Source organism: Triturus cristatus, chromosome 5_2 (assembly GCF_964204655.1).
Source record: "Triturus cristatus chromosome 5_2, aTriCri1.1, whole genome shotgun sequence".
Classification (NCBI taxonomy): domain Eukaryota; kingdom Metazoa; phylum Chordata; class Amphibia; order Caudata; family Salamandridae; genus Triturus; species Triturus cristatus.
Window position 1 is genome coordinate 175,551,752 of NC_140588.1, and position 72,089 is coordinate 175,623,840.

A 72,089-nucleotide genomic window follows, 5' to 3' on the forward strand; every position below is an offset into this window, starting at 1 on the left:
TAATGGCACAAATCATCAAATTGCTTAGGCTGTGGTCCAATGCTTCCAGTAGTGACTCAGTGGGGGTCTCTGGGTCCCAATAATGACTCAGTGGGTACCCCCCCACCTCCCGAATTACAAAAACGGCTCAGTGTGTATCCACGGATTCCAATAATGACTCAGTCGGGGTCCCCGGATTTCAGTTATGATTAAGTGGTAATCCACAGAAGTCAAAAGGTTAAAAACCACTGACAGAAAACATCAAATATGGAAGCCAAGGGTGCACACTGAGGGGAAAGGACAACTCCCTCTAATATTAAAATCTATAGGACTACAATTCAGGAGAGCAGAGTATGACTTCTAGGATCAGGAAGGTTTTAGAAGAAACAGTTTCTGAAAGTTCAGTTTGAGCAAATACGTGTGTTTTGAGTAATGTTTTGCCAAGCAATGTCGGTTGAATACATTCAACATAGTGAGCTTCAAGATACTGCATTTACCAGAATGCCAGGGGCGAACCTTGCCTGAGAGGTGAAGCGGTGTGCTCCCACCCCTGTTGTCTATTTAAAAGTACTCCCGTGAGTCATGGAGCTGACGAGCTCGTGGATGAAGCACCTGCGCGCCAGTGAGAGGTACTTGACCTGATATGATGTTTGGCAGCCTACTCAGCAAACCCCAAATTGTAAGACTGTAATCTCTACTGATGACGCTTAATAAACCAGAAACACGTGTCTAGAGATCAGCACCATCTGCGCCAACTTTGGCGAAACACTCGAAAATATTTCAACATAGAGAGCTACGAGAGACTGCATTTACCAGAATGCCAGGGGCGAACCTTGCCTGAGAGGTGAAGCGGTGTGCAGAAAAGGTATAAAATATTATACACAAAAAGGTGCAAACTTGTGGAAGGCAGGACACTGCTACCGGGTCAGTCCGCGTAATCAATTAATGGAAATGAATAGAAACAGACAGGCCTCTGAACTAGTCACACTGTTTGCACTAAAGAGCTTCCTCAATTTGCATCAATCAGACATGTGTCTTTCATTTCCTGATCAACTTAAAAAAAAAAAACAGTTCCTTTTGCCAGACATGGATCTTTGTTTTCCCATACGCAATGAATTTGAACATTTAAATCATACCTTTTACTACAAGAGAGAGAAAAGTGGAACTATGTAAAAACAGTATAAAATCATCTCAGTGGTGACTGCAAGTTTCCAAATGCAGTATTTCCTGTTCCCTCCACATGGAAGCAGTGGAAAGAGATGAGCATGGTATGAGAGCATCCGGGTCCTTCGGCTTCTGGTCTGTGCTTGCTGTGTAATGATAACTGCAAAGCAAATTGGCATGGCTAAGGAGAACACAATAAACGGTGGTGAGGGCTGAGCTTACTATATATAAATGCCTAAATTAGCAAGAGACGCATTTTAAAGCTATGCCTCATTTTATATCCGTCCAAACTATCATGTAAAGGAAGTATGAGATTTCATTGAAAACATTGGTGAAACAAATGACTGACAAGAGGGGAATATGGCAGGGTGGGTGTGGCCTACTGAGGAGTAGATTTCACGTGCTGGGTATGCAATGTTTAGTTTTGCAGTCATGCAGAGAGCTCAAAGGCAACCGAGGTGCCAAGGAGTCACTGTAAGGAATTCCACCTCCTGCCAAGCCAAACAAAGCTTTGTGGCATGAATGAGAGGAAAATTAAGTGTCAGCATCTGCATCCATGGGTGTTTTATTAAGTGCAATAATTCAAATATAGTTTTATTTATTACATGTATTATAGCACCTGGTGGCCATCAGTGCCAGTGTCAACCCGTGGGTGTGGGGTCCTGTTGTTTCCCGCTAGAAACACCCACGCGTGGTGCGTTCTAGTTCTGTGAACAGGAGCGGCTCTTCAATCAGTACCCAAGATCTGAAATAGTATGGGCCTCATTTATGACGCCCTACCGGTACTTTTGCGCCCCCGGAACGACACTTTTTTAATGTTCCGGTAGCGCAATGTGCCACTGCAGATTTAGAAGGCCACGTAAAGCCACTTTGCGTGGCTTTTCATGCCCTTATAAATATGTGCTCCTTTCATGCAGAAAACTGTGTGAAAGGGGCATTCCATGCTTGTTGCTGTGGGTGTTTCCACACAACACCCATGGAACCTGACACATTTCCAGATTTACGAGTAAACCTGGGACTACGTCAGAACCTAACGCCACCCCAGGACCCAGGGGTGACTTCAGGGAGGCGCAACAAAGAGAAATGGAAACATTTTTCCTCGTGCTTTGCTTTCTCTATTGATTGATTTTGTGCAGGAAGGTGTCCCATCCTACACAAAATCAATCAGCCCCGCAACGCAGGCCCCCTTGCACCATGGTGCAAAGGTGCCTGTGTTGGCGCACTGCAGCCCATTGTGGGCCGGCATTGGGCAAAAGGGCAGGAATGCGCCATATCACATAGATACATCGCATTCCTGCCCTTTTCTTTTGCCATAGGGCAGCGCTGTAGGGAGACCTGCGGCGCTGCCCTATGACAAAAGCCCATGAAAGGGGCTCTTAATATGTAGATTGTGCAGTATATGTTGCTCCACGTATCTCTTCTTGAGGGAGAAATAGGCATCAATATATAAAGAATAAAGAGTGTTTCCTTTCTGTTTGAAGGAAACACATCCTATGAACCCACTCAAAAAGCACAGAGTCCACTGCCTGTGCATTGCAGTTGTTTATTTAAGGGCACATATTACATGGTGGACGTGATCAGGATCCATTGGGCGAAAATTACAGAATCTCTTCTGATAGGTGAATCCCAAGAGGGCTCTCCATACATCCCGAAATAAAATCACATGAATGCGCCTATGGACTCCCATGGAGCCTGTTGCAGGCCTGTGGGGACTCCTCCCTGGTTCAGTCCAACGGTTGAAGGTCCCTTGGAAGGGCTGCAGCAGCCATCCTAAGCACCTCTACTCTGCAGGCTCAGAGACCATGAATCACAACTCAGTTCATCTTTCTGAACCACTGTTTACCAAAGCAGAACTCTGCTATTTCCCATCAGTGACTAGCCGATCACATTCACGTATCATACATGCTGACATTCACAAGACGGTCTGTCCTCTACCCCCTTGTTGCTAAGGGAAAGTTCTGTTAGGACATGTCACCACAATAGCAACTGTGGAGTCAACAGAAGTCCAAAATACAGAGGGCCCTCACCCTTTTGATTTGGTCACGCAGCTGTTTCTGCGTTTTCTTTTGGGTGCATCCAATTGCTCACCCTGTCAGGTGGACACTTACACAGCAGAGGTTTCTGCCTACTGCCAGCCGTTCATGAAAAATAAAATGACTATGAAAAGATTTCATTGCCATTTTATTTTTCCGATCTGCTCACTGTAGCAGACAGCTGACCCGAGCACAGAGCATATGGGCAGGGGCTGCTCCTCCGCTAAGGTGGAAGAGCGTGGCCCCACTGCTGTGCAGCACCGAAATAAAGGAAAAATAAAATGATAACAACTCGAGGTTATTATCATTTTATTTTGTCCTGCTGCGGCAGCTCTGCAGGACCGGGCTGCTCTGACACAGGAGCAGGGGGAGTGGCGAGCACACTTTGCAAGTATGCATGAATGTTTGGCCGGCCAAACATTCATGCGCACTTACAATGTTCCTCACCCAGGCTGCATTAAAGCCTGGGTGAAGAACATGCCCAGGCTCCCAGTCCCTGGCTGAGCACCGAATCGCAGCACCCAGATCAATCACAACTCTGCTTTGCAGCATTGTGATTGGTTTAGGGGAGTCTGGGTTCTTACCAAACACAATGCTGCATTGGTTAACAGCATGACAGCAGCATCTGGATTGGTAAGGGGAACTCAATTGTGGATTCTGAAGTGGACCACTCAGGAGGACATGCCACTGTGGGTAAATACGATTTATTTTATTAATTTAAAATGTTATTCTAGTGTTTTTTTTTACTTTTGGAGGGAAGGGTGTTTTATTTTGGGCCTTTGGAGGGAGGGGCATTTTATTTTGAGCTTTTCGAGGAAGGGGTGGTTTACTTTGGGGTTTTTGGGAGGAGGGGATATATTAATTCATTCTTTCGTGAAGTGGTGGGGCACTTCACTCACCCCACTACTTTCATAGCGTACCAGCCGCCCCTGCACTTACATCCTCTCCACTTATAACTGGTCCAGTCTGCTGGACCACAGGAGTATTAAAAACAACACTTCGCAACATTGGAGCATGTAGCCGCACTCATGGTCGGACCGGGGTAGAAAATAGGCACCAAAATAAAAGTGGCTCAATTAGCAAATCAGCTAGCTGAAAAAAGTGCCGACATCTCCAAATAGGGTAGTGTTGGACTTGCAAAGACACGTTATTTAGGAGTTTTGCAAGGTATGGGAGATTGCATGCATATGTGTCACGGCTGCCGTTATCACTGATCAAAGATGGCGGCGCCTTATCACGCATGCGCGAGGAAGTCAGGCAGGCATAAAAGCCTGACTTCCACCGGACACCGCGCTTTGCGTACAAGCGTTCCTGAACTTTAGTTTCCTGTCGTGAATCCTGTGTCCTGTGTTTATTCTCGTACCTTGCACCCCGAGTAACCCGGATTCCCTTTGGACTGCCTCTCGATTAGGTGTGGAAGAGTATCGATCGAGACATCTGAGGACTTCGTTACTACCTTCTGCCCCTCGTCTTGGCTCATATACACGGTGCCCGTATATTTTCCTAAAGCCGGATCTCAGACAGGGTGGGTTCCGTGGGCGGGGGTAGCGAGGATTGCGGGTCCCGCCCGTCGACCGGACTTTGTTGTTCCGTCGGCCGGCCGGGCTACGTGGTGTCGCTCTCCCGGTTCGCCGGACTGCTCCTGTTCTGTAATTCCGCTTAGTTATCATTCCCGCTTCCTCTGAAACCAACAGATCTCGGAGGTGGTGGAATAAAAACGCTAATTTCCTACCTCTTTACCATGTTTGGAGGACATTTCCCTCAACTTCCTGAACGCTCTCATCCCTTCAGCGTGTCAGCATCGAAAGAAGGTGCAAAGAAGCCTTGGACCTTCCCAATACAAAAGGGGATACGGTAACAGCGTTTAATCGCTGCCTCATTTCATTATTATTTACTCACGTTTTCCTTTGTGCTATTTGGCTTCTTCCATGACAATAGGATTTCTTTCTCAATGTGAAGAATAGCCAATATCCAGCTATTATTTATCTACGAATGTAAAGAGGTGTCAGTTTATGGGCAAGCAGTACCTGACCAGCCTGGTGAGCAGGAATAACTGCAGGAAACTTTACTAGTACCTAAAGAAGTTAGTGTATGATTTTTCTTAAATTCTCATTTCTTTATATTTTAGCCCAGTGTTCTGGATTGGCTTATTGATTCCTGCCATAGTTGGGATAAGGGAAGATTAAGGTACTACTAGAGAGATATAAGGATTTATTAGTCAGTTACTAAACACTGTAGACATATGTACTTATTGTCTCTTTAATCCATTCCTTCCCTTTTAGTTGTACTTATACGAAGGACTCCTGGTTGGTGCCGTAAGCTGAGAGATTCTTCCCCTTTACTTTCCTTGTTTTGTTTCCCTTCTTCCCCATATTACCGTTGTGGCTTAGAGTCTGATAAGCGCAATAGGTGGTTGGGGAAGTAGCGGACCTTGTCGTCAGTTCCAGGGCGCTTCTGCAGAAACACAGGTGAGAACCTGACCCAACCTTGACAATATGTTCCTGCTAAAGGCAATTCTTTTAAAACAAATATTTATTGCTGCACAGGTGCGTGTAACATGAGCAGAACAAAGCATTAAGTACATCGTCACAGATCAAAAGTCAATGCAGATAACCAATCAGCTGTTGACCAGAGTGGGTAACGAGGAAGCACTCATACATTTTAGGTATAAAAGACCAGTTTAAAAAAACAAAAAAAAACCTCCCTACCCAACTAACCTTAACTCTTCCACCTACCCAGTGCCATCACATCTCACATCAATGAATCTGCCCTACAGAGAAAAACAGAAAAAGGAAACACCTTTCAGAACCCTCGCAACAGAGACCAGGGAAAGTCATGCAATAGTTTTGTTGATGCCGATCCTAGGGGACACTAAAGTAACTAAACCCTCAAAAGTCCAGTGAGCAGGCTGCAAGTGAAAGAGACTATGGAGAGCCCTCATGGTGGGCAGGTGTCGTCCTTAATAATAGTCTTAAATTGTTCAAATAGAATGTCCCAGGCCTGTGATATGAAATACTTCCGGAGACCCACCCGCTCCTCCCTATCCAACAACATACTCTCTATTCCGGCCCATAAAATTAACGCCTGGGACCAAGCAGCAATAGTCGGGACGTGGCTTGTTTTCACCTCAAAGTGACCACCTGCTTAGCTAAGATAAAACCCCTCCTCAGCCAGGCTAGCTTGAATCCAGTGGCAAAGTGAGTAAGAGACCCACGTATGGCATACCCTGCCAACTTAGGGCGAACGAAACAAACACAAGGAGATGATGGACGGAGTGCTGAAACTTTTCAGACACTCACCCCCAGTCACAGATCTGGGTTGAATCCATCATCGTTCTTTAGCTCACTTTGCCAACCCAGTTCAGACCCAGCTATATGCAAATCAGTCTTGATGAACAAAGCAAACACAAGGAGATGATGGACGGAAAGCTGAAACTTTTCAGACACTCACCCCCAGTCATAGATCTGGCTCGAGACACAGGGTCAAGACTGATTTGCATATAGCCTGAACTGAGGTGGCAAAGTGAGCTAAAGAACGATGATGGATTCAACCCAGATCTGTGACTGGAGTGAGTGTCTGATAAGTTTCAGCGCTCCGTCCATCATCTCCTTCTGTTTGTTTTGTTCGCCCTAAGTTAGCAGGGTATACCCAGAAGTGAGTCCCTTGCTCAGTTTGCTACTGGATTCTACCTAGCCTGGCTGATGAGGGGTTTTCACTCGGACTGGGCCGAGTTTGGGAAAATTCTATCATGCCTTCCAGGCTTGAGATTGTCCTGTTAAGGACATTACACTGTATATATTGAAACCAGGCTTCGTCGAACACTCTGTGGGGGTAGGCAAGTATCTGACTCTAATCAAAGTCAAGGAAAACAAAGGTGAGGTCTGCCTCCCAGACCGCTCGGAACCCCGCACGAGTCTGGTCCCCCTGCTGCAGGAATGCTCTGTAGAGCCATCTGATGAGGTTACCTCATGTTCCCGCTCAGTAGAGAGTTTGGAAATCTTCATGTGTGGGAGGCGCCACATCCCAGATGTAAAACAACTGATGTAAAGATCGTTTAATACACTCATATGCCAGGAATTGCCCAGGGGGAGGCCATACTCAGACCCTAAGGTAGGGAAGGCCATCAGCTCCCCATTCTGGAAGAGATCACCCACTGTGGAAATGCCTGCCACATGCAAGACTGCAGTTGACCTAGTCTTAACAGACCCGCAGTGGTTGGGAGGCCCATCAAAGGAATAGCCAGAGCAAAAGGGGTGTATCGATCTGTCATCTTACCCACCCTAGACAGGCACACTGTGGTCATCTGGAACAAAACAATAGACAGAACTGTACCATCCATGGAAGATAGAGAGCTCAATGCAACAGGCCATTTCTGAAGTCATTCCACTTCTCATGAAGAGAGCTGCCCGCCAGCTACATGGCCACTCACTGAAACTGAGCTGTCAAATATTCAGTGGCGGCTGGCATCTACTAAGGGTTCGGGGGCAGGCAAACAAAAGAAAAAAAAATGAAAAACACTTACTGGATGCTGACAACGATGTCCTTCTCACCCCAACCTCCTCTTTTCGGACTGCAGCGCAGGCCCCAGTAAGAATCCTCAACCAATCGTGGCCTGCTCGCGTGCTGTGAACCAGCATGCGAACAGTGCCCTTATTGATTGGAGTGGCCTCTCTTGGTGCACCTGAGGGTACTGGGTGCCTGCTCTTGCTCTCAACCTAGCTTCCTTAAGACAGCTGGGTTGAGAGGTTTAAAGTGCTCATGTGTTGCTGGCCGTCTCAAGACAGCTCACCAAAGACACATGTGGACTTTAAACAAGTGCAAAGACTTTCTACCCACCACTTCTCCCTGCTCACTCAGCAGGTCCTGCTCCATCCTGACACTCGGTTCAGGATGGGACGATAAAAAATAAAGTGGTAATCAATTAGAGTTTTATTTTTTATCTCTGGGGCTTTGGGGGCGATGCTTCTCCGCTCCATTGGAGGAGCCGCCCCTGCAAATATTAGCATTCGAAATCCAGGAGAGCAAGCCCCCCTGCCTCCACCTGCAGCTGCAATGTAGCAAGCGCAACACAACAGCATCCAGTACTCCAAAGCAGAGACGCCAGATAAGAATCCAGTTGGCAGAAAAATGAGCAGGGAATAAAAATAGGAAGGTTAACAAAATAATAAAGGAGGTGAGGGAACACCATGTTCTCCAAGGCCACCCTCCCAATCATCGACAGAGGCAGAAACGCCAAAAAAGCTCTCTTGCTACAGTCAACGCTTATGGTAATATTGGGTAAATCAATAGTAGAAACCCTGCTCACCAGATAAAAACACAGACACACCAACCTCGAAAACAACAGGCACACACTGATCTATTAGATCAGCCCCTCGGGCACTGCCTATAGTTCAGTCCAACCCTGACTGCACTCCTTCTATGTACTGAAGTCTCCATAGCCTGCATAGATTTGCTTACTTGCTGATCCAGCACCAACCATCTTAGCTACTGATTTATGATCAGGAATAAATTAGTGATTAGTGGCTGGTGCGTACATTGCACAGTAGCTGAATAGCTTGCTGTTTAAAGTACAACCTATTGAACAGTGAGAGGAGAATGGATACGATTTTTGGGGTAAACAAAGAGAAATACCATGTGTTGGGTATCTAAATTTTGTGAAGACATAGGGGCATATTTACAAGCCTCTATCACCACCACAACGTAACTTTTAAAGTTTTTTTGGTGGCGATACAGGATTCGCCTTATTTACAAGGCAGTTTTAAGCCACTTAACGTGGCTTAACACTGCCTTGTGAATAAGGCAACCTTTCACACTATACTTAGCATGAAAGGGGAGGGCAATGGGTGCTGCTGTGGGCATTCCACCACAACACCCATTGATTTGAACACTTCCCCATATTTACAAGGGTGGCGTAAATATGGGGCAGCGCCAAAATTAAGACTAGGGAAAACCTGGTCTTACCCTGGTGAAACGAGGAAAAACTTGTTTTATTTCTCCTCCTTTTTGCTGTTTCCATATGTGCTGTGCAGCACACACTGAAACAGCAAAAACGCCTATGATTGTTTATATGCAGGAAGGTGTCCCTTACTGCACATAAACAATCATTAAAAAAATACGTTTTGCAACTTCTATGTGTGCTGCACAAAGCAGCACACATTCAAGTTTCAAATCGCCATTTCAGATTGTTCAAGTGCAGGAAGGGACACCTTCCTGCACATCAACAATCCCTCCCCTCAACGAAGACACCCTTTCACTATGGTGCAAGGGTGCCTGCATTGCCACTAGGCAGGTAAATGTAGTGCCAGCGCAGGGGGAAACGCAGGGCTGCACCATATTGTTGTAAATATGGTGCAGCCCTGCGTTTCTGAAGTGATGGAGCATGTCATTAGCCTTTTCCTACCTTAATGACACACTTCTCCACTTTCCTTGTGAGTATGCCCCAAAGTCCTTTGAAATTTAGCAAAGAAACTGCTGAGGTACGACCACCAAGAGCAAGAAGAGTCACTCCATGTTAACTGCAAGGTGGGCCATGTCCCAGTCTCTAAATTGGCAGGTTACATTCCATCATGCATTGCACAACACGAGTTGTCAGAAAAAGAAACCAATGTTCTGTGAAAAAGAGCTTGAGGTTTTTATAGAGGAAGCAGTTGTTAGACAGTCACAGCTATTCGGTGCAACAGCACATAGAACACCGTTGTCCATTAACAACACCGCTTAGAGCCTCAAAAAGCGAATCATGTTACCCTTGTGCTGCTTGGCTGCAAAGAACTAAGGGGGATATTATCAAGACAGGTGATAAAATTATCGCTGCTTTAGCGGCAGAAAACTGCCGCTAAAACGGCGATAATGGGCTTGATAATATGCTCTATGGAATTCCAATTGAAGCCCATGTTAGACGTCCTTCACATCTAACATGGGCTTCAATTGGAATTCAACTGAGCATATTATCAAGCCCATTATCGCCGTTTTAGCAGCAGTTTTCTACCGCTAAAGCGGCGATAATTTTAGCGCCAGTTTTGATAATATGCCCCTAAAGCAATACTGGCATTATCTCAGACGAGTTAAGATCCTCAGACTTTTAAACATGATCAAACCTTTTATTCTTGAGTTGTATTTCTAAAATGTCGCACAAGCTCTAGTCATAGCCAGACTTGTCAATGGCATTACGCTTCTAACCAGAATCCCAAAAAAGCACCTAGCCTCAATGTAGTCTACCTCACTGAGGAAGCAAGACTGGTATCAGGAGTGAGACACCTCTATCACATTACTCTGGTACTCTTGTTCTTCTAGAAATTCATATGTTGAAGAATCGAAAAAGCAACTACTGTTCCTTCGCTGGAGTGCACCCACAAAATGGAACTCGATTACTCCACAGGTTCACGCCAACCCCTTGTTTTGTACCTTCAAAAAGAACTTACAATTCCTACTGATGGATACAGACTTGCTTACTTAATCTCTCTATATTATGTAGCTTTATTACATAGAATCTTGTGTGTTCCCATTATTTGTCCTTAGAGCAATGATGTCTCCTTAACATCCAGCAAACGTCTATGAGTCATTATGTTTTGTAACTTTCCTATGGATATTTTGCAACACTCTGACACCCCTGGGTCTTGTACGTTCTATATAATAACAATGCTAACATATACATACATGTCCTTGGGTGATGCATTAACCTTGCTGCAGTGATTGACATGCCTTTCTGCAGAGTAAATTGCAAGTGTACCATCCTCTAATGGAGACCCTCGAAGTCTGAATGAGAAGATGCTCCATTTCAGCACCATTGCTAAGGTACGCTTTCACCTCTGCAAAGAGAAATATTTCAAATCTCATATCCATGGGACTCAGAGGGACACACTATTAAAGCTGCTCCATTTAGAAGCTAAAAGTCAGTTGGGTCCTGGCAAGCATTTCGACATTGTTTTATGGTAGGTGAAGCAAAGATGATTTTCTTAATCTACACGGTTGGACTTGGGTAGTTTTCCTTCCACCTTCCACAAAGAATTTGGATTGTCAATATTGACAGATCTTAGTCAACAAAGGGGGATATTCTAAAGAACGTGCGATAACCATCGCCAAAATAGGTTAACGCAATGTTTTAAGTAGTCGTCTATCACGGGAAAATAACGTGTTAACATCCTATTCACAACACGGCGGTAACATGAGATAGTTTCCCGATAACGCGTCAAATGTCCGCGATAAAATCACCGGGACGGCGATAAAAATCTAAACCCGAATGTGAAAAAGTTGCGATGGGCCCCACCATGATAATCTGCGTCAGGCCTGCAATTCACACACGTCAGGTGGAAAAAATCACTATAAAAGTAGAAGAAAAAAAAACAAAAACAAAACAAAAACAACTGCAAAGCACAATGGAGGTAGCCGGAGCAAGTACAGAGGACAACCAGAACCCCACAAGCCCAACGGATGACCAGCCTGGGATCTCGGATTCAGGGAAGGACAAGGAGAAGAAGAAGACGCGGTTCTGTCCGCAGGAAAACAGGATCCTGAAAACGGAGGTGATAGAACACCATCAAATACTGTTCGTCACCTCCACTGTGTCATTGGCAACAAAAAATGGAATATGGCAGTCCATCGTGGACAAGGTGAATGCAGTCAGAGTGCTGAGGAGGACAATGGAAGTGGTCAAGAGGCGCTGGAATGATGTGAAGCGCAAAACCAAGCAGAAACTCGACAACAACCATATGGCAGCAATGCAGACTGGAGGTGGGAGTCCAGCGCTACAGGAGGAGCTGGATGAGATGGAGGAAATGGTGTCCACAGTCATCAGTGTGGAGACGGTGGCAGGAGTTGGGGGTCTGGAAACTGCTCAACATGACCTGACACAACAGCAACAGGGTGAGTAACGACCAGGGACTGGGGGGACGGGGGGGGGACGGGCACAATGGCACACATGCACAATTAAGAGTATAGCACAGTGCACACCCACAATGACTCTGGATCATGTCCCTGACCCCCTTGGCACACTGCAGCACACCTAGAAACAGCAAGTAGGCCCCCGTTGACTATGTGCCCAGAGGGGGCCCTTCCCGCACACCACCAATCTCACAACCAACCCATGCACATGTGCTAAACCCAGCAAAGCGGAGTGTCTGTGAGCAACACAGACAATGCAAGTGACACTGCATGACGAATAGCATTGCTGCAGTCAATATATCATGAAATGTTGCACGTCACGACACTGAGGTGGCTGAGTGTGGACCACATCCGTAAAGGAGCAGGTCACACTCTGACACATCCACGTGCACAAACAACCCCTGACGTCAACAACACATCCGCGGACAAACCATGCCCCAGACTCTCAACTCCCACCAAGAGTCCAATGTACCCAAGTATGCAACATCTCAGCACTGTATAAGCACAGAAGTCAAAGGCACACTGCATGAAAGGGATAAGGGACAGCAAAATCAGAGCTACAGGGGCGACTCTCCCAAAATGCAGCTCACACAAATAACATTCAGAGCACATCAACATTGACAACAATGTGGTACAAACTGCAAAACACTCACAACAGAACAGAGGACACAACTGGTTCCGCTTGTGTGTAGAAACTGGCCAATCACATTTGGCATAGCAGGGAAATGTGAGTTGATAATGGACAAGTACAAAAACACATCCGTGATGTTGTCGAAATGCCCACTGTCCCGCATCAAATAGGCAGCTCCTCCCAAACAGTCACAATGTACACTGTCATGCAGTCTGTGTGTAAACATGTCCAATGCGTCAACATACATGTGAAGATAATGTTAAACTGCATCTCCCCTTCACATTGCAGAGGGAGAATCAATACCTACTGCAGAGCATACCCAACAACTTTTTACCGATGACGAAGAGGACCTCCCCACCTTTGACTCCAGCGATGTCAGCCGAGAGTTGGGACACATGCGGAGGATCATGGAGAGCATGGAGCGGATGCAGTCGGAAAAAAACAGCTACCACGGCTGCACACCAGTGAGAGGTATCTGGGTTCTTCCATGCCCTGCAGACCCTCATCATGGCATTGCTGCCACAAGGCCTAGTGCAGATGAATGCTGCTTCTACCACTCCATCCACATCTCCGCACCCTGTGTCAGACATTCCACCTCTGGCCCCTGATGTGTCACTGCCACACAGTGATGCAGACAAAACAACCCCACCCACATGTGAGGCACATAATACATCAGAGGACGAAGACGCGGAAGACTCTGGCTCAGTGGTAAGAAGGACGCAGTAGCATTCATCTCTGCCATATGGCCTGTTTCTGCTTGGTTCTTCCCTCTGCGTCATCACCTTCCACTGTCCCCCGATACACTCTGCGACACTCACCTTGGACCTCGACATGGACTGCCATATTCCGTTTGGTTACCAATGACACAGCAATCAGACTGCATACTGAACTCTTCCTCTTCCAATGAACTTGTCATTCCTAAAGGACTCTGGCTGGCCCTCCACGGGGCAACAATGTAAAGTGGGGTTTGCATGGCCCTGTACTGCTCCAGCTACAACACTCCACTGAATGTGCATTAAACACTCAAATTCACACAGATGTGTCATGTCTATGATCATTCAAGTGTGAAAGTATGGATGAATGGAGGGTCAGTGATTCCTCCTTATGTCCATGTTGCTCATGTTGTGGGACTTGAGTCACAGGGTGCAACATTACCAATTGCGGTCCAGGTGGCGCCGACACTACAACAGAGACACACGCATTAGTTACTTCCTTGTCCAGCACAGAACGAAACCATGCCCATAGCTGCGGGGTCATTGTTCACACCCCTCTGCTGGACTAGCAAACACCAGGCCAGCCCACTCCGCTTACAGGGGGGACGACAACGCTACATGTCCCAGGTCTTCCCTGTAGGCATCTGCTGATCACAGGTCTAGTTGTCAGCATGCCACAGCCACTCCCTGAGGGCTGGTTTACACCCACACCACACCCATCCAGCACAGGCGTCACAGGACATGTGACCCTGCCAACAAACCAGGCCGGGCGCACGTGCTCGAGGCCATTTCCACTATCTATCTGAGTGTGTCTGTGTGGTCATTATATATGCATGAGGGCCTAGGGCCCTACCACATCACATTCCCCACTTCCGGAGGTGACATGATATCGTCTGCACCACAAGACTCAATCATAATGGGCCCATGACTTGCGGTGCACAGAGTTGGTGGCAGCTGAGGCAATTTGGCCGGCACGGGCCTACCGCCACAAGACGGTGACTTGCGGTGCACAGAGTTGGTGGCAGCCGAGGCACTTTGGCTGGCACGGGCTTACCACCACTTGGCGATGACTTGCGGTGCACTGAGTTAGTGGTACCAGAGGTGAGCGGGTGTGCAGCCTGCGATGATGCGTAGGCCTCGATACGCCGTCGATTTGAATTGTGAACCCAGCTGGGCCGCTGTGTATGCCAAAGGCAGCAGGCTGGACAGACATGACTCCGTAGGGTGGTGCAGCAGGGTGCGCTGGGGGCCTGCGGTGCGGAATCCAGCTGAGGAGGTTGCACTGGCATGTGGTGGGCCCTCTTGGAGACATGCCGGTGGCAGCAAGTGAGCATTGAGGCCTGGGTGTGCATGGGTGGGCAGTCATCGCTGGGCAACGGACCGGTCTGGGACCAGGGCTGGGGTGCAGCAGGTGCACAGGGTCGCGGAGGCACCACCGGTCACGGCGGCACCCTCGTGGCTGGGTGGGAGGAGTGAAGGTGCATGGATATCAAGTTGATACAAACCGTGATGCTTACAGGTATGAGAAATCCTGCATCATGAGACCGTAACAGAAGTTCGTGTGACCGTAACCTTCCTTGTCTTTCCTACGAAGGCTACGACCACACATACTGCGCTTACGGTCTTTTTGAGCAGGATTTGTCCTTCCTGTAAGCATTCCGGTTTGTCCAAGTGCTATACACTGTACCAGATTGTGTTTGTGACTATACGGACGCTTGACCATTGTCACCATTTGTCCAACAGGTTTCTGAATATTGACTTCTGGAGTATGGAATTGTATTGGGGAGTTCCGCAAGCATATGCAGGTACTTGAATCTACAAGTTGCCCTGATGAAGTTCCCCGTTGGGCATTGGTTGTGATTTTCTTATTGTTTATTCGTGTGTTTGCAATAAAGGACTGTTTTTGCACTACTGGTGACTACTGGACTTCATGACTGTGTGCACCCCCATTTCAGTTACTACAATCTTGGATCTGGGGCACAGAGGCATCTGGCAACGGCTGGCGTTGGGGTTGGTTGTGCAGTAACACTACGAATTGGAACTGTTGTGTGGTGTGGATACAGGGGCCCGCCGTTGCTATTGTGGACATGCATCCAAGACGTGTGAGGAAGTTTGATAGGGATGGCCTTGAGACTCCTCCGACTCTGGCAATTGTTGGTTGGGAGGTACCAGAGGCCAACAGGTGCAGCACAGCCAGCAGCTTTGTCTGCGGAGGGATGTTGGTTGTCCGCTGTGTTGGTACCATCAGCCTGTGGGCAATGTGGGTTTGGATGCAGAGGATGGTTGCCCTTTTGTGTCTGTAGTGGGCAATGACTTCCTCTGACGTTGAGTCTCTGAGGCTGGTGCGTGTTAGGAACATCCACTGTCCTGTTCTGCGCTGCCTCGGTGGTAGTCTGGGGGGAGGATCCGGGGTGGCATGGTGGTGCTGGTGGTGGGTGTTGTGGACCTCTTGGGTCTCCGAGCTGCATGATCAGTGTCTCCATGACATGTGTTGGTCTTCAGATGTGACTGAGCTGGGCTCCCTTTCATACTGCAGGTAGTCGTCCTGCTTTACACACATTGTCCTTGTCCCACACAGATTTACTCTTGAGATGACAGAGATCAGATGACCTGCCACTCTTCCAAAGTAACGTGCATGCAAGGCCGTTCATCAACACAAGTAAGTTCTTTCTTTTTAGACCACCAGGAGTTTTTAATGTGCTGCAACCCTGGGCTACTCACTGACATTCACCTCTCTCTTCATACAGGCGCTCGACCGAGCCGACTCTCTACTTCACCCAGCACACAGTCTTTAGCTGGAAGCATAAATAGGTAACTGATTTCACAGTTTCTCATCACATACTTCATCAGCCAAGTATACATCTACCCTGACACATGATATTTCATTATCCCTAGGTGCTCTACCACAGTCCTGATGAAGACCCTAACCTAAGGCTGGACTCACCTAGTTCTAGTTATAGGGGTCGAAACGTCAACAAATATCCATTAAATTACAAGCTAGGACAATTGTGTAAAACTAGCAGTGTCCAGATTGAGCTATGTATATTATGTGGAACAACTGACCTATTGATTAGGCCGGATTTTTTACTACAATGTTAATGTGATGCATCTATGTCACACCACTCTGTCCGTGTCCACTACCCTCACAAACCCACAATGGTCACAAACACTCCTTTCCCTTCTCCTCCATCCTGAGCACCATAATGTGTAAATATTTGTATAAATAACAAATACCAGTTGATTAGTACTGTCGTGATCTACAACAACAGCACAATAAATCGGTGATTTATCGTCTTTTGAAAAACATGTTATTGTGGATGTGAATGACTCTGTATATCTACAATTGTTGCATACTACCTGACCATTATTTATTGTACTGTTACACCAGTAAAAGGCAGGTGTTAAATCCATGCTGCTAACGCGCCTTATCGCCTGTTTTTGGATCGCATCGCAGATCTGGCTGGTCGTTGAGAATATTTCGAAGTGGTGTTTTCGTGTGTTTTTGCACGGGACGCCTACTCTGCATATCATTAGCGTTAGTTGTCGCTCTCATCCATGGCAATGTTTTTTTCGGAAGCTATCGCTGGAAAACTGGCCATATCGACAGTTTGCACCAGCTTGAGAATAGGGCGAAAATTCTTTCACCACTTTTGCTGCGCTAAAGTGCTGATAACTCGGTGATAAGTCCTTGAGAATATCCCCCAAAGTCTCTTATTGCTTTTCTTGTGATACACCAAGAAAAGTCCTTTAAGTTCAGCAATTTACAGGGAGCAACCTTCAGACAGTGTTCAGATAGGTTGGTATCTGTCCTCCTAGGAGAAGAAAGAAGACAGCAATCACATCCTTCATACAAACCTTGGCTTAACTCCCTTCTCTCAAACCCAGTTACAGTTCATGTCAAATGCACATACTAACAGCACCGTTTACACTTGACTGGAGAGGTGGGAAGGCAGCAGTCACAACCCCATGCCAACTTTGGCTTCAACTTGCTGACTTTCTCATCTCACAGCTCTATGTATGGTTGGTCTTGGCGAGGGCTGAGCAGGGTTTTGCTTTCCTGATGGGTAATCTCTCTCTCGAACATTTTATTTATTTATTTGCAACGTTGTATATAGCAAGAACATGACCCTCGCAGGTATCAGAGTGCTTTACAGATGATAAGGAGCAGATACGTATACAACCCATACGGGAATATTTACAAAAATGTCACGCAGTGCAGCCACCTGCAAGGCTGTGCTACGATGCTCGACCGGCAGGGAGCAGGTGAGCGCCATATCTTCAGAGATATGGCTCTCTCCTCCCCTTTCCCTTGCACCGGTGCTGATTTCAGCTGCCCTGTGCCATGCACACAACTTAGCACCGGAGCGCTAGGGTGTGTGTATGAGTCTAGTTTAGGTTTTGTACAGGAAGGGTACCCTTGTACAAAATACTAGGCCCAGATACGATGAAAAGCCTTTCCCACATTGTATTCCTGCTGCACAGTGCAGCACGCATGCAAAGTTGGAAAAGCACAGAGTAATGAAAGCATTTCTCCTTTTAGCACCTCCTTTGAAGGGGCATTAACTTTTGGCACAAAACCATGTCTACAAATCTTTGGAAATATGGTTTCGCGTCAAAAGGCATAGGTGGTTGCATGGGAATGCCCATGTTCCACATATGTAACGCCCCCTCGGCGCTAAGTAATGCAAAGCAGTGCTTCGTGCTAGTTTGCGCTACTTTGAGGGTGCTTTCCAGTGCAAAACAAGCTTTGAGCTGGAAAATAAATAGAAAAAAAAAATCCCGCTGGTTAGCGTCACTTTTGTGATGCTAACCCAGCGCAAAATGTTTGTAAATCTCCCCCATAGTGTGATAAACAGGAAGATGGCAAGGCAACACCCCAGAAGAAGGTGTCAATCCTTTAATGTCATAACAGATAGGCCAGAAAGACAATAACATGACAAACGAGTAATAATAATAATTACAGATACTGGCACAGTACAGGTTAAGGCAACACCCAGAAGAGAGTGGTGACATGATAATGTTAATAAAGATTGGTCAGAAAAGGCAATAACATAACATGCGAGCAGTGATCATAATCTCAGAATCTATATAAGAACAGGATTAGGCTACCCCCAGATAAGTGCGGCGTCACCACAATGTAGAGACAGATAGCATAGAACAAATGGCAGAAATCCTGAGTGCAGTTGACAAGTCATAATATGCTAGGAGAGAGAAGGTCTTAGGATCTAGGGCACAAATATGTTCAAAAATTGTCGTTTAACTTCTCTCTTGAAATGAAGGGTTACCTAGAATTTACCTGAAAGGATCCTGAAGGTTCCTATTTGTTCATTTCCTGTTCTAAACCAATAATCGTTACCCATTTTATATGGTTACCCCCAGGATCCTGCTGTATGACATGTTTGTGGTCTGGTATGTGATTCCAAATTATGGGGGTTCTACTAGGTGGCTCCCAACCTCCCATTTGAGTTCACCTGCCCAACTCGTGGGAGCTAACTGCAATTGCGAAGCCCACCTCAGTAATGGAGACGTGACACTGCAGCTTCCGTGGTTACCCAACAAAGGCCTGTTTGTAGGTATGTGTCGACAAGGTAAACATTTGTTTGCAGGCATAATTAAGTGGTTGCTTCCATCTACGTCTGTCTATGACACGGAGTCATGCTTATAGTGAAGAAGTGAGACCTTCGCAGAGCAAGACAGCAGCAATCCCTGTGAAAAGGAGATGTGTTTGTGGTTTGAGAGCCATTCATTGTCACATGTCCTCAAATAGTCCTGGGACAGCATTGACTTTACCCAGTTAGTATTGTGGGTTTATTGAGGGCATCAGCTATCTTGGGTTTTGTTCCTTGTATGTGAGTGAGGAAAAGAGTATGACATGGTAAGTTAAATTAACAGTGCAGCTCTAAAGCTGGCACTCTTTGGCATGATCTATCCTGACAGGCTGATGAGACTGTGACATAAATTAGAATATTCAAGTAACTTAGAATGAGTTGTTGTCTGGAGCCAGGGTAGGTCAAGTTGGTGCTGTTTGGTGGAGGTTGAAATACCAACAAGGGTCAGGTGTATCCATAGGAACCTGGGATATACATGCAGCAGAACAACAAAAGGGTTTCTTTTGACAAGTATGTGCCTTGTTGACTCCTTTTGATCGTCAACGCCTACTGCTGATGGCCTTCCGATGCCTCTGCTGAGTAGGCATTTCCTCACCACCTCTTGTTGTCAATTGACATATGAAATTGTATGATATAGCTGAGCTTTTCATAGGTTTAAAAAGGATGCTACAAATCAGTGTTATTGGCCCAACTGCTAATGAAGACCTCCTGCCCCAAATCATTCTGTGGGAGTTAAAAAATATAAAATCTAAATGTTTCTGTTTTGAACTGTATTTGCCTGATATATTTGTAATTACATAGAAACATTTGGAATAATTTTCACTCATTGACTACTACTCAAAACCTCCATTTGAGTATTTCTGTCAGACATTTTGTATGTCATCTGCATGTGTGTAACACATGAGCACACCACTATCACCTCTCAATATCACTGTAGCATCTTTGCTATTTTCAATATATATTGTTATTCTGTGGAATGAATACATACACATTTCTACTTTTCTAGATAAAATGTCTATGCTTTTCTGTTCTGCAGTTATTGTTTTTGTGACCACATATGTACAAACAAATTCAATATTTTAATGAAATATTTTGAATGATGGCTTTGTTGCTGATATGTTTTCATTAGGTAGGACTAACTACTGGTAACTCTATCATGAATAACTCTGAAGGAACTCCTTTTTTGTTCCTTATTTGGAAGACCCTTGCTTCAAGAAGAAAGTAATCCAAGGTAGTGCTTATTTAAATGTGTGTTTGGACAGAATATTGAGGAAAATATATTGTGTGGACAAATTATTGTGTCAAGAATATCGAGAACAAAAATATTGTGATGGTAAGCTTCTATGGGAAAGTAAAGTTGCACTATTCTTAACGCCGCATCTGCGTACCTTGAAGATATACATATCTTCAAGGTATGTAGATGTAGAGTTAAGAATAGTAAAACTATACTTACCAATGCGTACTTACCTGCTTGATATTTTGGTCCTCGCTATTTTTGACACAATAACTATTCTGTTCACATTGTATTTCTGGCACCAATATTCTATGAGAGATCCATTTAAAGCATTACCCAAGGCCTCCCTCATGCTTAGCTTGGAAGGTACTCCTGCTTCTTGGAGTCATGGCCTGTCCCATTGAGCCAACTCTTTGGATCTGTAAATGTTCATAGTTGAGAAGTGGAAATAACTAGGTTAGAAATGGAAAGTGGGAAGTAGGTGGAATTGGGAGTGGAAAGTAGGTGAGAAGTGAAAATACTCACAGTAGAAAGTCAAATTCACATTTTAAACTTTGCAATTCAATACGTGAACTATTCATTTCCTCATTATTCAACAAAAAATGGGTATATTAATCAGGGATCTTTACACAAATGGAAACACTTTGCAGGAATACTTGAAACTACATAAGCAACTTATTTGTGCATTTATACAAAAGTTCATGGTGTGGTCAACAAGCAAACTTTTAATATGCATTCGACATTTTCTTTTCAAGCTTGTTTTTCAAGCAGCATTGCTTTAGGCATTATTGAGGCCTAGTAAGAGTAAATAAGCATTTTCCAGCTTAATGCATTCTGAATATGTTATTTCCAGTGCCGGCTCCCCTGCTAAAGAGGAAAAGCATCACCCCACTGCTTTTCAGCAGGCAAAGAAGGAAAAATAAACAATATGATGTAGTTCATTGTATTTTTCCGTACTGAAGCAGGGTTTGGGGCGGCAAGGACTTGGCTGTCGTCACAGCCAGCGGGGAAGGAAGAAATATGTGCACTTAAGTGCACATGATGGTTTGGCCGGCTGTCTTGGGCCAGTAAAACAGTAATCCGCACTTAGCATGTTCTCCAACATGCTGTAATGCACAGCATGGGTGAAGAACATGCACAGGCACCCACTGCCTTTGTGAGCGCCAAATCACAGCGCTCAGGCCAATCACAACGCTGCTGTCATGGCAACAGCAGCATTGTGATTGGCTTAGGGGACCCTGTGTGCCTCCTGACTCCGGAATAGAAGTGGACAACAGACGATGACGGAAGAGAGTCGGTGGCCTTACAAAGGTAAATGAAATTAATTTTTTTAAAGCCTCTCCCTCAACCCCTTCCCCATCACCCTCAATCAGTACCAGCAGCAACTGGTTATTTCATCAAACTTTGCACATTTATTCCGCACATTTATTAAGAATCAGCACTATTTTCTTGCTAGTTTTAAATCTGCTCTTCTAGAAGCAACCTGAAACAAGCACTGGCAAAGCTAATAGGTTTCACATATGCAAGATCTATTGGTTTTGCCAATGTTTTTTCAGACATGTTGCACAAGAGCACAGGCTGCTGTGTATCCTCACTTAAAGTAAAGAAAACAAAATCGTATGATGCTGATTGACCACTCATAGTACTTTTTTTTCTTTAAGCCATGTTGTACTACAGTCTGAGCTATGTGTTTAAAGAAAGTGAGGGTCAAACAACAAGAGGGAGTGAGGGAGCTGCAGCAACGGATAGCGGGGCAAGGGCAGGGGAAAGCAACACGAGGGAGGTGTGGGGCAGGAAGGAGCAGCAGCAATAAACAGCGGGCAGATGACAGGGGTGTAAGTGACATGATGGATGTGCAGGGAGGATGGAGGGAGCAGGAACACAATGGGTATTTGGAGGAGGGAAAGCAACATGAAGGAGATGCGGAGAGGAGAGAAGGAGCAGCAATACAATGGACAGCAGTAAGAATGGGAGGTAAATTGGGGCAAGAGCACATACGTTGCAAGGAGGGAGGGACTGCAGATGCATACACTCTTACAGAGTGCATGACAAAAAGTTTTTTTTTTAAAGTACATTCAGAAGAACTCAGTCAGTAGAAGTACCAAGGCCATGACAGGAAACTGTACTTGGTTCATGCTCCCTGACAGGGACAAACACTGAAGCCCCAGAAGGAAGCAGGAGGCGAGCAGGAGGCACTGACCAATAAGAAGCAAGGAAAAGAGAGTGACGTCAAAGTCAACCAATGGTAAGCAATGGTAAGTAATGGGCGGGCTCTAAGCCAGTTTAAGCTTTTTTTCCCATATGAATGATTTCACGCACAGAGCATGCGCTGTCCCAGGCAAAACCTTGAAAAGGGGGCCTGGCTACTGTGACAGGCATAACTGGTAGAAGAAAAAGAGCCCCTACCCGTCATTTGTAAACATGTTTTGTTTAACATAAAGAACATGAATAGTGTGTACCATGTAGACATTGTTTCAGATGAGGCTGTCATGAATATGTTGACAAAGACGGGATAACTTGACCCAGGGCCGGATTGGCCGTAGCGGGCACTGGGCAATCCCCCGGAGGGCTGCATGGGTGGGGGCCAGTTTTGGGCCCCTGGGGGCCGTTTTTGTTACAGGGCCGTTTTTGCAGCAAAACTGGAGTGCTAACAAGTTGATTCATATAGTAGCCCAGTACACACTTACAGGATAAAGTCCCAGTAATTGGTCCCACTGGCACTCATTAGCTGCTCAGCATGTTATGAGCTGAGGTCACGATACATCCCTTGGTGGGGAAGTGAGAACCCCTTTCCTCTTTACCAGATGCAGTGCTGTGACCATGGTGTGTAGATAGAATGGGGAATGGTTGTTCAACTCTTGTGCCTGAGCTGTGTATCCGTCTACAGTTCAGCTGTGTCTTGATTAAGCTCAAGTGACCTGATTCCTCGGAGCCATTGATTTCATGTGGACTGGTAACTGTCATAATGTACAGATATACAGTGTGTTTTCCCATTTCTTTTTGTTGTTGTATGTTTAGCTTTGGTAGAGACAACACAGGCCAAGTTTGCATTTTCAGCTGCTTTCTGTGCTCTTTTTCTAAGCTCACTCAAAACGTTTGTAATCAATTATTCATAACACTTAAAATACACTTATTTTCTCCCTTACGTATTTTCCCAAGGGCTATTGAACGTCTGCTCAAATATTCACTTGTGACTTATTTTTTTAATTAAAACTTGGCTCCTAAGTGGCTGCATTATATTAACTGTGTTGTCTGTCATGTTCTTATGCGCTTATTCTCACACACTCCACGTTACTGCATAGTATGCTACCCGTATCTATCATTATTACACTTCGCCTTTTTGGAATCAACAACATTCCTTTTCTTAAGAGAAATGTTGGTTTATTTAGGGCAGGTGGCACGTGCATAGGCTGAACTGACCATATGATGTTATGATTCAAAATTTTCATTTATTCATCTACAAAAAAACATGTTTTTCACGCCCAACGCCACTTTTTCATTCTTAGCTTCTGTTCAATCACGGATGGTCATGATAATGCAGTAATATAATATACTTCATTGTTCTTGATTTGTTTTACACTGTTCCACTCACTGGCATTGCGTACAATATGTGCCTGATCCGCTTATAAAGTCGTTTGTTGTAGGATGTTGCACTCTTTTAAAAGAAACTTTTGAGCATTTTTGACAAGAACTGCTGCTAAGCTATTTTGACGCTGCTTAACGTTATTATTTTTACCTCTGCCATACGCCAATTCCTAAGGCCGTGCTGGGTCCGTATTTACAATATGGTGCTACGTGGAGTTAGGAATAGAGAGCGGCAGAAAAAAATATGCTAATGCTAGCCTCAAGTCATAAGAAAAATACACGTTAGCGTGAAAAAAGTGACGGCTGGCTAGTTTGTGGCAAGAAAAATCCCACTAGTCAGCCGAATGTCACATTTCAGCGTCTAGCTGGAAAAAAAATTACAAATACACCGCCAACCTGAGTGCAGAATATGCAGAATGGATCAGCCAGGACCAAACTCGGCACAGGACAACAACCCCCACCGCCCCACCAACAGCCAGGGTGGCCAGCCAGAGTCCAAGGGGAAGAGGAAGAGGAAAAGCAGATTTAGTTAGGAGGAGAATGAGATCCTGATTGCGGAGGTGACGGAGCACTGTGCTCCAACAGGGTATAAATGCAGGGATGAGCTGTATGTACAAAAGCAAAATTCACCCCTGCATGTCCCTTAGTGCTGGTGCTAAAAAACCTGCCTTGCACCAGTGCAGCCACCCTTGTGCCATGTTTCTAGGGTGCCTGCGCTGCAGGGGCAAATGTTGATGTGCAGTAAGGGACTCCTCCCTGCACATAAACAATCCTGACAGGCGATTTGCTGTTTCCATATGTGCCGCAGAATGCAGCACACATAGAAAGAGCAAAATACGATGAGAAAGCTATAATTGTTTCACATATCACCATCCTAAGAACAGGGCCCTTATTTACAAGCCTCTTGCGCTGCAGGTGCGTCGCTTTTAATATGTGAAAAAGTGATGCACCTGCGGCGTAAGGAGCTTGTAAATAAGGCCCAAGGTTTTACCAGGCCTTTGTTGTTGGAGCTGCCCCAGCCTTGTAAATATGGAACAGCTTAAAAAAAGCAATGGCTGTTGTGGCGGAACGTCGACTGCAACACCCATTGCATGGCCCTTCCATGCTAAGTGAAGCATGGAACTGGGCCTCATTTTACAAGGTGGTGTTCACCAACATTATGTGGCTTCAAGCTGTATTGCAAATAAGGAGAAGGGGATTTTGCCACCAGAACGTCGCTAAAAGTGACGTTCTGGTGGTGATATCTCCTTGTAATAATGTTCCTGGGTTTAGGAATGAAAGCAACCAATATACATATGTGGACCATGGGCCATATGTAAAGTCAAAAGTGGCAGGATGCAATTGCATACAGGTGGTGGTTTGTGTCAGCATGCATCCTTTCACAAATGCATGGAAGGGCCATATACACTGGAGTATGTGTCATCCCTGTGCATACCCCTGCACTGCTGTAAAAGGGTCAGCTGTGCAGCAGTGCAGCCATTCATGAGCCCTGGCTCAAACTTGTCTGTGCTGTTGTTTGCCTGTCATCATCATTGCCAGTGCAGGGGAAAACATAAGGGAGGACACGCTCATTCTGAATAAAGGGCTGTCCTGTGTATGTGGGAATATGCTGGGTTGCATAGATAAAGTGCCTGCAGTTCCGTGTCTTGTCAAACTCTTGTCAAAAGGCCCCTACATCCCCAAAACACCATCATCTGGGGGTGCAGCATGGCACGTCACCTACCAACAGCTTGCAATATCAGTCGGTTGTGGATAGCCACACATGATGCAAGTGTAGAAGGTACAGGATAAGCCACTCAAGATCATGGTCACATCACTGTTTGGCAATACGTTGGTTGTCTGAACTCCTGTCTTGAACACAGAGAGAGAATAATGCACACATACAAGTGTGTGGGAGAAATCTGTAAGATGTTTCACAACCTGCAGATGACAAACTGTGCACCTGATGAAGTAGAATGGATGTCAGTGATTACTATATGACTAGTAGGATAAGCCTTATCGACTCAGTGTTGGCACACAGTAGTAATTTCATAATCCTGAGCTCCTGACATGTAACATTTATTGACAGTGTAAACTGCCATCCACAGCTTAGTGTGACAAGTGTACCATGTATCACAGGAGAATGGAAAGTGTCATTCACTTTGAATTTCGAATGCTTAAAAATATGTCATCATATAGTAGACAGCATCATTAGTATTTTGCCTTTCCATTGCAGAGGACGAAACCTTACCTCCTGGTCAGCACCCTGTCCCAGACATCACTGATGATGGTGATGATGATGAAAACCTACCAACCATCACGTCACCCTCCAAGGAACACTATCTCCGGACCCGGGGAGGGTCTGCAGTGTTTTGGCATCTCCACATACCCAGCCAAACAACCAACTGGCACCACCTACCACCACAGCCGCACCCATGGACTCCGAGGATCCACAGATCACCTTCAATGAACTGCGGTAGGAGTCCAGCGGGAGTTGGCAAATCAGGTAAGGGTAGAGTTGGAGATCCTGGCAGCGACAGTAGAGGATGTCTGTGGGTGCCTAAGTCCCAAAAGGGACAACTTGGATGCCATCCTCTCTGCTCTGTGGCCTCCAGCAGTCCCTGGCTGACATCACTGGTGTCATGGGGCAGAGGCATCAACAACTGCTCTGCAAAAGTGGCACTAGCAATGTGGCCAAAGACCTGGGGGCAATCTAAAACATCTTGGAGACCATGGAGCAGAAGCAGGACTCCCACATGACATTGCTACTCTGTTGGAGAACCAGCAGATCATCCTTGGTGCAATGATGCATCACATTTTGGTACAGATGAATGCTGATTAGACCTGGGCGGTAAATTCCGCTCCGCTCGCGGAATTTGCAGAATTTTGGCAATTCCACATTCCGCGGAGAACGCAGAATTGCCGAAAATTCCACAATCCACGGCATAGAGGAATTTTTTCCTTATTTGCGCTTTCAAAATGTGTGTTCGTGTGCACGGGAGCGACTTACCGGGATCCCTGCATTTGCCGACGAGTTTTCCTATCTGTGCGCCATGAGATATTGGTAGCAGGCCGCGCGATCCCGCAAGAGTGTGCGATCGCGAACACGTCATTTAGATGCGCCATCGGACATCCGCGTTCGGGAACAGAAAACACGCATCGCGACCGCATGGGCAAGTTCGCGAGATGTTTCCCCCTGAGCACACAAACAGCATCCCCAAACAGGAAAAACGCACCGCGAACCGGCGGAACAAGCAAATCCGAGTGCTCGCAGGATTCTGCGTAGCTCACTGAGATTTTTCACCATTTCGCTGAACTTTGCGTAACACGACTACGCAAATTCCGGCGACCCCTAATGCTGATGCAGGCTGCTCCTGATGTGTCTGTGCCTCCCTCATCTGACCTGCCACAAATACAAACCATACCTCACGAGAGACACCACACACATCAGAGGAGGAAGATGTGGACAGTTCTTCTTTTAAAAGGAAAAGTCTGTAGTAGCACTCATCTGTGTCAAATATCCAATTTCTGCTTAGCTCTGTGCCCACTAACATGGCTCAGAACACTGGCCTTCACTGTCTTCTTCATGACTTTACCCTTTTTACCTTGAGCATTTGTGGAAACCAATGTGTCCTTTCCTCCCCAGTGACACAGCAGTCATCCTTGTGACTGATAATTTTCAATTCCTCTACATGTCTCATGACATGTTCCCCAAAAGGACTCTGTCTGGACATCCACTGGCTATATACATCCTTTTGGGTTATTGTCCAATGAACTGTCCCTATGTGACCAATTGTGATTTGCACATGTAAATAAATGCACCTGAAATTGCCAGCTGTGTGTTGTCTGTCACCATGAAACAGGACAAGTATCAACAATGGCAAATCTGTGTTGCCACTAAATCAAATACTGAGTAAAGTTGAATTTGTTTTTGGTCTGTTGACTCTGGGACCGTGATAGGCAATGAGATGTCAAGATATGTCTGAAGCACATAATGTCTAACATGCATTGAGAGCAAAATCAAGGTGGTGAAAATAATCTATCTACAAGTGCCATATACATCCATGGTAACTAGCTAAACATACCTCATTGGGGTGACAAGTATGTGTAGCAACTGCAAGAGGTCCTGAGGCATCCAATCAGTCCACATACCAAATATATGTACAGAAGTCATAGGGCACACCATTCCTCCAATACCTATTGCTTTGGTAACACACATTAATCTTATACAGGACAACTTATTTATCATGTACCTGAAATGGCCCCGCTCCCAGCCATTGTCAGAAGCCAGTGACCCAATTTTGTCACTTATGCCAATGACATACAGTGATTCTCTCCCTTACCGATGAACACACAGCCGCTAAGATTCCACAACAGGATGGACTCAGTCACCACCTGGATGAAGGACAGCTGCCTCAAGCTTTACTCAGACAAGATCGTAGTCCTTATCCTGGCCTCCACCCACTCCGCCTGGGATGACACCTGGTTGCCTACAGCGCTCAGAGACCCCCCTCCAGACCACGCATGAAACCTCAGCATCATCTTGGACTCCTCGCTCCCAAGGAACCGCCACATCATCGGTGTTTCGCCCTCCTGCTTCCACACACTCTGCCTGCTTAACAATATCTTCAAGAGTATCACCATCCGGTCCTGGAAAACTTTCACCAACATGCTCTTATGCAGCACACTCAACTATGTCAACACACTCTACATCAGCACCACCCAGAAACTTCAAAGGCCACTGCAGACCATCCAGAAAGCATCCACCAGACTCATCGTGCAAATCCCACACCGCAGCCTCATCACTGACCACCTGAGAGACCTTCACTGGCTACCTATCAACAAAGGGATTACCTTCAACCTCCTTTCACATGCATAGTTAGCCCTCCACAATTCCAGACCTGCTTTGCTCAAACGCCGCCTCTCCGCCTACACTCCCACAAGACAGCTCCGCTCCATCCAACTCGTCCTGGTTTCATCAATGAGATACTCAGTTGAGTAGGGGAATCAAGATGAGAGCTCCTATGCGCAGTACTATAGAAATGAATCTTGCGCAGCGAGCGTGGAAATTATAGGTGAAGAAAGTGTTCCATGCATGAAGATAACCAGGCTTTAAAGCAGGCATAGCACTCCTGGGGTTAAAAGGAAGCAAGATAAGCACTCCAGCGCATGCAAAAATGGCTGTTTTAGTACTCCTAATGTGAACTTATTCCAAATCGAATAAATAAGCATGCGCTCCAGCGCGTGTTTTTTTTTATCTCAATTGCGTTCAAACAGTTCATAACCACAATTATGAATTTGACAATAGTTGCTCATAATGTGCGTAAAAAATGAATCAACATAAATAAACAAGAAAAACGCTCCCACGTGTATGGGAAATGTAGCTTGTAATGCTCCTACAATGGCCACGTTCCTGAGTTTAGGCGGTACTCACGGAACCAATGTGGACTGTCCGGAAGAGACGTAGTGTGGACTCACTCCATGCTTCAACCAGAAGACACAGAGTGGAATACTCTGTAACGAATGCAGGATTGGTCTAGTTTCAAAAACAGGAACTGTATACTAAGCAGCGCCGGGTTGAATGACACAGGTATAAATGCAGCATTACCCAGAAGTTCAATCTGCGCTGACGCTTCGGCATATGGTTCCTTCAAACAAAGGCTAGAATTTTAACTCTAGTCAAGGTATGTCTAGAAGCACTTCCGCTCACGTGACCCAAGTGGACATACACAGTCGCCACATTCGCTTCACGTGCTTCCGGAGTTTCCTAACCCTCAGGTAACGATCATCAGCCAGAACCATGACAGTACTCATCCTGAAAACTTGACAAAAAGCTTCCCCTACTGGACCTGCATTGGAAACGCTTGATTCAGACAGTTATCTCATGCTGTAGTTTACCTATGTGCCTTCTTGGACGAACAATAAAACGATCATTGTTTGTGGAAATGGGAACCTGATTAAGAGTAAGGGCCTGATTCACAAACTGTATTTTATAGTATGGTTTGTAGTATTACAATAGTACTACATCATGAACTACAAAGCAAAAAAAGAAGTAGTAAGTCCAGCACTACACATGGCCAGCAACTGGTATTGCAACACTCTTCCAATGAAAATAATGGAGGTAGGAACTTTAAATAAAATCCCATATGGAATAATGTTAAATTGAATATAATTGCATTATTTAAAAAAGTTAAAGGTATAAATAAATGTAATTTAACATTAGAAAAATCTACAAATTCTACATATTTATAATTACAAAATATTGTACCATTTTTTTTTATTTAAGAATTAATGTAACTGTTTTGTTTAATTAAATATGGTTAAAATACTTTTATTTAATTTTATACATTACTTTTAATAATTATGAATATATTATAACGTAATAAAAATATATTTTTTATTATGTGGAAATTTATCATTACTGCAAACATTAGAAAAATGATTTTAAGTTAATTTAATATATATAAAATTAATAAAAGCATTGATTAAAAATAAAGTGAATAATTCTCTAGCGATTTTGCTCTGCTTTTAAAATAAATATGTAAAGTTAATTTACATAAATATTTAACATAAAAATATTTGTAATACATTTTTGAGTTAAATAAACTTTCAATTTTCCCTTTAAATATCATTTTACGACTTACAATCAGATTTTTTAAATAAGAAAAAGTAGTAAATGTACCCAAAAGTGTGAACTATACTTTAATCAAAAATGTAATTTACCTTTGTGAATCAGTACATCCTCTTCACATTTGGGTTGCAAAGAGCATCTGCCCTTGTAGGCCCCTCCCCAACTCCAGATATTTGCTAACTGCACGATCAGAGGGTTGCACAGCATGAAGGAGTAGGTCCTTTAGGGAAGAGTCCAGTATTCATTGAAATTACCCCTTGTAATTAGAGCATTTTCAATATAAGCTGTACATTGTGTAAATATATATTCAATATGGGCTACTTGGCATTAGCTCATAAAAATGGTTTATTTAAATTTTTTAATTGGCTCTATTCCCCGTGAGAAATATCCATCTGTTTCATGTTACCAATCTGCCTATCATGAAGATTAGAGATGTTGTCTAATTAAGACTACAAAATATATATGTTTTTTTGAGCTCTCATTCCTTAGTTTCAACCATACCATATCACTTGCATGTGCAAGAGTGCCTTTAATAAATAAAAAATAATGCAAATAGCATGTAGAAATAACGTGTAGGGCTCAAACAATAAGCCACAAGCAAGTGGGAGCACTAGGCTTTCATAGCTGTGTGTATTACTTTAGAAATACTTCTGGATGCATTTTTTCCTTTTTCTTTTCTATGAACTAAGGCCAAGAATGTCAGTAAGGAAAGATGCAAGACTTTCAATGAAACAAAAATGCGTTTGATTTCGACCTTCCCTTTGAGATATTTTCATAGAATACAATAATGTATTAATTGTGCAATTTAATTTCCGTAAAATGCTTCTTCATTAATGAAATTTGCAAGTTTGAATGTGAGCGAATTGCATGATTTTATCTGTGTGGTGTAGAGATCTAATCATGAACTGTTTTGCCTTGTAGTAAAAATGAACAGCGGGAACCAAGCCTCAACTTGCACGAGGTTTATGAAATGTTTCATTTTAGCACTTAATATCTTTAAGCCTTTGCTGCTGAATTGCTAAGACAACGGAGGGTTTCCTGTTCTCATTATGACACTATGTGATGATTTGCTGAGAAGAATGAAGAATGCAACATTTTACGTAAGTGATATATATCAAAATGTTATATTAGAGTGTGTTCCTAAAGTAGTGTATGGAGATTCTTCAGACCCTTTCCATGCTCTCTGCTGAGCTCTTTGCTGAGATTGTCTCTGATTTACTCAGAGATACCTATTCATTTCCCTTTCCTGAATCTATGCTGCTCTGAGACTCTACTGAATGTTAGTAAACTTCTCCTTATGGATAATGCTAACTGATTAAGGATTGGATTGCTTAAAGCTTTAAACTTTCACCTCTCGATAAGAACTCTTCATGGGTTCTAAAAATACCTTTTCTCTCATTTCCTAGACTTAGAGTAGAGATTTACTTGTATGGAACACACTTTATGCAATAGTTATTGCATTACCAATTAATTGATTTCTTGATTGTCTGAAATCGGTAGCTGCGGTGAATCTCAGTCCCGAGAGGTGTGAAAGCATAATGATGGAACAACCTTTAAATATTATTGTACCTCATTCAGTGGAAAGTTAGCTTACCCAGAACCAAAACCCGATACAGGATGAGTTCCTGTCTTACTAAATATGAGCACATTTTTGCATCTGACAATGTGACTTTGAAATACTGTCAGATTTTAAATCCTAGCACTGTGATGCCTCTTCCTATAAAGTTTGAAAATTCTGATGATTTAGAACATGACTGTCTAGATCTCATGGAGTTATGCACTAAGCCAAGACCCGACATAAAAGGTGAGCATTTAATAAGACCAGATTATAAACTGTTTGTGGATGACTCATGCTTGAGAACAAATTATGGTTTCCTAAGAGCAGTTTATGCTGTTTGCACAATCCAAGACATTGTTGAAGTTTCCTGGCTTCAAAGCATAACTTCAGCACAAGTTGCAGAATGCATTGCCCTTACCAGAGCCTGCAGTATAATAGCCAAAATGAGAGTGACTATACATACAGATAGTCAGTATGGCTTTGGTGTTGTCCACAACTTTGGACCGTTATGGTCACAAAGAGATTTCATGACATCATCTGGTTCACCAATTACAAACAGTGAACATTTAAAGAGATCATTGGATGCGTTCTAACTCCCCACTAAAATTGCAGTTGTTAAATGTGCAGGACACAGAATTGACAATGGTTATGTCACAGTCAGCAATAGATATGCTGATGAGGTAGCACAATCTTGTGCCACAGTGGCCTGCACTCTCACAGATGGAACATTCACAGATAAATCTCAGAAAGAGGCTGTCATTTCAATGTTGATGCCTATAGCTGACACATGGGAAGAACTCAAGAGCTTGCAGGAAATTGTCACTGAGCAGAACAGAAAGGGTTGGATCAGAGTAGGATGTGGAAAAAACACAAATGACATTTGGATATCAGCAGGTAGAAGAACAATGTTGCCAGATAGTTTGTTATCTCCCATGGCATGAGATTTCCATGGTTCCACTCATTCTGGTGGGGATGCTATGATTAGGTCCTTTGGACAAAATTGGTTTAATCTCAGATTCAGGATGCTTGCACCGGATCTATGTCACCGCTATGTAATATGCCAACAGATGAATGTAGGGAAACAAACATCACTTACATTAAGTCACATAGGGAGATCAGGTGGTCCTTTCAACAGAATGGTGATGGATTTCATTGAGATGCCTATTTGTAATGGGCTGGGATATGTCCTGGTTATAGTGTGTATTTTATCCTGATGGGTGAAAGCCTACCCAACACGGAGAAATGACAGTCTCACTGCATCTAAACTGCTGTTGAGAGAACTAGGACCGGGGTACGGAATGCCCATTTCTCTGGAGTCAGATCTGGCAACTCATGTTAATAATGAGATCCTTAAGATGTTGTGTGCAGTATTACAAATGGAACATAAGTTGCATTGTAGCTATCGAACAGAAGCTTTTGGGATAGTAGAGCACCATTTGAATTATTATGCACAATCAAACAGCTCCATAGAACACTCAAGAATATTTGGTGAGTGATTGACAAGTGAACGTATATTGCACACTGAGATGGTGATCTTGTTAGCATGAGAAAATTTTGATTCAGTTAGTCCTAATCTCATAATAAACACGGAAGACATGGTCATAATGTGGTTAAAACACGAGCATTTGCGTTGGAGTTGCAAAACAAACTACCAGTTCAATCTTTCTTTTAATCTCATGTGAGCACCCCTGATTTTTGATCATGATGCACAGTTAAATAGCTCCACCAAACCCTCATGAATATTTGGTGAGTGATTGGCAAGCAGACATATAATGCATATTAAGATGTCTTGTTAGTGTGAGAAAGTTTTGGTTCTGTGAGTCCTATTTTCATGACTAACACAGAATGCTGTTAAAACATGAGCATTTCCACAGGAGTTGGAGCGATATGGTTTACGATTGTTTTCAACTAGGGGACGTGACAGAGAATTACATTTTGAAAGTGACAGGTATGCATTTACTGGAACTTGAGTTTGGTTTGGGAAAGTATGATTTTTTGAGTGAAATGAGGAATTAATCATAGGGTATATTTTCTAGAGACAAAAAAAGCTAGAAGTTTCCAATGCTGTGGTTGGAGTAATTGTTCAGATGTAGGATGACTAAGCCTATCATTTCTGGTCCACTCCAAGACGTATGTTTCTCTGTCAGATTGGAGAAGCAAAATAGAGTTGCAGTAATTATCATGTCTTGAGTTTCCCAAAGGCATCTTTTTACAGTCTTTTTCAGAATTGGCCATAGTTTATTTCCCCCAAGCAGCTTGCATTCTGTAAGTTTATTTGTGGCAGTATGATGAGCATGACACATGTTATACTGAAGTCCTTATACGCACCAGCATGAATATTAATTATGAGGCATTGCGGGACATGGCAACAGAGCTCTTTTCTGGATTTTCAGGTTCCTCGTTCTTTATTTTTTATCTATATACACAATTTATTTTAAGACATTTCTGGTGGCACCAAATAACTGGATTTGTGGAACCTTTTCACAGCAGCATTGCATGCAATGATGGTGATGTTTGGTATCTTTTGTCAATCACATATCTGGGTGTAATATTTGGTCATGTTAAATGAATGAACAATTGTATAATACATAGTTGAAATAGATATAATGTTAGAATGCAGTATTTTTGTTGTGAATAATACCAACTTGCTGAATTATTATTTTTCGTTTAGAGAGGTCCCTGAAGAAGGGATTGAGTCCCAAAATGCATCAGGCATATCACCTTTGATTTGAAATAACCCAAGAATTCAATGATGTTATTGATTTAAGTTTAAATAACTGTAAGTTAAATTAATAGGACTGGTGTCTGTATTAGAATAGGTACATTAAACTAATAGTGTTAAAAAAGATTACAAAAATAAAAAATAATGAAAAAAGGCAAGTAGAATGCAGAATGTGTTTTGAAATTGCATTATGATATACAATAAATTCTCTAGCAGAGCTCACTGAGTCCAAGATACCAGTGGTTCTTAGCTATTCTTCTTGTTATGGTTCACGTATGTTAGGCAGCATATGTTTCAGAGATGCACTTAACTGACTAAAATTTGAAAATTGAGTAATACACAAACAAAGTAGAGAGTGCACAATACACTAAAATGTTGCATTTAGTTTCTCGACAGATTGAAGTTGTCACTGCAAATCCTTATCAAGAGCAGTGCAACGACTTGAACCCAGGGGACTTGGTACTGATTAAGAAGCATGTGAGAAAGTTCTGTCTGGAGCCATGGTTGAAAGGCCCCTACCACATGATTTTTGTCACAAACACTGCTGTTAAATGTGCCAGATTGTCAAACTGGGTACATGCTTCACATCTACAGTGAACAAGAGATCCAAATGAAGAACTAGTGTTCTGTGAGCCAGAACTAAGAACACTGGTGACTGCACCACTGCAAGTTGAGCAGATTGAACACATACCACAACTGGAACAACAGCAAGGAAGAAGGGGTGAAGAACCACAGACAGGTGAACATTCCTGAATATCACACAGTGGCATTGGAGCTCTTAGAGTGAAAGGAGGAGTAAGCACTATCTTGAGACCAGAAATAACTTTCAATGCTGAATAGCCAATGAATCTGCAATCAAAAGAATTTGAAATTAAGTGTGTCAATTGGATCATTACCACCTACAATCACTGAAGAAACAGTGTCAACTAATATAAGTGACACAGAAACTGATCAGTTACTAAGGAGATACAAAAGAGTAAGAGTACCTAGCAGAAGATGTTCTACACCTGAACGGACCTACTACTTGAACCAGGTGCTAAATGTCCCAAAGTCAAATTTGCTTGACTGGAGCAGAGAATTGTCTGAACTCCCTTGAAACAGTTGACTTTCAAGTTTGAAAAAAGCCTTTGAAAAAAGAAAAATCAGTTGTTGAAAAACTTGTTGAATGAACTGTACAAGTTGACTAAAATAAAGACTGATGCGTTACTAAAAGAATTAAGAAGATTTCTTAGGCCCAAGGTAGCAGTAGAAGGTAGAGATTAAATTTTAGAAGAACACAGAGTAGGGTTAAGGAAGACTATACGAAGATTGGTATAAATAGAAGCCTCAAGAAACTAATTGAAATGCGAAGAAAAAGAAGAAAAATAAAGGCTACTTTTTCAATAAAATGAACATACTAACTTGCTGCTACACTCATCTTACTAAGAGATCTGATTTCATATAAACATGTGTATTCTAACCAGAGCTAGATGAAAGAATATTATAGGGATTCCATTCCTAGTAGTAGTATTAGTAGCTACAGCATTATTATTATGTATACATTTTAACCCTGTGTTCCTAGAGAAATGTATGCAGTAGCGTAACAATAACCCCCCGGCCCCTGCAGTGCGGAGGGCCCGAGCTCGAGGGGGCCTCTTTGGTACTTTGTGCACGGGTGGGCCTGAGAGGTTTTGACTGGGTCGGGAGCATGGCCCAGCCCTGCAAAGCATCATGGGTTAGCCTAAGGCATTTGAAGGCATGGCTCCGAATCATCGCAATAAAATAGATTATTGCGCATGTTGGGCACCTCTCCATTTGTCAAGGCGCTTTGAGGTCAATTCGAGAAGTGCGCAGCCAGTGCTTGTCTGTTTACTCATTTTAATGTGTCCCAGGCAGTACAAGTCAGGCCCACAGACGAGGTGACTATAGTTGCCATGGAAATCACCTCTGGGCTCGGATTGCTACAATGTTATTTGTTACATCTCATCCGGACCTTGGGACCCCTTCGTTGCTGTAATTGACTTGTGCTCTCTTTCCAGGAAGTAATAGGTTTTTCCTTGAGAGACCACGTGTACCAGATGCACGGACAGCCCTCTCAGAAGCATGTTGAGAGCTAACTTGTTTTACGTGAAAAGGTAAGCACTGCACCCAAGAGCAGCACCCAGGGCTCTGCTTAGCCCTTTCTCCAGGGTCGGGTGAACTCTAAGCAGAGGGTACACATTGGCAGCCTGAACTGCACACCCAGACTGCATCAGGAACTAGCCAACTCAGCCATATCGGCCCCCGGAGCATGTACACAGTGGACTCTGCTGAAAATCGGCAGCTGAACAGACACTGCAAAATTTCAAGTAAGCCAATGTCAGAAACTAAATTGTCTTGTTTGCAGACAGAGTATCGGATATCAGAATTCGCTGATGTTTTGAATCAGGCATATCAGAGCAGGGGTAGCGCATTTTTATTACATGAGCAAAGTCTTACATAGATGCAGATCATTGGCAAACATGCCCTTCTAGAAGGTTTTTTTTCATTAACGTACCTACAATCTGCCTAGATACGTCACATTGTAAATAAATCGCAAAGTGGTGCATGGTTTACGCCGCCGCTGCGTCACAGTGCTTAATTTGTAATACAATGAGTGCCGGTGCCTAAAGCTAAACTCAGAAACACACAATCGGTGCTTTTAAGCGTCGGCATGCCGAATATCAAGGCTAAGTAATCTTGAATTGACCACATGGCTCTTCCATCCTCCATCAAACAGTCCTTGCCCCTTTATCTCACTTTATTTTACTCGTACAGGCTCCCACTTTCTCCTTCTGTGATGTATTCCCGCCTTTCCTTTCCTACTTCTTTCCCCTCCTACTTCTTTCCCATCTGTCTGTTTTTCCCCTACTTGCTCACAGTTAATGTCTATTGAGGAACAATGAGTGCCAGTCCTCAAAAATGAGTGCCGGTTGGCCCCGCCGGCAAACACCGGCTCAAATTAAGCAGTACCTGTATGTAAGGGTTCAGATCCTAGGCGGTGTCTCAGAGTTTCATCCTTTTTAGGTCTCGCCTGACACAGCGCATGCTGTCTCTTCGAGACATTTAGTAAGTGGCTTTTATAAGTGCCACCAGAGGCTTTTGGTGGCCTAAAGCTTGAGTGCACGTGAGCGTGCACGCCCTCAGCCACCATCTGCCTTTCTGTCATGGCTCATTAAGCCTCCTCCATCCCCTTGCTGTCAGCTCTCACTACCCACCTCCCTTCCCCCCCTCCCTTCTTCCCCTCCCTCCTCGTTAGCTTGTTATCAGTTCTGTTTCGTCTTAGCTTGCTTCTTTTAAGTACTGGTTTTCCCTTTGACTTTGCTCTGTTGGCTCGTGCCCTTCCTCCGCTTTCATAAAAAATACCTTTGATGCCTATGTTTGTGCTGTGGGAATTGGAAACCCGTAACGTTTCTCACTAGCAGGTACCAGTTATTTAGAACCCAACTTTCACTGCAGGGCCGGGGGCTTTTGTCAATGTCCTCGTCACCCCCACAATGAGATGAAGAGGCCGCAGGTGTGGTGCGCGCTGATGGCCCATCTAAGCTCACACTCTGGAAGGAGGGTTGGGGGGCACGGCAGGGGGGACACAGAACCTGTGGTCTAACCCGGCTTTCATAGCTAAAGCACGAGCAGAGCCATCAAAAGATTTAAGGGCATATTATCAAGACAGGCGATAAAAATATCGCCGCTTTAGCGGCAGAAAACTGCCGCTAAAACGGCGATAACGGGCTTGATAATATGCTCTTTGGAATTCCAATTTAAGCCCATGTTAGACGTCCTTCACATCTAACATGGGCTTCAATTGGAATTCCATAGAGCATATTATCAAGCCCATTATCGCCGTTTTAGCGGCAGTTTTCTGCCACTAAAGCGGCGATAATTTTATCGCCTGTCTTGATAATATGCCCCATAATTCTGGCAGCAAGTGCCATGAAATATATAATGAAGGACTTTAAAATTTAAAAAAACTTTCAACGTTTTTGAGTATCTCAGTTAAATAGATACCATTGTATTACGGAATGGAACGGCATTTGTTGAAAATAATATTTTTTTAAACATCAAGCACTCAAGAATATCTCCATGCTCCGATTACGTTACCTATTACGGTTTACCACAGACTCTATTTTATAGTGATGTAGTTCTAATTATGCCCTGCAGCTACTGCGAATGTATATTAAAATCAACCATTCCTCGGAATTTCCCTTGAAACAATTCAGGTTCTAACATTTAAATTGCTAGTTGTTGTGTTTACACTTTACCTTTCTTTACACTAGTCAGCTCACGGATGCACCCCAGGTTATTCTACACAGTTAAATGTTGCCATATAATATGCCTCGGGCGTTTGTTTCCAGGCACCATCTCGAAATAAGAGCCGTCAGTCAGAGGACTCTATGGTCTTTCTAAAGGTAAAACGGATGTGATCATTACCGCGAACTTCCCACTACCTTCAGTGTTAATAATCATTAACTGCAAACTACAACAGCACACATGACATAGGCATCACGAACAAACGAACAGTCAGTCCGCAGAAACGCAGCTGTGTTGTGGCTTTAGCTTTTGCAGTGTAGTGTTTTGTGATAGGTTAGGATGAAATGAATAGGCGTCATAAATCTGTATTAACCATCTGACTCATTTGTTCTGCCGTATATCTGAGAGACTACAGCGTTGGCCTTAAATTGTGCACCCCTCAGATGTGTTTTGCCTGAGCAGCGGAGAGCTCCGTGTGGCAGGAACACGAGCAGTTATTAAAGTTAGCAGTCACTTTTAATTTGATTACTTTTCTAGATCTGGATTCAGTAGTACAATACCAAACAAGTATTTGCAATGCAATAGGTCTCGCATTTACACGAGTTTAAGCTATTGGCATTGTAAATGACAATGCCTTTTATTTATGTTTTAAAAACCAAAACATTTACAATGCCAATAGCTCAAACTCTCGTAAATGCGAGACCTATTGCATTGCAAATGCTTGTTTGAGGTTGACAATAGTAACTACCGTTTCTTTGCAAAAAGAGACATTTCACTTTGCAGGGTACACGATAACAACTGCTAATATTGTTAGATTTAAGACATCACAATTGGTAATATAGGTGGTGCCACATCACACACAGAACGTCTTGACTGTGCAAAGACAGCTCCCTTGAATCTTAATTATTATTCATATGCAAACAAACATAGCATAACAAATTGTCATAATAAAAGTCCTCACATGCTATCTCCTACCCCTGTTCCCTGACTAGGCCAGCATTACCCATCTAACCAAAACTCACTAAAGTTGCTTATACAGTAGTTTGTCTATTCAGTGCAGTATTCTGCATGGTATCTGTAGTGTAGTGCCCTAATTAATAGGTGCCCAAAATACCACCATTGAGTTGGCCTATATTAATAACATGTAAAGGGATGGTTAGATACCTCAACTACGAGAGGTGTGAGTGGCAATATGACCTATCCCGAATGCTTAAAAAATGCAATTGCTCTTCCAATATTGCAAAAAAAGCATCACTTGGTAATCGCAACTCCCCATTCAACTACGGATTACACTACAGGAGGCAGTTTGGGTGAAAGCTGCCCTCTGCAGAAGCACAAGCGTTCTGCTTGTTGGGCGACTGATCTGGTGTGACCTACGCTTCCTCCCTGGTGCACTGCTCGCCTTTTCCTAGCCAGCTTTTTCATGTTGGTTTCCTAGGAGGCCGAAGGGGCTGATTTAGAGTTTGGCAGATGGTGCTCTGTTGTGGTTAATCTGATTGAGCATGGGATTACTGTGGGGCATATTATCAAGAAACAGCGTTAAAATTATCGCCGCTTTAGCGGCAGAAAACTGCCGCTAAAGCGGCGATAATGGGCTTGATAATACGCCCTCGAGAATTCCCATAGAATCCCATGTTCTGGTGTCAACATGGGCTTCTATTGGAATTCTCAAGGGTATGTTATCAAGCCCATTATCGCTGCTTTAGCGGCAGTTTCCTGCCGCTAAAGCGGCGATAATTTTAACGCCGTGCATATGCCCCTGTGTTGTTAGGTATTCATTATGGAATGGAATAAGGGGATGGACAGTAGCTGACTGAGGAGAGAAGGAGATGGATGAAACTGCATTACTTGGTGGTAATCATTTGATGTACTTGAATAAACTGAAGAACTTACTTTCCAGAGAAGATCTCTCATTTCAAGGTGACTTAGAACGCATCATACTCCATCACAAATGTGACAGATGTCCAGTCCGCCTTATTGTAAGTGCAGTAGGATATAATTCCCTTTTAATAAGGCAGACAGGTAGTCACAGCATTCCTTGTGGTTGACCGGGTGTGACCCGCAGTGTACTGTGACATGTACACGGGATAGCATCCGCAAGAACCAACCTGCACTTTGTAAGTTTGTAATAAGGTTGTTATTTTCTGGATCGCAGACGATAATGTGGGTGGCATGAACTATGTGTGACGGATTACACTACAGACTACTGTTACTGACCATTTTCATGCTCCTTGTTGCTGTAGATGTGTCAAAGATTTTTATATGAATCTGTATATTTATCCATTATTAACAATGAGTAGAATGCATTTTCACACTGGAATTTACATGTATACACTGATTTTATGTTATTGCATTTGGAATTAAGTTTCTATAATGTGTAGAAGTGTGTTTTCTTGAAGTATGTGAACTAGGCCACAGTTTAAATACAAACACCATCTTGTCCAAGAAGGAAGCCGCCCCGTCACTCATCCTGTTTTCTCCCTGCCCACTTTCTCTACTCGCAAAGTCTGCAGCACTCAGTCAAGTTGAGATGGAATGGTTTATTGTCCCTTTTTTTTTTTTTTTTTTTATATAACACATTTCTATTGGAGGATTGTAATACAGTACATCGTTGGGTTAAGTATTCCGCACGATCATGACATAGTGGTGCAAATCATACTATGGTGAAATATTATCATCATCATCATCATACAACCTTTGTCACAAATGGTTTATTGTCCCTTATTGTTATTCTGCTCTTGATTAACTTTATCCAGTTCCGTCATGACTTGAAACTTTTGCAAGTCCCTCCCTCTAGCTCACTGTGCTTCAGTCATTCACATAACACATTATTGTTCATGTATATAGTTATATTCTAGCATCTCCGGATGATATTAGCATAGAGGATGATGATTGAATTATTCATGTAGAGGCTTAGTGCTGAGTGAGTCTGTTATTGCTGTAATTTCATGTATGAAAATAATGTATAAAAGCCCTTGGTTTGGGGGGTAAGCCAGAGCTTTCCTGAGAGCTACGAGAAATTCTCTACATTTAGCTCATGATTTTGCTGCCCATTTGGGATTTCTGATTTTTGTATACTCTGTATAACTCTGCATTTGAAAGCCTTCATAGCATTGCCACTGGATTGTTCATTTTTAAATTCTGTAATAACATCTTTTAACTTTTCATTGATCTAGAACTCTGTTATTTGAACAGCCCAAATCATTCTCTTAATAAATTGTATTTTCTGATTTCTGATGTTTTGGGATGTCCCTTAATGCTGGGACACATTAACTCATGAAATTCAGGTTTAAATTGTCTCCGATCCAGTGAAATGTGGAAAAGCTGATTGAGGTAAATTGTGAGGTGTCCATATTTTTTGGAAGTACACCATTTTACTCACACAGTGTTAGGTACCAATGGATCAAGACATTTGGTGATTGTACTGGTGCTAGGTGTTTTGCGCAGGCACCTTCGAGACTCTTGTGACCTAGATTCCATGGTAGGGCAGTTGCATTTGAGACTGTCTTTCCTTTTCTTTATGTCTTATTTATCCTACTGTCTGTACTGCAGTATAGGAGGTGTTCTCAGGATACTTGGCCTGTGTAATGAGTCCCTGATGTGCCTGAATCATATTTGGTTTATAGTGGCAAAAAGAATGAATGTGTAGTTTTGTTCTCTTAGCCCATTGGTAGCCAGATTTTGCAGCTATTTCCCTTCACTGGTCTATGTCATCTATATTTCTCCTTTGCTCACCCCCCGTCCAAAACCCCCAGTCACCAGTGATTAAAATCTGAACCTGGACTATGGATTTGGTGCCTGAAATTGCTTTTATATGAGTCTAGAGCCTTGTCTCCCATTCCTTACTTCCAGGTTAATATTTTTTAAGTGACTTTTTCTCTTGTATATTTTATTCTTTGTACATGGGTTTTACTCTTTATATGGAAATGCACTTTATTAACTTGTTTTATTTTTTAAGATGGTTATTTCTTTCAGTTCTGTTTTGCATTATTTTCTAGTGTTTTTGTTTTCCTTTTGAATTTTACCTAATTAATTCTAACATTTCATGACATTTTGTTAAGCTCTTAGATGTAAGTACTACTGAAATGTATCAAATAAATAAAACAATTGACCTGCTTCCTTACTTCCTTTCCTGTCCAAAAATGTTGGAAGAACTTGTGGTTGACAGACCCATGCAATATCTTTCTGTCTCAGATCCCGTAAACCTACTAGTTTGGCTTTTCCTAGTTTCACTCCACTAAAAGTGCATTTTTGTAAGTCTCTGTGTTCCTTACCTCATCACACCAAAAGCACTTTTCCTCTACCCTTGTCCTCCTAGGCCCGAGTTTGGCGTCCAGACACAGCTCCTGACAAGACAGGGGCCATACATATCTGTTTGGGACAAAACGCGCAAAACCAAACAAGGAACCTTAAATGACTATTTATGGAAGGAATAAGCACAACACCCAGCCTCACCAGCCGCGAAGTACCTTAAAAGGAGCCTTGGCTTACATCAGCTTTGGGACACTCCCACAAGCCATACTATGCTTAAAAGATTGGTCAGGAAAACAGTTAAACACCTCTCATGGGTTGAAGACAAGGTATCACTTGCAAAAAGGTCACACGGCTGGATGATCCTGAACACGTATTCTACACAGGCACCGCAGAGCTACCTTGATTTGGGCTACTCAAAAATAGTTCAAATTAAAATTTTAAAGTACAGGCTGGGTCTGTTACCCTGTATTTGGCACCTTCCACACTAGTTAAAGGATGAGGCGGGCTCCCTCTGTCACTTATGTGGATCGGTGCCGGAGGACATGCCGCATTTGCTGTGTTCCTGTGATAATTTGCTGGAAGAACGAAAGAAACTGCTAAAATACCATTTAAACCGACATGGAATGCACTCACGAAGACAGGCAGTTCTTGCCTGCTTCGCACCCCAGGATCCTCAGCTGAATTGTAGTCTTGTGAGGTTCATGAAGGCAGCGGAAAAGAAAATGCCAAGACTTGACTCTTAACTGTCGTTCAGATATTCTATGCATCCCATGACTCTCAGCTGAACTGTAGTCTTGTGAAGTTCATGAGGGTAGTGGAAAAGAAAATGTTACGACTGGCTTCGTAATTGTCTTTTAGATAATTTTTTTACCCCACGATCCTCAGCTGAACTGCAGTCTTGTGAAGTTCGTTAAAGGCAGAGGAAAAGAAAACTGCCAAGACTTGATCTTAATTGTCTTTTAAATAATTTTATGATATAACTTATATCTATTCTTGGTCGTTTAAAAATTGAGATCTTATGATTTAATTGGAAAGGAAAAATTGTGTGTGGTGATAAATTGTTCGGTTGTATATAGATGGAATTTAAAGGTTGTAGTGATATATTGTTTTTTACATGTAGACGTAAATTTTAAAGCGTGTATTGCAATGGTTTTAATTAACTATGCAAATAAACTATTACTTACTTACTTACCCTTGTCCTCCTAGACCTTACTGTAGTCAGTGTTCGATTGGTGGAACGCTCAACATTGATATCGACCCTTGCCTCCCTAGGGGCCAGATGTACTAAGCATTTTTGCTGTCATAAATGCTTTTTGTAATGCATGAATCACATTATAGGAGTCAGTAACTTTTACTGACTCCTAAAATGGGAATGCAACCCCATATTGATTCGATGTTTGGAAGGGGGTGTGTAGGTGTCCTTTCCCAATACTGAATCGGTATATGTATCAATTACGGGTTTTATTGCCTTCAAAACATATATCTAAATAAAGTTTATCTTTTAAATGTACCTTGACTGAAAAGTCATATGCACGTTACAACTCATTGCTTCAACTACCAGTCTGCTTTTATCAAATTGTTTGTTGTCAGAGGTTTAGGCACTACATATTTGGAGCACTTTTCTGGCTCTGTTTGAGCTTATTTCTCTCACTGTACAGAAACGGGGGGGTTTATTTACAAGCCCCCTGCGCTGCCGGTGCGTCACTTTTTGTGACATACTGGCAGCGCATCCTGATGCCCCATATTTACAAGGACACATAAAGTCACCCTGTGTGGATTTTCGTGTCCTTCTAAATATGGCCCCTGTACATGCAACACCTTGCCTGAAAGGGGGGTGCCATGGGTGTTGCTAGGGGTGTTCCCACGCACACCCATGGTTTCTGCCACACTTCCGGATTTACGAGCAATTAAAAACCAGGAATGCTACGCCTCCCCGTTTAATTTCTCCTTGTTTTTTTCCTCTTTCTATGCGTGCTGCCTTTTGCAGCACACATAGAACAAGGAAATCACCTCTTGTGATTGTTTATGTGCAGGGAGTGGTCCCTTCCTGCACATAAATAATCAATGAAAAAAATTGTGTTTTTCAACTTCTATGTGTGCTGCTTAATGCAGCACACTGCAGCACACAGAGAAGTTTTAAAACGCCATTTCAGATTGTTTCTGTGCAGGAAGGGACACCTTCCTGTACATAAACAATCATTCCCCTCAATGCAAGCACCTGCCTGCGTCGGTGTATGGCAGCAAATTGTGCGCAGGCGAGAGCAAAGGAATCCGTCAGATCTTTGTAGATATGGCGCATCCCTGTGCTTTGGAATTAATGCAGCGTGGCGCAGCCAAATGGTTTGCGGCACTGCAATGCGTCAATTCCTTGTAAATGAGACCCAGGATATGTAGCAATGTTTTGTGACCAAAATCTGGTGCAGTTAGAGTAGTAATTAATTTGCAAAAGGGAAGAGGTCCAAGGGGGAATTTTTTTAAAGTTGAGTTTGTGATAGAGTCTAGGCCGGGGAACACTACCAACTCTCAAACTAATTTTGGAAAAAATATTTTTTTATGAAGTTCAGTTTCCTTTAAGGAAAAAGGGCTGCATTAAAAAAAATACTTTATCAAAAAGTGTAGTCTACTGACTCTAGCAGGCCACCATCCCTGTGATGGCTTCCAACCACAGTGAGTCACAATTTGCATCCTACCGCGCTAGTATTCATAAAATAGGTCGGATTATGACACACCTCGATTAAGAATTTTAAGAACTGACCTATTAGTATCTAGGATGGTTGTTTAGTGGTTGCAAATTTACCGACCGCAATTTTCAAACTGTATTTTGTGATCAGTTTCTTGGACATCTAGCCATCGGCGTTTAGAGAAAGTGCATCATTTGTTCTGCTCTGACCTTGTACATTTTCAGTTTCATGGCGCTTCTCGCCTTCACAGCCACCCCCTTTGCATTTCTACATCTTTGAAGTATCTGTCCTGGGCCCTCAACTGTTCTGCTTCTGCACCATCGTCCCTGGATACATCATCTCCTCCCTTGGGTTCTCACACCATTGGCAAAATTCCACATTTCTACCTTTTTCCCTACCCCCGCCCCTCCTCTATTCCAAAATCTCTGACGGTCTCCCAGCCGTTTTACACTGGCCTGCACTGTCCTCCATAATGCACAACGTTGTGAATGTTGGGATCATCTTTCTGCTGTATCCCCGGAAGGAACCACTCTGCTGCCTCTGCCCAATCTCAAAATAGTGTTTTACTACCAAACAATGGCAGAAGGAGAAGGGACGGAGGTAGATTGCTTTTAACAGGCAAAAGGCACACGAGGATAATCATTTTGGAGTTAATATGGTGAAACTGTTATCACAGGCAGCGTTATCAAAAACAAGCTTCTTTTTTCACTTAGCAGATCCACCAGGGTACCAACAGGAAACGCTTTCTACAATCACAACACAGGATAGGCATAACATCTGCAGTGGCAGTGCACACTTCCGAATACGCACAACACACGCGCGCTCACACACACGCGCGCTCACACACACTTTTCTTCTATTCCTACCTGTTTTTTGCCCCTTTTCCGCGAGAGTCCACTCTGATGCTTCAGCTGGTACATTACTGACAAAGAGTTAAGCATTCAACATTGCATGGGGTGCCGAGAGTCTAATTTCCTGGCACCTTCGAGTTGGCATCTGGACTGTGCCTTTCTAGACTCTATCCTGCATACCCCAAACCAGTGGTCGAAGTGGGGAAAGAAAGGTAGGGGAACTGTGGGCGGAGAATCAGAGGGCAGGAATAACCAGAGGATTGGATCAGTGGGCGGAGTCAGAGGTGTGGCCAGAAAGAGCAAAACATCCCAATTTTTAGTATTTGTTTGACTTTCACTAACCAGTTACAGCTTATAATGTTAATTAATTCAACCGATGGATACACATGATTATTTAAGGTTTAATATGAGCTATTGACTTTAAAATACATTCACAAAGTGGGACATGTTTCCAATCACAGAATGTGCCAAATATGCTTAAAAGTAGAAGCACAAGCCATTTGTCTCCGAGCCATGCAGTTTTGGTCATACTCACTTTCCTCCCTTTTTCCATCAGAGCAGTTCCAACATGAATATCAAAATATCCTAGTTTTGAGATACCTGCATCTCCTCTGGAGGACCCCGGAGACAAGCGGCGACATGACCGTCCAGGAGGGGACCAGTGGCGCCGAGTGGGCAAAGGAAGAGCGAAACCGCCAGGGTAAACCCCGGCACTAACAACGTTTTACAGAGGACCTTCCCCACAGTGATGACCAAGGAAAGCCAAGTAGACGGGACGATGGAAGGAGTGAAGGACCTGTGTTGGACATCTGTGGGGGGTCCTGCAGACTAAAGAAACCCCCTGTTGATCCCCCTCTAGGTTGCTGGACGCCAGGAATTATTCCTCGGCAGTCCAACTGTAGAAGGAGGGGGAGGCCTGGCCAAGATACTCAGGGGCTGCCAGAGGTGTGGTAAGGAGGACGAACGGGGAGGGGGAGATAAGGTCAAATGACTAGAAATTGAGCAGACAAAGACTCACCGGCATGTATAATCTGATATAAATATGAATGAGATGCTGAACAACGACTCGATACCCAGGGGTTCCACAATGTCTCTGCATGCTTGCCTTTAAAGGTCTACTGTTCGGAGGCCCAGGGAACCGGAAATGGTCACGCTCTTCGAGTGTGTTCTTACACAGAGGCTCCCCTCAATGATGGAAACTCTCTACACTCGTTCTCATGGTTTATGTAGTTTTGTTAAGTTAGTTTGGTGTCGTGGTGCCTCTTTTTCCCCTTTTCTTTCTCTTCTCTTTCGTGGGGGAGGAGTGGGACAGAGGCAGACGGGGACAGGACCAACACAGGGGCAATGAAAGACAAGTAATATCATTGGTAGGTCTCTATGGCATTTAGGTAAGTAACTTGGAACGTCCGGGGACTTAACTCCCCGCACAAGCGCCGACGCCTGTGGAAATATTTAACAGATCATAATATCCAAGTGGCCGCCTTGCAGGAGACGCACCTCAAAAAATCTAAAGAACACCGCTTAAAACATAAGGCATACCCACTAATCTACAGATCATCCCACGCTAACAAACACAATGGGGTGGCACTGCTGTTTCAAACGGGGGTCCCCTTCCAGATGCAAGACACCAAAGCAGACAAACTGGGGCGATACATAATGGTCAAGGGAGAATTGAGGGGCAGGCTCTGCACGTTTGCGGTTCTGTATGCACCCAACCAGGGACAACAAGACTTTTTACTTTCCTTTCTCATGACCCTAGAAGATTTTGCTGAGGGGGATATCTTCCTCTTTGATGACTTTAACCTTATATGGGATCTGGACCTAGACACTTCCAACTCTAATAGAACAGCAACAGGGACCTTTGGAAAGACACTTAAAGCACAGCTCCAATGCCTGGGGCTGATAGATACTTGGAGGGACAGTAACCCCACTGTGACAGATTATACTTTTTTCTCCCGCTCCCATAGAACATATTCCCCTATTGATTATATGTTCCTTAGCCAATCTCTGATACCCTCGATATTGCAAACACACCTACATCCGCTCTGTCCGTCAGATCACGCCCCACTAGAACTGACCCTTACCTGGCCAAACACCCTCCTCAAACACGTGCTATGGTACTTCCCCAACTTCCTATGTCGAGTCCGGCTGCTCTGGGATGAGCTTAGACACACTATCAAACAATTCTTTGCGCAAAACGAACCCGAGCTCACATCCCACGCCACCACCTGGGACGCCTTCAAGGCCGTCATCCGTGGCAAATGCATTGAACTGGCTACCACTCTGAAGACCCAACAGAGGGTGGAGCGTCTCCTTTTGGAAACAGAATTGCGATCTGCGGAAACAGCAGATAAGAACTCCCCATCAGCCCCCGCACTGAGAAAAGTCACAGCCTTAAAAGGAAAATTGCAGGCCATATATACCAACAGGGCGGAAAAGACTATCTTACGGCTTCAAGCCGGAAACTATATGGGGGGGCCACCACCAGAGACTTGCTCCCCATCAAAAAATTTGCTCAATCAGGATCTACCTCCAAGGGGTGCATTTCCTTCCTCTACGCACTTATACAAGCCCTAAGCCCCCTCACCGCCCCAAGATACAGAAGCTTCTGGGACACCATGGCAGGCACCCCACCCGGGGACAAGCAATGGGAGTGTCTACACAATGATATCACGAAATTTAACCGTTCAATGTACTTATGGGAAGCGCATTATAAGGTTGTGTACGACTGGTATCTATACTCTCAGTACTCTCAGAAACTACACAGAATTTTTCTCAATACCTCAGACAGATGCTGGAGAGGGTGTGGTCTCCTGGGTGACTTTAGACACATTTGGTGGGACTGCCCCCTTATTCAACCTTTCTGGAAGGAGATCCTCTCCCAAATTAAGCTTATTTTAGGATACCCGATCCCTCAGACCCTTGAACATACCCTGCTAGGGATACGAGACCCCCTTGTAAAACGTCAAACATGAAGTGATCGCTTTGTTATGTGGCTCTGCCTGGGGGCTGCTAAAATGACACTTGCAGATGCTTGGAAGTGACCAGAAGCGCCCTCGCTAACCCAATGGCATGCAAGGCTGTGGAGGGTATTGGCTGTCGAGCGCATGGCAGACATAGTGGATGACACCAGAAAGGACTTTGAGTATACCTGGTCCCCGCTCATGAGCTACCTCTCTGAAGGCCTTCCGCTAACTGCCTGCGCACCACAGATTAGAGCTCTCAACATGTTCCTGATCTAGGGACCTAGAGGCTTAGCCACACGCAATCACCACTCGGGAATCACCATGGGAAGCTTAGACATTTAGTCCCCCCCACTACACCTATCGTATTTTGGCACCATAACACCACTGTTTTTGTTATATTTACTGTTATGTTATAACTTTCATATTCTTCTATAACGCCCTCAATAGGATGGGCGATTCATAAGCTGTTGATGACTTGCACACGACAACAAACGATGTATGTCTTTCTTATAGGGGTGTTGCACCATAGAACCCGTGACGTAGATGATACTCTCAGTTGCTTTCTATAGCTTTTGGCCTTTCCCCTATATCTGTAGTGATTATATGTTGCGTATGTAATGCTTGTTTAAAGAATCATTAAAACCAAATAAACAGATTTTGAAACAAAATATCCTAGTTTGCAAATGTTTTCTATATAATTATGGCTCTGCCATAGTTGACACACAACACAACATCTGATACATAATCTGACAATTTTTACTAATAAATTGTTTGTAGCAGAAACGGATCAAAAGTTACAAAATAAATGTGACTTTGGTTGCTGCAAAGTGGACAGCCCTTCACAAAGGTTGACTGATCACCTTTCTCACTGCTGTAGTGTATGATACACTGGTACTAATAAGGTAACATCTTTCCAGAGACTGTTAGCATGTGTAAAATGTCAAAATAATAAAATATCAGAAAATATACTGCATTATGTTGCAGCCTTTATTTGCTGCATAATTTAGTCAACACTGTGGCATAATTTTGTCCTCCTTTGCTGCTTAATTACAGTGACCCCAAAGCAGGCAGGACATGTTCAGAAGTGACATCGCCCTATCTACAAGGGGATGCTAACATGCATTAGCGCATGTTAGCGCCCGTTTTCCCGACGCCTCGCTTTCCATCTCTAACGAGATGCAAAGTGGGCGTCACTGGGCAGTACTGCTTGTAAATTATCGCTGATGTGCACATCGCGATTTTTACAAGGAGGCCCACGCATTTTTGCAGACGTTAGTTTTTGGCGAAAACCGCGTTTTTTGTCAAAAGCTAACGTCTGCAAAAATGCGGACTTAGGTATACTTACCATTGGGGGTGGAATATGCTGATACGACCACAGGGTCGTATCAGCAAGGTTATCGCCGTTCTCCATGGAACATCACTGAAAAACCAGCGATGTTCCATGGAAAACACCGCTATCGCTGGAAAATTATCGCCATTGCGCTATGCGTTGTTGATACAGCGATAGCATGGCGATAATTGCCGGCGATAAATAATTTCTCTCTAAGAGCGGCCAGCAATAATTATCGCTGCCGCTTGATAATATGCCCTAAAGTTCTTTAGCTAAAGAAGATGTTGGTCAGCGATAAAAGAGAGGTGAGAGGACACATCATATGAGTAAAGGTTGATAGGGACAGACCCAAACTTCACTCTGCATTCTTTTTTGTGTTGACAGCATGAGCTCTGGAAGACAGCTACAGATATGTCAAAGCCAATTGAGCTGACTTAAAACCGAAGCTACCATTTCATTGATTGGCGATTTCAAAACAACCTGTCATTCATGATACATGCACTTTGTTAGACCCCACTGGCCTTATTTACGACAAAGTAAGCCAGCGCAGTTCCGCAAGCCATTTGGCTGCACTGTGCAGTGTCAATTTGGAAGCAAAGTGATGCGTGAAATCCACAACGACAAGACGGATCCCTTTGCTCTACCCTGCGCTGGCTCACAATTGGCTGCCATGCGCCAACGCAGGCACCCTTGCATCATGGTGCAAGGGAGCCTGCATTTTAGGGGAGATTGTTTATGTGCAGGAAGGGACACCTTCCTGCACAAAAACAATCACAAGAGGTGCTTTTCTCTTTCTATGGGTGCTGCAGAATGCAGCACCCATAGATAGAGGAAAAAACGAGAAGAAATGGAAACATTTCTCCTTGCTAATCCTCCCCTGGGGAGGTGTAGCATTCTGACACATTCACAGGTTTATGAAAGTTTGTAAATCTGGGAAAGCGGCAGAAGCCATGAGTGTGGCATGGGAAAACCAACAGCAACACCCATGGCACGCCCCTTTCACGCAAAGTGCTGCGTGAAAAGGGGCAGTATTTACAAGGACACGAAAAGCCACGCAGGGTGGCTTTGTGTGTCCTTCCAAATATGGGGCAGCAAAATGCGCTGCCGGTGCAGCACAAAACGTGACGCACCGGTGGAGCAAGGGGCTTGTAAATAAGCCCCCACATCTTTGGCATGGTATTCCCATAACGTTTCTGCCTTCACTCCTCCTGCTTTGCTAAATTTGTTGGCATTAGGACTCTTTACCAGTACTCACCAGTGCTAAAGTGCTTGCGCTCTCTCCTTCAAACATGGTGAAATTGGACTACACCTAATTGGCACATTTAATGTACTTGTAAGTTGCTAGTAAATGGTACTATATCTAATTAAGGCCTGTAAGTAAAATGCTACTAGTGGACCTTCAGCACTTCTTGTGCCACTCACTGACAGATATGTACGACCCTCATATCAGCACCTACTTGTACGTCTTCTTTGGGGTCAGAGAGGTATGAGTAGGTGCTGATGGCAGGAAGAGACCTTTGACAAATGTTTGACTACAAGGCTTCCCTCATACCAGTCCTCCATGAGGTCAAACAGTCCTGAAGTTACAGACCCTACCATTAACAAAGTGCAAGTTCATGACCTTGACCAGCCATTAGGAACTAGTATAGTATGTATGCATGTGCACTGAGTGGGTGTAAACGTATCTGACAGGGTTTCAAATAGAAACAAGCAGGATCCTAGTCCAGAGGAAAGCCCTGGACCCATCTGTGGGCCTTTGTTGGGCTGAAACATGTCGACTTAGATTGGATACAAGCTGCGTAATTTAGCCACAAATGTCTGATAGCCTGTTTTCAATCACCACTACAACACCCATCTTATAAAAGACAAAATTTGAGCACAGGTAGGTGCATAGGATCAACCCTGAATAGTCCCTCTATCCACGTGGGCCACCAACCACTGAAGCATTCTCTGGGGTGTGCAGGGTGGCCGATGATAAAGCAAGACACCTAGGGGGTGTGTGAGGCCATCCTGTTCTTTTTTGGAAATACCTCCGGAGTCCTATTCCCAGTTATTTAGATGCGAATCATCCTGAATTGAGTAAATGCCTAACTAATGAGGATGTCTGGCTCCCATAGTCGAGAGGCATACTTGCTGTGGTACATTTTTTATATCGTGGTTTGTGATATTTCAGGGGAGAGTGCAAACGTACACTCTTAGAACTATCTCTCCCATCCCCCCACCACATAAATGATAAGGGTATTGTGTATGATGATTTTTCTTGCCCCAACCATTTGGTGACTTCTGCCAGTGTCCTGGGTCATATGACTGTGAATGTATCACTGTGGCCATTTACTTCTTCAGAATATGTACAATGCTCTCAGTGGCTCACTTCTCTGCAACTCTGATTTGGCTTGCTAATATTGTACCAAACTTCAAAGTGGCCAGATGGGGGGAAGGGAACAGCAGGGAAGGAGACCTGTAAAATAAAATGTTGATGCACAAAACAAAATAACATCATGAACTTCAGCCGAAATTCTGCTAGTAATATTGGAGAGATATAGGACCTGTTTTAAGGTTACAATGTTACTCTTCCTAAGATGCTGTTCATATAAAAATGTATCACATGTAACCGTAACAATAATCAGTTATACTTCACAAGGCTCTTTTAACAGCAAAGATTTTTGTACCAGAAAGGCTCTTTAAATAGCAAAGACTGTTGTAGGAAGGATCCGAAAGATATTTTTATTACTGCGCTGTTATATGCACTACTCTTAGAGAAATACTCAAAACATAAACTGGGAGAATACTCACCGGTATTCTCATGCAAGCTCCAAGCCTGAGGTTCATTATTCTAAATATGCCACAATTCCAAATACTTTGGCACTCTGCAAAGAGGGAATAAAGGCACATTAGTCAGTCAGTCAGTCAAAAGTCTTTATTCGGTTTAAGTGCAAACCATAAAAGCATACTACAATAAATAGACTTAAAAATACAGAATTCATTTTAAATAGCCATTACATCTAAAAAACGCATTGACATAGATTAATAGAAATAGAGCAATGTGTCCAATTAAAAAAAAAACATTAAAATGGATACAGTTCATTTCCTCAAAAAGCTAATTAAAACAGATAAAAAATTCGCAATGTTAAAAGTTTCCCAGACATCATTTAACATCTGAAGGTAAAGAAGAGCAGGTCTCACCTGAACAAAGCCTTTGTTTCTTAGTATAGGTAATAAAAAGCGTTTCCTTATGTCAATAAAGTGCTCACAGAAGAAGAAAACATGTGTCATGTCCTGTGGAGAAAAATTATCACAGGAACAAGGGCCAATATCCATAGCCCTTTTCCAGCCTTTCCTATCTCCAAACAAGAGGTGTAATTGATTTAGTCTAAATCTAGTCAGTAGGAAACGATGATTTGCATTTGTGACATAGCCTAAGTATGGTTCCATGGATGGTGTAGTTTTACAGAGCTGGTGAGCCCTAACGGTGCCCTTAACCAGATCGTTCCCTTCCCTATCCATGGTAGATATGTACACAAATGTTTCTTTACACCATTTAGAGTCACCTTTTACCAGGGCCTCTGGGGACTGATATAATTCAGGTCTACCTAGTTTTATGGCCAGGTTCTGAATATATTTCAGCCAAGGTATACGGGACCCAAAGTCTAGCAGTGTGCAGTCTTTCATGATTGTGTGGTTTAATTGTAAGTCTGGGTTAAGCCAGATGCTAATCCATTTCAATAATGGGGCCAGGGCGATACTATCTTCTACAGAACCGATTCCAAGTTCCTGGTGAACATTATAGTTGGCAGTTGAAATCGGGACTGAGAGGAGGTTTTTTAGAATCTTGTCCTCAACGATCTGGATGCTTTTAACATTTTTGTATCCCCATATCTCGGCTCCATACAGTGCCAAAGAGAGGCATTTAGCTTTATAGACTTGAATAAGGGCCCTCATTGGTCTGGCACCTAGCTTTCTGGCAAAACCCAGAACACCCACAGTGGCTCTTGATAAAACAATCTTTTTTGCTGTAATTTGAGTTACCCAAGAACCTTGGTCGTCAAAAAGAACGCCCAGATAAGGAAATGAAGATACCCTGGATAATTGGTGACCCCCACATTTAAACGTTTTAGACTTAGCAGATTTTGGACCAATAACCATAACATGCGATTTAGCAAAGTTGACAGTTAAATCCAAGGCCTTCATGAAGCCCGCAAATGAATCTAGCAATAACTGTGGGCCCACTCCCGTTCTTGCAAGTAGGGCGGCGTCATCAGCATATAAGAGTGCAGGGATTAAACATTTCCCTGCACGAGGGATATCATTACATGAGCTGATTAGGGCATTGTCTAATTCATTAATGTAAAGAGTAAAAAGCAGGGGTGCCAAAATGCACCCCTGTCTAACTCCATTAGATATGGGTATATCTTTTGTACAATTGCCCAATTGATCGTACCGTACCGTAGCCGATAGATCCCTGTGGAGATCAGCTAAGAAGTAGACGATGTTTTTGACTACTCCATGGGATAGGAGCAAGGACCATAATTTTGACCTATTTACACGGTCAAAGGCCGATGATAGGTCCATAAAAGCTACCAACAAGGAACCCTTCTTGGCCACCGTGTATTTGCCTATTAAAAGTTGTAAATTTAGACATTGGTCTATGGTGCCCATCCCTTTTCTGAATCCGTACTGGACCTTGGAGAGTGTTCCTGTCTCCTCTAGCCAACCAGTCAATTGGGCGAGGACAACCCTCCCCAGTACTTTCACAGATGAATCTATTAAGGAAATTGGACGGTAACAGCTCGGATCGCCTCTATCACCCTTTTTAAAAATAGGTATGATGACAGATTTTGCCCAAGTCAACGGTAGACCCAGTTGACATGCGTTAACGAAAACGTTAAATAAGATTTTAGACCAGATTTTTATGTCTGATTTAAAAAGGTCAGCCGGGACTCCGTCAGGTCCCGGCGCCTTATTACTTGTCATTTGCATAATGGCATGTGTAACCTCTAATTCTGTAAAGGATAGGGTATAATTCTCGGAGTTCAATATAGGCGTCACCCTAGGGCCATCTCCATCATACACCTGTTTGAAATGGCTAAACCACTTGTCTTCTTGAATACCGCAATCAAGCTCATTATTACTTTTACCATTAAAAAAAGTCTTGTTTACGATAGTCCAAAATTTGGCACTATTTTTAATGACATCAAGGGATAGGAGTTCATCCCATGCCTCTTCCCTAATTTCATTTTTACGCTTATTCTGGGCCTTTTTGTAGGCTTTCCTGAATACAGCGATTTCTGCTCTGTCTGGTGGGACAGCTTTCAGAGCTCTCATTAACTTCCGTTGGGCCAGTGAGCAACTGTGATCAAACCATTTCTCCCCAATCATGGGTTTGGCCTTGCAAGCTTTCTTAAGGTCACTATTTACCTGTGAACAAATTTTGGCATAGGCGGTCAAGACCACTTCGCCAAAAATCCCGTCCTGCAAACACGTATGCATTTCATCCCCAACCTTTTCCAACAAATTCTCATTAAAGTCCTTCGGGACCACTTGACACCATTTCAGGCGACGTGTTTGGTCAGTTGGCCTTATATCCAAAGTTCTGACTGTCGGATTATCAGATTCTCTTTTCCTAAGATCGTCAGACAAAGTTATCTGGACAGGGTTGTGATCACTATAAGTAGACCAGATAACGTTATACCGACTTACATTATCTGCCAAGGTTGTACTGACAAAGATGTAGTCAATAGTGGAACCCAAATCAGTACCTTTGTACGTTGGGATATCATTTAAATGATTGACGGGGTGAACCAGAGCATTGTCGGCAACGAATTCTTCTAAATACATGCCCTGTAGTGTGTGTTCGAAGTGTATATTTCCTTGGTTTGAAGGACCTAAGCTGTCCCATACAAAACATTTGCTAAAACAATGATGAACATTAAAATCACCAAGCACTATAACCGAATAAGGGTTCTTATTATTTTCATTATACGTTTGCAAGGAATCATATAGACTGATCAAATGTTCATTTGGTGTACTTTTAGTAAATGAATTATAAAAATTAACAATAAGCCAATTCCCATTAGAGTTGGATTGAATTTCCACTGCTAAACAGTGAGGCGAACCTGATTCCACTTTGCTGTATTTACCCTCGAGTGACAATGAAATGAGGGTGAGAAGTCCGCCCTTTGCCCTCCCCCGGCAAGAGACCACCGCAGGTGACCAAAAGGCAGAAAACCCATCCAACAAGAAGGTACTATCGGTATCCCAAGTTTCTTGTAGCCCAATGATTTCATGGCCTGATAAACTATCCCTCCATAAGGGATCATGCGCTTTACTATTAAGGCCGGCTATATTCCAACTAAGGACACTTGTGCCTGCAGGCTGTATTGGAACGACAGCTATGCTATCCACATTATCAACATTTACATTCCTCACTATTGACATAGCATGAGGGGTGCCCTCAGCACTCATATTTAACTCAGTTCCATTTAATCCCTGGTCCACCTCCCGTATCGGGATTAAAACTTCCCTAGTGGATAGAGAGGTAACCCAATCATGGTGAAGTCAATCATTAGAGTCTAAATCACTCAAAGCTTGAAAACGGTTAAATGTGACGATACCATGAGGAGACTGTCCATCAGGGCAACGTGCTCTACCCTCCAATGGTTCACTAATAGGTGGGTTTGTCTGTTGCCTATAAAAGTAGCCCAATGGTCGAACACTAATACCCTGGTCAGTATGAGGAAGCAAGGTAGCTTTTAATAGGATATTATTCACTAAGGAAGGATTTCTAAAATTTATTATGACACAATCCCCCTTTATTTTTATACGAGAATGCCCTATCCATGAAACTCTTCTAGTCGTTGAGATCTGATGGGCCAAATGCACTGGAAATTCACACTGTTTGTTTAGCCACGAAACAGTTTTGTTCTTAAGAGATTCGTGGGATTCTATTTTGATATTTTGAGAACCATCCTTCAGGGGAGGAACATTTGTTAACACTACAACAAAAGGGGCGCACTCAGAGGGTAAGTCTGGTTGCGCTCCTCCTGTATGCATGAGCCTGGGTGCGTGGTTACTCCTTGAACAGCTATCTAATGGTAAAGTTTTTTGCATATTGGTCGTGGGTGCAACAGCCGGGGGTTCAACACAATTAGAAATTGCCTTTGGGGATTTATGGGGATCAACAGATCCACATGAACCCCCAACCACACTACAAGATTTCACAGAGGGGTTGTTACGAAGGGCCACAAGCTTACGTAAACCTTCAATCTCTACCGATAGTTCGCCAATCTTGGCTACTAGGGGTTCAACTATTTTTATAATTTTAGCCTCCAAAAAGCCTACCAGAGCGTCTAATTGGTCAGGATCAATCTTAGTTGTTAGATTATTAAAAGAGGCTTCCTTCAAGGTGTCCCCAACTAAAGACGCAGAACCTGTTTTGTTATGGCTACTTCGTGCACCTCCCCGTTTTGGTTGAATGTGTTTGCGGGATCTCAAAACTCTCTCTGTTGTCGGGCCCGGGGATACCTGTGAAGGAAACTCATTTACATCTTTTGGAGGGTCCCTATTAGCCTCAGGCAAATCTTGTTCAATAAGAACGGCACATTAGTAAAATCAGACAACAACTCATAATAAACAGGAAACCTATGTACTGCACAACACAACCACCAACGTGCGGAGGTTGTATAATGTATTTTACCTCAACCATACTTAGTGCCATGGGAACAGGAAACCACATCTTTCTTCAGGGGGGTGCGGGCCCTAGAACATGCATCGCTATGGCGCTGACAGATTGGCTCTGTTGTTGGGGGTTTGTGCATTTCTTCCAGACAGTGACACAAAGGGGGCTTAGATGTGGACAGGATGGGCCATCCTAGCAGGATGACTTGAGAGGAGCTGTAACCAGCCCCACTTGTACTTCAAAGGGTTCTGTCTCACACACTCAAAGGCCTCCAATGGCAGACTTACGTGCCTTTTGTCACCCCAGGCAATTCGGCGTCTTGACAAGGGAAGGGGAAGCATTTTCCGGAACCAGTTGTGGGGGTTGGACATGGAGTCCCCACCACAAAGGCTGGCACCAGATATAAATGTGTGACCTCCAGAGCCACTCATCAGAACCCGTGGATGTTACAGAAGAAGGCCTGCCCTGCTGCTTGAAGAATGCCTTGCTGTCTGGAAGGAAGACTGGACCTGCTTGCCTTAATCCCAGGCTAACCAGAGTGACCCCAAGGGTCCATTGGCTGACCTCCTGTGTGAGCTATAGGGACACAACAAGCTTTAGAGGCCTCCCTGCAACTGCCCAGCTGATCTGCTGCAATTGGACCTGCCACAACCTGCATCAGGACCTGCCTGAGGCCTGTTGGCCTCTGCTGGAGTCAGTCCCTGATCCCCAGGAGGTGCCTCTCCAGGTCTTGGACCTTTGCTGGCATCATGTTGTACTAATCCTCAAGAAAAGGTAAAAATCCTGAGGTTTGGGCTGCTCGCAAACTAGTCCGTTTACGCAAAGACTCTACCGCCCGCAATGGCCTTAAACGCGAAGCTCCAGTAATACCTGCTCTGTGCAGTACAGCGACCACAAGTGACAACTGGCAACGCGAGAATAGTACTTCGTGCTACAGCAATGACCGCAGCAGTGACCAACAACACAAAACTACAGAAATGACTATCAGTGATGCCAGACCAATCTTCATGCTACAGTGAGGACAATCCACAATGCTAAACCTGCTCCTTGTGGCCCCTTCCACCCCGAATGGAACTCTTCATCCAGACTGGGAAGGTAACTCTTTCGTATGCAGTAACCTGGTCACTGTATCTGACCTGCAGTCCATTGCAGTTGGCCTCCATTTCTCACTTCCCCCAGTCTGGCATAATGAGCTGACTGTGAGTTGTTTTTTGTGCTTTACGGTGCTATTTTCACTAGAAACTTTGAAATTTAATTTCTCCTGTTCTAGTCAGAACAGAGATTGTTCTAAATATGTGTTACTCTTAAGTTTTCTAGTACAAGTTAGGACCCATGTACAGTAGTCAGTTAGCTAGCCTAACTTCATGTTGTATGCATTCAATATTATTGATATCCCTGTGTTGTTCTTCAATGTACATTTCTATGTTCCTTGGAGGGTTCCAGTGCCAGTTGCACTGCTACGCGCTTGGTGCATGGGTGCTCCAATAAAGTGCTTGCTATCTTTTCACTTGGTGGAGTTTTCACTGCTATATATTGGCAAAGTGGATGGGATTTGTAACCCAAGGGAGCATTCATGTATACTTAAAACCATAACCTACCAACTGCAGACGTAGTGAAGGAATATTGAGTTTGCTGAGGCGACTTCAGGCATGTGGGAATTTGTCGGCTGGTATTGTGGGCAACTACTTGGAGTGTTATTGCCATAGTCCAAGTTGCAGGAGTTGCTGGGAGGAAGTTACCAGTGTCAGTTGCACTGCTACGCTCTTGGTGTATGGGTGTGCCAATAAAGTGCTTACTGTCATTTCACATGGTGGAGTTTTCACTACTATAGATATGTTTCTAAATTGGTCTGGGATTTTTCTTGTGTTGCGTTTTTACTTTATTGCTGTTTGTGTACTGCATAAATACTTAACACATTGCCTCTAAGTTAAGGTTTATGTAGTACTCAGAGTACATGGTCTTGATTAGGTCATTATCCTACGACATGTTGGAATGTTGTGGGTGCTGGATTCTACCCAAGTCAATTGCTCCGTGGCTGGCGAGGGGAGAATCACACTACATTATTGGTGTCCATTAATGAAGGTATTTCACCTTTGTAATCTGTGTGGGGCAGTCACTTCAACAGCTTACTGCTTTCATGCCAAGCTACCAGAGGGTTAAGCACAGCTTAATTTAGTGACCTTTGTGGCTCACCCTGACAGGATTGTGGCTGTTGCCTGAATGGGTCTCCCACTCTCCTCAACCAATAGCCCAATTTCTTACAGATTCTGTCATTCAATCTTCCACTCATGCACCCATCATTCATCCATTTGACTTGTTTGTGCATTCACTCACTCGCTCATCAAAAATACGAAAGAAGAATCAGTGGCTGAAGAGGCACTTATACATATAAGGCATATCTCTTGGCTTTGCAAATGTTTGTTACATACTGTTTCTGTCCAACAAAGATCTGTACTGGAAGTAATAGGTGTGCCCGTTATATCAGTTTGTGGACCCACTTGAGTATAATTCCATATGGTAAAACAGCAGACCACAATGCGCTGTTTTCTGTAGGTAATGGTTGGCATACACGTGTAGAGAACCTTTCCCTCTTGCAGTGGTAGAATTTTGGACTGAGCAGAAGAAGGAGCTGTTGCTAGGCACCATTGGCAAGGAGGCTCATCATATTTTTAAATATTTACCTCAGATGCTGGGCAGTGACAATCAGCCTGTCGAAGATGTGTTACTGGAAGCCAAACTGCATCTGGAAAAAAGGTTTACTAAGGAGGAAAATATTTTAATGTCATACTCCAAGTTTTATACCAGACCTCAAAAACGGGGCGAATCGTTGGATGACTTTGTATAAGGCTTACGTGAACTTTCTATAAAATGTAAATTTGGTCAAATGACTGACGAGTTAATCAGGGACCAACTTATCGTCCAGAGCCAGAGTAAAAAAGAACACAAGAGCGTTTGTGGGCAACAAAAAATCCTTCCTTGAAAGATGCCATCTCCATTGATAAAATTGTTGAAGATTCAGAGTGCTGTATGAAAGAGATGAGTAGGAAAGAGGTTGTAGAAGGAGAAGTTGCTGCAGTTGTGAAGAAAGAAGAAGCAACTAAAGCCACAACCTGTGTAGGAGAGTAGGATCTGCTTCACATGGGTACCCCCACTTTTTGCTGGTGTTTCACTGTTTTTCGACCTTAATCTGGCTGGGGCCCTGCTAATCAGGACCACAGCCTAGCTGCTTCCTCTCTAAAATGGTTTGCATGTACATTAGGTACGTATCTAATTGGATTCTGGAGTGCCTTATAAGCCCCTAGTATATGGTATACTATGTACCTAGGGCATAGGTACCTCAGAGGCCTACCAGGGGCTGAAGCATGTATTATGCCACCCCTGGGAAGCACTCCAAAATGGCACCACAGGTCTGCTACTGCAGCCTGGATAAGGGTGTGCTTGCACCCCTTAATATGGTATAGGCTACCTATATCACTACCCTATACAGACACATATAAACCTATAAGCCACTCCTATGGCAGGTCTTGACATTCCTGAAGGCAGAGTGCTTGCTTTTATGTGAGAGGGTGCCCAAGCATGAGCTGAGCCCCTCTGCAGCTTTCGGAAATACTTCCTCATGGCTGTTCTGTGATACAGCCATACCATATACTCTTAAGTGCATTATAACCTTGCGGTAAATGCTAACTTTGGGATGCCTGAATCAAAACATGTCGTGTGTGGTGTCAAACGCTTTGGAATACTACCCCCCCCCCCCCCCGCCAGTTCTGGCGGCAGGGGTAGCATTCCGCCCTTCTAGAGGGAGAGACATGTTCACACTGGCTAAACCCGGTAGGACTTTCCTGAGCCCTGGCATTACAAAATGGATGCCTCTGCCACAGACATGGGCCTCCTGCTGCTGACCGAAACTCCGGCAGGGGAGGTCTGGACAATAGGTTTCCTGTCGAGGGAGGTGTCCCCACCTCCCCAGACAGGCTGGCTGATGTGTATTGGGGCTGGTGCTTTGAAGTCCTGCACTGGGGGCACACTTGGTGTTCCTGTGCATTCTTCAGTTCAAACCAGTTGTAGGGTCTACCTGCCCCTGCTCTGGCACGAAACTGGACAAAGGAAATTGGTGTAACCACCCCTCTTTCCTGGCCCACCCATCGGTGGGGCCTTAGAGTTAGTCCATCCCCTAAACTTACTATAAGTATAGGAATCCAGTCCCTAGGACTTTAGATTACCCTGGTCCGAAACTCTGCAATGTACATCCTGGACCTTCGTCATTCTATCCTGACTAGAAGACTGAAGAAATCTCCCTTGGGGTCAAGGAGTGACTCCCCGGCTTGGCAGGCACCAAAGAAGCAACTGACTGGTCTGCAATTCTGAAGCTCCCGCCAGACGCCGAAGTCTTTGCATCCTCAGAGGTGGATTTCCAGACTTCCCCAAGGCTACCCTGTGACCACAGCAAAGCTGAGGGCCATGGCTATCATGGGTGACGTGGAACCGTGACCCCTGGAAACCGTGAACTTTTGCAGCAAGACTATTTTCCTGGTCCTCCTCAACATTGTGCTTTGGGCTCCGAGTAGCCCCAGCCTTGAGCACCTCCTGCACTGAAGATTGTTGGCCTCCACTCCACGAGTGACCCATGGGCCAGCTTCCAGTGCGACCGCTTGAGGCTCCTTCGCGATCACTAGCCTGTTGGCTAGCAGGTCCCCACGAAAGTGACTCCTTTTCTGATTGGGCTTACCTGGTTGCTCCAGATGTGCCCCGACTTACCCTCACTGGGTGAGTCCCTCAGACCTTGCTGGTCTGCACCGCAGTCCTTTCACTGAATTCCAGTGACTTGCAGTTGCCAAGTCTTGTTGGGTCCTTTCTGGTCGCCGACACTGCAGCGCTTGACAGACTTTGTGGGACAGCTCGAATCCGGCTCATGGACTTCGTCGACGCCTCCTGGACCTCGTGGCTGAAGAGTCAAGACACCCATCAACTCACCTGAAGCACCCGACATCTGTGGGCATTGGTCCATCCTGCTCTCGGTCACTGGCTAGTGACCCAGACTCTGTCCCCTCTGCTTTCAGGTTCCTTACTTCCTAGATCCAGGCTTGGATCTCTTCGGACACTTCTCCTCTTCACGGCAGCAGCAGTTCCTTGCAGGCTTCCATTGAAATCGACAACGCGACCCAACACCAAAAGACACCTATGCATCCGGCTTCCCTGGGTGAGGTAACTCGAGTACTCCAGTGCTCTCGTGGGTGCTAGCCCTAGAACTTCTTAAGTCTAAAAGGGTTTGGTCCAGACTCGATTAGAAGTGTCCCTAATCTTTAAATTTCCAACCGCGACATTGCCCATAGAAGATAATAGGAACCCACCGTTGTGTTTACACACTGCATACAGTCCCCGTGGGTCCCCTGTGTCACTACCTTGGGTGGTTCCTTGGGGTCCCAGCAATTCTAGAGGCAATAGGCCTAGTGCCTGTTCCAGTCGTGGTTCTTATACCACTTTTTTGGTATATGGTTTGGTACACCCTTAGGGCCCAAACGTGTATTTGTGCTTTTACTGATGATTGCTATCTTGTAACTTAAGTACTTCGAACTCCAGTCTCATAAAGAGACTAGAGGGGTGTGTGTTAACCTAAATACATGCATTTTAAATATATACCTGGTGTGGTTGTCCTTTCATTTGATCATTCAAGAGATTATAGCTACCACTAGGATAGCTTTCAATAAAGGTTGTCTTTAACCTATCACCATAAGGGGTTGTTTGGACTGATACAAGGTGCCCACTAGAACTAGTGGACAGCATATATCAGGCCACATTCTCACATTGGTGTGCAGCGTGTGGGATTCCAGATTGCTATTGTTTTACCAGACAATCTCAATTGAGTTGATCAACTGAAAACCACTAAAGGTACCTGAGGTACATATAATATCAAGTTTAGCTACAGTAAGTTCTACTGAACTTAGAGTTGTGTGTTAAGGGATAGCAAACCCTTTCTACAGCTCAAGAAGAGTAGGCCACACTAGTGTGGGTAGTGCAATACACCATACCACATTAGTAATGTCTAACCAGCCAGGAACCAGTGGGTCTCTACCAGGAACCAGTGAGCTCCTTCCCTATAAATATGAGGATCTCACCTTTGCTCAGCGTAGGGCCTTATGTTCCATTAGGAAGCTGAAGACAGGCAAAAGTCCATCCACCCAGCATCTCATAAAGATACTGAAACTGGATGATATCACAGGGCCTAGTGGGCCTGATGATGGAGACAGTATGGGTGGGGCAGCCCCTGAGGGTGGGTCTAGGGGTGGAAACTCTCCAGACCCGAACTCTAATGCTGACCAGACTGGTGACAATGACCAGACTCTGGTGAACACAGACCATCAGGATGAGGATGAGGAGGATGACAATAATGCCACTTCCTTTATTCTCTCCTGGTAGGCCTGACAACAGGGCTAGAAGGGATAGATCTCTGTCAAGGGGATCTATCCCGTCTAACTCCTCTATAGGAACCTCTGTTTCTTCTCACAGAGGGAGAGAAACCTCCCAGGAGAGGAGAGAGAGACTGCTGAAGTATGAGCAAGACAAGTTCAACCGCAGAAAGCAGCAGATGGACTTAGATAGGGAAGCCCTAGAGCTCTACAGAGCTAGTAAAAAGGAGGGACTAGAGTCCCTTGGTGGCAGCAATTTCCATAGAGATAGGGAGAGGTCTTATGACCATAGAAACCTAAGTAAGATTGTCTCTCCCTACCAGAGTGGGGATGACATCCACAAATGGATAACTGCCTTGGAGAGGGCCTGTAAAGTACAGAAGGTCCCTCAAGGCCAGTGGGCAGCAATCTTATGGCTCTCCTTTGCAGACAAAGGTAGAGACAAGCTCCTCACTGTAAGAGAAGAGGATGCTGATGACTACAAAGTCTTGAAAATTGCTCTAATAGATGGGTTTGGTCTAACCACTGAACAATACAGGTTAAAGTTCAGAGACACCCAAAAAGCACAAAATCAGGACTGGGTTGACTTTGTTGACTGTGCTGCTAAGGCTCTGGAAGGTTGGTTATTGGACAGTAAAGTGTGTGACTTCAAAGGATTGTACAATCTGATAATGAGGGAGCAGATTCTTAATAACTGTCAAAATCAGCTGTTGCAATGGTAGACTTGGATCTGACCTCTCCCCAAGAATTGGGAAAGAAGGCAGACAAATGGGTCAGAACCAGGATGAGGCAGAAAGTACTGAACCAAGGTGGTGACCTTAAGAAGCAAGATTCAAACACTCTGATAATGCTGGGGACAAGGGTAAAGACCAGAAGTCTTCACAAGGGCCCCAAAAATCTTCTTCAGGTGGGGATTCACAGGCTAACAAAGGGAAAGGCCAAAAGAAACCTTGGTGCAAAATCTGTAAACAGAAAACTCACTGAACTAGTGACTGCACCAAGGCCAAAGAAAATACTCCAGTCCCCACCAATGCCCCTAAGACACCTGCTCCCCCAGTGCAGTTACAATTGGTGGTGGGAAAACACAGAATAAGGGTGTAGTAGGGTTGACCCTGGGTTCTGAGATGGACTCTGGCCTAGTCAGAGTACCAACTCAGGATGTGCTTGTCAGTGATGGGGGTATGGATATGTCCCTCTTTGTGAGCCCCTGTAACCTGGGCAAATGCAGACAGCATCCTTTAATTAATGGAGTAGAAGCATGGGCATTCAGGGACACAGGAGCAAGTGTCACAATGGTGACAAAAGATCTTGTGGATCCTGGGCAGATTAAATGTACCAAGTGACCAATGCTAGCAATGTCAGAACAGACCATTCTCTGGCAGTTGTTAACTTCTCCTGGGGAAGGGTAACTGGCCTTAAGAAGGTTGTGGTAAGTGAAGCCCTACCAGTACAGTGCTTGCTTGGCAATGATGTAGAGACTTCAGCTTGGGCTGAGTGGAGCTCAGGACACATGCAGAAATGCTAGGGATCCCTGCACGTCTTTGCTGTGACTAGGTTACAGGCTAAAATGTCTAACACTGGACATGCCCTGGATTCTGGAATAATGGACCAGGTGCCTCACAAGAGGAGGAGCAGTAGGGTTAAGGCCAAGCCTTCCCACCTGACTCAGGATACTGATCAGTCTCCTCAGGGAGATGATCTTGAGCCTGCAGAAGGAACTGTCCCAGAGGAGCTTGAACCTGACCAGGTTGAGTTCTTGGGGACAGTGGGCCCTTCCAGGTCTGATCTGAGCCAGGAGCAGAAAATCTGCCCCTCTCTTGAAACCGTCAGAAAGCAAGCTGCTGATGAGGCTGCTGGGAATGCTAGTGGCACCCATAAAGTTTATTGGGATGATGGACTCCTATACTCAGAGAGTAGAGACACCAAGCCTGGTGCATCCATATGGTTGGTTATACCTCTGACATTTAGGGGTTTCCTATTGACACAAGCCCATGATATTTACCTAGCAGGACACCTGGACCAGAACAAGACTTGGGACAGAATTGTTCCTCACTTTCACTGGCCCCACATGTCTGAAGACACAAAGGAGTTTTGTCGCTCCTGTGTAACCTGCCAAGCCAGTGGCAAAGCAGGTGGCACTACAAAGGCCCCCCTGATACCACTACCTGTGGTGGGGGTTGCCTTTGAGAGGGTTGGGATTGACATTGTTGGTCCCATGGATCCTCAAACCGCATCTGGCCACATATTCATACTGGTGGTGGTGGATCATGCCACCAGATACCCAGAGGCAATTCCCCTCAGGACCACTACAGCACCTGTAGTGGCAAGAGCTCTCTTGAGTGTGTTCTCAAGAGTAGGCTTTCCTAAGGAGGTAGTATCTGACAGAGTTGCAAACTTTATGTCAAGTTACTTAACTGCTATGTGGGAGGAGTGTGGAGTGAATTAAAAATTCACCACACCCTATCACCCAGAATGCAATGGTTTAGTTGAGAGATTCAACAAAACCTTAAAAGGCATGATCAAAGGACTCCCAGAGAAGCTTAGGCGAAAATGGGACCTGCTCTTGCCATGCCTTTTATTTGCATACAGGGAGGTGCCTCAGAAGGGGGTTGGCTAACGACCATTTGAACTTCTGTTTGGTCACCCTGTCAGGGGTCCATTGTGTTTGGTGAAGGAAGGGTGGGAGTTACCTCTCAAGCCCCCAAAGCAAGACATAGTGGACTATGTACTTGGTCTCCGCTCCAGGATGGCTGAGTACATGAAAAAGGCAAACAAAAACCTTGAGGCTAGCCAGGAACTGCAAAAAGCCTGGCATGACCAAAAGGCTGTACTGGCCGTTTACCAGCCAGGACAGAAAGTGTGGGTGTTGGAGCCTGTGGCCCCAGCAGCTCTCCATGACAAGTGGAGTGGACCCCACACTATTGTTGAACAGAAGGGAGAGGTTACTTATTTAGTAAACCTAGGAACTCCCAGGAGTCCCCATAGGGTTCTCCATGTCAACAGGCTGAAGCCATATGTGGACAGGGCTGATATGGGCTTGCTCATGGCAACCGATGAGGGACAGGAGGAAGAGAGTGACCCACTCCCTGACCTCCTCTCACAGAACCCTGATGATGGGCCAGTTGATGGTGTAGCCTTGGCAGGCAGCCTCACTGCCCAGCAGCAAACTGATTGCAGACAGGTTCTCAATCAGTTCAGACACATGTTCTCACTGACTCCAAGTCAGACTACCTGATGCACTCATGAAGTGGACACTGGGGACAGTCTGTCTATTAAAAATAAGATTTATAGGCATTTATACCATGACAGGGACTGTATCAGGACAGAAGTCCAGAAAATGTTGGATTTTGGAGTTATTGAACCCAGTGGTCCTTGTGCCAAAACCTCACACCAGTGGTGGAAAAAGAGAGATGAGGTTTTGTGTGGACTACAGGGGTCTCAATGCAGTCACTAGGACTGATGCCCATCCAATACCAAGGGCAGATGAGCTTATAGATACTTTGGCCTCAGCCAAGTACTTTAGCACATTTGACTTGACATCTAGCTACTGGCAGATCAGATTAGCTGATTATGCAAAGCCAAAAACAGCATTTTCTACCCCTAGTGAGCACTATCAATTTGTGGTAATGCCCTTTGGTTTGAAGAATGCACCTGCCACTTTCCAAAGGTTGGTGAATACAGTTCTAACAGGCCTGGAAGCCTTTAGTGCAGCATATCTAGATGATATTGCTGTATTTAACTCCACCTGGGAGGATCACCTGGTCCACCTAAGGAATGTTTTGGAGGCCCTGCAAAAAGCAGGCCTAACTATCAAGGCTACTAAGTGCCAGATAGGGTAGAGACAGGTTGTGTACCTGGGCCACCTTGTAGGTGGAGGCCAGGTTCAACCACTGCAGAGCAAAATCCAGACCACAGTGGAATGGACTGCTCCAACTACCCAGACTCAGGTGAGAGCCTTCTTAGGCCTGACTGGGTACTATAGGAGATTTTTCAAAGGGTATGGATCAATAGTGACACCCTTGAATGACTTAACTTCTAAGAAAATGCCCAAAAGGTTCGGTGGACAGCTAGCTGTCAAAAGGCATTTGATGACCAGAAGCAGGCCATGTGTACTGCTCCCATTCTGCAGAGCCCTGACTACTCCAAGAAGTTCATTGTTCAAACTGATGCATCTGAATTGGGGGTTGGGGCTGTACTGTCACAATTGAATGAAGAAGGTCAGGATCAGCCAGTAGTTTTCATAAGCAGAAGGCTGACCCCTAGAGAGAAACATTTGTCAGCCATTGAGAGGGAGGTCTTTGCTGTGGATTTGGCTCTGAAGAAGTTGAGGCCATACTTGTTTGGTACTCACTTCCTTGTTCAGACAGACCATAAGCCCCTCTTATGGCTAAAACAAACGAAGGGTGAAAACCCCAAACTGCTTAGGTGGTCCATTTCCCTACAGGGGATGGACTTTACAGTGGAACATAGACCTGGGAGTAACCATGCCAATGCAGATGGACTCTCTAGGTATTTCCACTTAGAACATGAAGACTCAACTGGTCAAGGTTAGTTTAATGTTCCTGTGTTGGGGGGGGGGGGTTGTGTAGGAGAGTAGGATCTGCTTCACATGGGCACCGACCTTAGTCTGGCTGTGGCCCATCTAATCAGGACCACAGCCTAGCTGCTTCCTTTCTAAAATAGTTTTCATGTACATTGGGTACCTATCTAATTGGATTCTGGAGTGCCTTATAAGCTCCTAGTATATGGTATACTATGTACCTAGGGCATAGGTACCTCAGAGGCCTACCAGGGGCTGAAGCATGTATTGTGCCACCCCTGGGAAGCACTCCAAAATTGCACCACAGGTCTGCTACTGCAGCCTTGGTAAGGATGTGCTTGCACCCCTTACTGTGGTATAGGCTACCTATAACACTACCCTATACAGACACATATAAACTTATAAGCCATTCCTATGGCAGGCCATGACAATACTGAAGGCAGAGTGCTTGGTTTTATGTGAGAGAGTGCCCAAGCATGAGCTGAGCCCCTCTGAAACTTTCGGAAATACTTCCTTATGGCTGTTCTGTGATACAGCCATACCATATACTCTTAAGTGCATTATAACCTCGCGGTAAATGCTAACTTTGGGATGGCTGCATCAAAACATGTCGTGTTTGGTGGCAAACACTTTGGAATACTACCCCCCTGCCAGTTCTGGCGGCGGGGGTAGCATTCCACCCTTCTAGAGGGAGAGACATGTTCACACTGGCTAAACCTGGTAGGACTTTCCTGAGCCCTGGCATCACAAAATGGATGCCGCTGCCACAGACACGGGTCTGGCATCCTGCTGCTGACCGGAACTCCCACAGGGAAGGCCTGGACAATAGGTTTCCTGTCGAGGGGAGGTGTCCCCACCTCCCCAGACAGGCTGGTGTGTATTGGGGCTGGGTGGGAGCACTCCCTGGTGCTTTGAAGTCCTGCACTGGGGGCACACTTGGTGTCACTGCGCATACTCCAGTTCAAACCAGTTGCAGGGGCCACCTGCCCCTGCTCTGGTGCAAAACTGGACAAAGGAAATGGGTGTAACCACCCCTCTTTCCTGGCCCACCCATAGGTGGGGCCTTAGAGTTAGTCCATCCCCTAAGCTTACTATAAGTATAGGAATCCAGTCCCTAGGACTTTAGATTACCCTGGACGAAACTCTGCAACATACATCCTGGACCTTCGACGTTCTATCCTGACTAGAAGACTGAAGAAATCTCCCTTGAGGTCAAGGAGTGACTCCCCTGCTTGGCAGGCACCAAAGAAGCAACTGACTGGTCTGCAATTCTGAAGCTCCCGCCGGATGCTGAAGTCTCTGCATCCCCAGAGATGGATTTCCAGACTTCTCTGAAGCTACCCTGAGTCCACAGCAAAGCTGAGGCCCGTGGCTATCATGGGTGACGTGAAATCATGACCCCTGGACACCGTGAACTTTTGCAGCAACACTATCTTCCTGGTCCTCCTCAAAGTTGTGCTTTGGGCACTTAGTAGCCCCAGCCTTGAGCACCTCCTGCACCGAAGATTGTTGGCCTCCACTTCATGAATGACCCGTGGGCCAGCTTCCAGTGCGACCGCTTGAGGCTCCTTCGCGATCACTAGCCTGTTGGCCTTTTCTAATTGGGCTTACCTGGTTGCTCCAGACGTGACCCAATTTACCTTCACTTGGTGAGTCCCTCAGATCTTGCTGGTCTGCACCGCAGTCCTTTCTCTGAATTCCAGTGACTTGCCGTTGCCAAGGCTTGTTGGGTCCTTTCTGGTCGCCAACACCGCAGCACTTGACAGACTTTGGGGGACAGCTCGAATCCAGCTCGTGGACTTCGTTGACGCCTCCTGGACCTCGTGGCTGAAGAGTCAAGACCCCCATCAACTCACCTGAAGCACCCGACATCTGTGGGCATTGGTCCATCCTGCCCTCGGTCACTGGCTAGTGACCCAGACTCTGTCCCCTCTGCTTTCAGGTTCCTTACATCCTAGATCCAGGCTTGGATCTCTTCGGACACTTTTCCTCTTGGCAGCAGCAGTTCCTTGCAGGCTTCCATTGAAATCGACGAGGCGACCCGACACCAAAAGGCACCTATGCACCCGGCTTCCCTGGGTGAGGTAACTCGAGTACTCCGGTGCTCTCGTGGGTGCTAGCCCTAGAACGTCTTAAGTCTAAAAGGGTTTGGTCCAGACTCGATTAGAAGTGTCCCTAATCTTTAAATTTCCAACCGCGACATTGCCCATAGAAGATAATAGGAACCCACCGTTGTGTTTACACACTGCATACAGTCCCCGTGGGTCCCCTGTGTCACTACCTTGGGTGGTTCCTTGGGGTCCCAGCGATTCTAGAGGCAATAGGCCTAGTGCCTGTTCCAGTCGTGGTTCTTATACCACTTTTTTAGTATATGGTTTGGTACGCCCCTAGGGCCCAAACGTGTATTTGTGCTTTTACTGATGAT